The sequence below is a fragment of the Adiantum capillus-veneris genome, chromosome 29, assembly GCF_014529385.1.
Source record: "Adiantum capillus-veneris isolate H3 chromosome 29, ASM1452938v2, whole genome shotgun sequence".
Classification (NCBI taxonomy): Eukaryota; Viridiplantae; Streptophyta; class Polypodiopsida; order Polypodiales; family Pteridaceae; genus Adiantum; species Adiantum capillus-veneris.
In genome coordinates, this window is record NC_140959.1 from 35,215,538 (window position 1) to 35,287,626 (window position 72,089).

General features: G+C 40.6%; 1 protein-coding gene and 2 pseudogenes across 1 annotated transcript; 2 read left to right on the forward strand and 1 right to left on the reverse strand.

Annotated features, from left to right (window-relative positions):
* The first annotated feature begins 399 nt into the window (after nucleotides 1-399).
* Nucleotides 400-1,167, forward strand: LOC147419030 (uncharacterized; annotated as a pseudogene).
* Nucleotides 1,168-2,580: 1,413 nt separating this feature from the next.
* Nucleotides 2,581-58,847, forward strand: LOC147419031 (uncharacterized; annotated as a pseudogene).
* LOC147419032 (uncharacterized) lies at nucleotides 22,966-23,208 on the reverse strand. The gene has a single exon (XM_086505515.1). It carries the CDS (start codon nucleotides 23,206-23,208, stop codon nucleotides 22,966-22,968), a length of 243 nt encoding a protein of 80 aa, XP_086361641.1.
* Nucleotides 58,848-72,089: the final 13,242 nt, after the last annotated feature.

Below are 72,089 nucleotides of genomic sequence, written 5' to 3' on the forward strand. Positions count from 1 at the left end.
CTCGGCGGGGCCGCAATATTATATATATAGGGCCCCGATCGGGCCCACTTGGCATTATTCTTTGAGTCATCTTCTTAGAGAGAGAGAGAGAGAGAGAGAGAGAGAGAGAGAGAGAGAGAGAGAGAGACGACCGCCTTTGCATGTTCACTACTAGCTAGCCATAGGGGGGGTTTGTGAGGGACTAAACCGATGACAAATGTGTCACATAGACGAGGTTTATGTTGTATAAGCGAGGATATATTTTAAAAAAAAATTGACCGTCGCATAAACAACGGCTATCGTTGCATATCGACGCCCAAAATTTTAAGCCGTCGCATAATCGACGCCTAAAATTTTTCTTGCTTATACGACGCAAAGCAACGAGGCCGGTAGTGACGCCTGCACACTGCCCCTACATCTCTCATGCGAGCCACTTTTATAATAGTCCTGCTCGCACCTTTGAAATGTGACTCGCGAGAAGCACAGCACCGCCACAAGCTCTCCATGGCAACTATCAGGCCGAACGAGGGGCAGGTTTGAGAGCATAATGTCATTTCCTCTGTCTTCATGGCATTGTTTGAGAGCATAATGTCATTTCACCTACATGATATTTTCTATTGTTGTGCGTGCAGGTTGAGGTACATGGTACAACTGCCTATGTTCCACAGACGGCATGGATTCAGAGTGGGACGGTCAAGTATCAGAGAACCATCAAAGTAATTGCCTTGGAGCAAGATATAGCCTTGTTCGAGTTTGGTGATGAAACAGAGATAGGTGAAAGAGGCATTAACCTTAGTGGTGGATTGAAACAAAGGATTCAGCTAGCTAGGCTAGTATATCAAGATTCTGACGTCTATTTCCTAGATGATATATTCAGTGCACTGGATGCGCACACGGGGTCTGCCCTATTCAAGGTCAATGTGCTAATACGGTTATGATCAAATGTTGAGTATCAAGTCTACTGACTGCTTAAGCTTTTGCAGGATTGCTTGCTTGGAGTCTTGGAAAAGAAAACTAGAGTCCTTGTGACACACCAACTCCAATTTCTCCGCAAAGCTGATCTTATCCTAGTAGTATCTCTATCCACCACACAAGAGAGCGGTGGAGTTGTCTCCATAGGATCAGCTACCATTTCGCTAAGCATTGCAGGATGGTGAGTGGGTGTTCTGTAGTGCTGTCCATGACTGAGTGTCGCCTAGGCAAAAACAAAAATTGAGTTGCACCCATCCCTATATATTTTGTTGGCGGGGAGGTCATCGCTGTTTGGCAAACGATTATGATCCAAGCAGTTGTTGAAGAGTTCTAGCTTATACGTGAGGGAGACCGTGCAAGGTGATCCATTCAGCCATTATTTGAAAATTTTGGTTTGAAATTGAGAGAGCAATAGATATCTTCACAGGAGGAAAATTCTGTTCTGTTATTAATTTGTTTTCATTGTGACAGGCTCCTTAAGTGTATGAGATTGACTTGCTACTAGGTAGTAGTGCGTTCGTCTTTCAAGAAATAGTATTTAATTGATTATATTGCTTTTATTCATTGTTAGTGTGGAAGTAGGTCCTCTCTAGCAATGGTTGAAGAGCTACCCTCTACATGTAGTAATGACATTAAGATTATTTCCTCTTGGTATCCAGCTGATTCACGTCCTCACGAATGAGTGGTGATCTTGGATTGTGTAAGAGTCAAAGAGGAGGCATCTAATGAGTAGTGGAAGGGGAGCAATTATTCCATGTTGAATCCATGTAGCTCAAACCATGATGTCATCTCTCCATACCAGCATGTTATATCTCCTTGTAGCTAACTGTAGAGAGGACTCAAGTGCTAAGCACGCATAGACAAGGTTTATGTCGTATAAGCAAGGAAACATCCTTCAAACAGGTGTCGCCGAGTCTGGCCCCTCGACCCACTCTCGTTTGCTCGTACAGATTGTTCACAGAAGCTGTTCACAAAGCTTGCCATGGCCAGCAGTCCATGGAGACTTCCTTCCTCTGAAGTCACCCCAACTTGCTTGAGATCATGCTTGGGCACAAGCTTTGGTTTTCCATTGAATGAAAATGACTCAGATGACATGATGGTGTATGGCATTCTTAAAGAAGCTGTGAACAAGACAGGCTGGGTTCCGCGCACCCCAAAATGCAAAGATGCATCGACGGAGAGTCACCTTGCACCCAGATCATCAACACCGCAAAATAAAACTCCTCCAAAGAAAGGCATAAAAAATGGTGCTGCCTCTACATTGTGCCCTGCCCCTTCAAGCACATCATTAACACCCGTAGAGCTTGCCAAGAGCTCCAACAACAAGCATTATTGAGGAGAACGGCGTCGGCCGTGGGGCATATATGCAGACGAGATCCAAGACTCTGCAAGGCAAGGGGCCCGTGTTTGGCTAGGGACCCTTGACACGGCTGAGGAGGCAGCTTTGGCATATGATCGAGCGGCATTGAAGATGCAGGGGGCGCGCGCATTGCTGAACTTTTCCGTCAATGTCGTGGCTCCAATGCTAGAGAAAGAGGTGGAGACAAAGAAGAAGAAGAGAGTGAAACGAGAAGCACCAGTCAAAGATGGAGTTGCAGGCATCGAGCAACAACGTCAACAACCTCAACAATGCAAACGCATGCAAGAGCCATCATCATCTTCACCACCATCAAGTCTGGTAGTGAGCTTTGAAGGAGAAGGGGTGAAGATAGAAGAGCTAGATGATGTGTTTTCTTTGCATGAGTTGCGCAAGTGTTTCTTGCCTTTCATCGCCTCCTCATTTGCTAGCGCCATGGCTACCCTAGCCAACTGCACTGCAGTCTCTCATGCGATAGCAGAGTGCTTGTGCCTGTGTGTGTGTGTGTGTGTGTGTGTGTGTGTGTGTGTGTGTGTGTGTGTGTGTGTGTGTGTGTGTGTGTGTGTGTGTGTGTGTGTGTGTGTGTGTGTAAGAGAGAGAGAGAGAGAGAGAGAGAGAGAGAGAGATCTCAGTACGTGTTGTTGGGCAAGAGTCCGACCATCATCAAGGACATGGTGGGAGTCCATGAGAATTAGGCGTTGGTTCCTAGTGGGGGAGTCAGTGAGAGCTTACAGTCTCTCATTTGGCTGAAAAAGAGTCGAAACTCATCGGTGAGCTCATCTACAGAGTCGACCTTGAAGGCATATGGTATTGCATAAGATGCTGATATGGACAAAAGAATTCACTTGATATTGTTATTCAATGGTTGTGCTTGGAAATAACTTGATTGATATGTATGCCTAATGGGGTGCACTTCATCGATCACAAAAAGTACTTTAAGAGCTTCCTGTCTCACGGATGTCGCCTGATTGCGAGATATGCCTAACTTGGACAGGGCTCAGGAGCTCTAGGCTGTTTTCAATGGAACGGGACGTCGTGCTTGCCACTGCCTTGGTCGACATGTATGCCATATGTAGTGCACTTCCTCAAGCACACGAAGTGCTTGAAGAGCTTTCTGTCTGAAATGTCGTCTCTTGAGATGCACTGATTTGGGGATATGTCCAACTTGGGCAGGGCCAAGGAGCTCTGGTCGTGTTTTTGTGGATGAAGTGAGGGTGTCTCTCTAGACACAATCACATACGCTCTAGCCTATTTTCAGCTAATGCGAAGTGAGGGTCTCTCTCTAGATGTAATGTTATTTCAAGCATTGCATTGATTGCTACAAGGTTAGGTCAGGAAGAGAGAGAGAGAGAGAGAGAGAGAGAGAGAGAGAGAGCTTTTTTAAGCAGATGAGAGAGACTGCATCTCTCCAAATGCAATCATGTACAGTGGCACCTTGAGGGCATGTGGTAGTACACAAGATGTTGATATGGGCAAAAGAAGTTATGGTGATATTGTTAGTGAGTGGTTGTTGAAAGAAAACATTGTGCTTGGCACTACCTTGGTCGGCATGTATGCCAAATGTGGTGCATTTCATAAAGCGGAAAAAGTGCTTTGATGAGCTTCTTGTCCAGGATGTCGCCTTTTGAAGTGCAATGATTTGAAATGCACGGCTGCCACACACAAACCCTCTCGATCTGAGCTGCCAGAAGAACCTCTTGGATGCTAAGGAGCCAATCCCATCTTCAAACCACAGCATGGATCTGAGAGTGCCACACAAATGGGGCTCCCTTGCCACACTGGAGCCACACCCCCTCCCAAACCCAACAGAATGCTAGGAACCAAGGCTTACATGTTGATCTCCGAAGGAGAAAGGAGCGCAAGCCAACTCCTGCTGTCAAAAAATGAAGAGCCAGGGCTTTCGAAGAGGATTCTACAGCCAGGTGCCCCCACCCAGGGTGGTCCTCCACGTCGGCCTTAGTCCACAATCCACCCTGACTCCACTGCAACCCCACCTGCCATTCGTCAACCCACCCCAGTGAGCCTTCCCTGCTCTTAGTGGGCGAAATGAGTAGAACGAGCCTGTAGAGGCGAAGGCTCCTGAACCCTTGTCTTGACCTCAACCCACAATCCACCCTGCCTCCACTGCAAGCCCATGTGCCGTCCGTCAACCCACCCCAGCGAGCCTTCCCTACTCTTAGTGGGCGAAACGAGTAGAACAAGCCTGTAGGCAAAGGCTCTTGAACCCTTGTCTTGACCTCTTACTTTAAGTATACTTTTTGTGATCTATGGACTGCACCACATTAGGCATACATGTCGACCAAGGTAGTGCCAAGCACAACCACTGACTAACAATATCAAAATGAATTCTTTTCTCCATATCAGCATCTTGTGCAATACCATATGCCTTTAAGGTGAAAGTGTACTTGATTGCATTTAGAGAAGAAGAGGATTTTAACGTCGTAGGAAACTATCCCAAGAGACCTCAAAGATCTATCCGACGATAGTTGAACTCAAGATCTGTTATTGAAGAGAGATGCCCTCCCCTCTGCATCTGTTGGAAACAAATCTCTCCCTTCCTGACCTGACACTACTGCAATCAATGCACTCCTTGAGATAACATTGCATTTCGAGAGATGCCCTCTCTCTACATCAGCTGAAAACATTCTAGAGCATATGTGATTGCATCTGGAAGAGAGCAGGAGCGTAGGCTATCATAAGCTGGCAGTTGTAGGTGAGACATTGAGGGAGACGGCCTAGCCACTTGTCCTAAAAGCTCGAGTCGATCTGCTCAATTGCCTCTGATTGTTGTTGCTCATATGTGACTGCGTCTAGAGAGATATCCTCGCTTCGTCCACTGAAAAACGACCAGAGCTCCTTGTCCCTGCCCACGTTGGGCATACCCTGTAGTCACTGCATTTCAAGAGACATCTCGAACATAAAGCTCCTCAAGCACTTCTTGTGCTTCATGAAGTGCACTATAGGTGGCATACATGTCGACCAAGTCAATGTCAAGCACAATGTCACATTTCGGTGTAAACAACGTGGAGCTTCTTGGCCATGCCAAGCTAGGCATATCCCACATTCAGACGACATCCACGATAGGAAGCTCCTAAAGGACTTTTTGTGATCTATGAAGTGTACCACATTAGGCATACATGTCGACCAAGGTAGTGCCAAGCACAACCACTGACCAACAATATCAAAATGAATTCTTTTTTCCCATATCAGCATCTTGTGCAATGCCATACGCCTTCAAGGTGCAAGCGTACTTGATTGTATTTGGAGATCTCTCTGCATCTGTTGAAAATAGATCTCTCTCTTCCTGACCTGATACTGTTGGACATATTCTAGAGCTATCTGTGATTGCATCTGGAAGAGAGCAGGAGCATAGGCTACCATAAGCTGGCAGTCATATGCGAGACATTGAGGGAGACGGCCTAGCCACCTACATGTCCTAAAAGCTCAAGTCGCGCTGCTCGATGGCCTCTGACTACTGTTGTTCGATGGCCTCTACGCTCGACGAAAAATTCCAAGTTTGCCTTTATTTTCTTTGGTTATGGAAAGTGTATTTTTCTAGCCCTGCTGGACAGCTGCCTCTCTCTCTCTCTCACTCTCTCTCTCATCTCTCTAACAGTGTGTCAGCACGTCTCTCTGTCTATCTGCGTTGTCCCCCTCGGGGCTGCAAAGAACACCATCGGAATAAGAAAAACGCGACACGTGGACGGGGAGGGAGCCGGAATCCCTCCCCCTTTTTGTGATCTATAAAGTGCACCACATTAGGCATACATGGCGAAATGAATTCTTTTGCCTATATCAGCATCTTGTGCAATGCGATATGCCTTCAAGATGCAAGTGTACTTGATTGCATTTGGAGAGATGCCCTCTCTCTGCATCTGTTGAAAATAGATCTCATCCCGCAATCAACACACTCCTTAAGATAACATTGCATTTGGCGAGATGCCCTCTCTCTGCATTAGCCGAAAACATTCTAGAGCATATGTGATTGCATTTGGAAGAGAGCAGGAGCGTAGGAGCTGAAAACATTCTAGATCATATGTGATTGAATCTCAAAGAGAGGAGGAGCATAGGCTACCATAAGATGGCAGTCGTATTCGAGACATTGAGGGAGACGGCATAGCCACCTGTCCGAAAAGCTGCAGAAAAAGCATCCTTTGGTTGAATCGGTGCCCGTAAGCGATTAACGCAAGGGCTGAGAGTTAACGCAAAGGTGCAAATTAGGCAAGGCTTGTGCATGTGTTGGCCGCCGAGAACAAGATCTTGGGCTGATCTAGGGTAATCCCTTCAGGGATGAGAGAGAAGGGAGTAGCAATGGCTGATCTGACTCCATAGCACGGAAAACACAGCCTGAGAGGTGAAAACGCTGCTGTTTGTAGAAAACACAGCCACCAAGGGGAAGCGATCTCAGTTTTGAGGGAATTTTTTGTGACGGAAGCAATTAGCAGGGGATCGTCGGCTTAGGAGAAGAACCTCAGCGTCTGATACCATGTGAGAGTAGGAAGTGAAAGCGAAATTAGAAGCGCTTCCAACAACAGCATATAACTCAGGTTGATGCCTTCCCATGAATACATCCAGTTCTGCTTCATTTTTTCCACATCTGCCATATGGTTATAAGCTTGTGCTGCACATCAAATCTCTCATGTAGCTTACTCTTGCATTGAATTTGTTATTGAGTGTGTTTCTCTTTTAGTTTTGCTACCTGATCTTGCATTTGATTCATAACCTTTTGAAGCATCTGTAGCATTTTTTGTTTGATCTATTTTGTTGTAGTCCACTCCATTCATGGCTGCTTCGACCTCATCTATAGATTCTTGATCTATTAATATTTTTACTTGCATTGATGTTACATGCAGATACGATGTTTGTGTTAGCCTGATATATGGTTTGTTTTAAATATACAGATACGATGAGTGACCAGGGTCATAGAGTGAAGTTGACGTTCATCAAGACTTTGCTACGTACCATTGGACTATCAGGAGAGGCTTTGACGGAGGCTATGTCAGATTATATGGAGATGGATGATGCCAGTTTAGACAGCTCCATCGAGTTTCTTGGGCGTTTCAGTTTGCCCGTACGTTCTAGAGAGGGTACATCCTCCCAGCCACACACAGGAGTGGAGACTTCCTCTCATGCACCATAACACATCAATAATCTTCTCGATTGATAAAGTAGTAATTAATGTTATTCTTTTTTTAATATAGAAATCTTAATATATGTATTCCCTTGATGTCTTTGTTTGCTTAGGACTCCTATTCCAGGTACATCACATCATGAGAGTCAGCGGCTTACTCCTGATGTACCTCCTAGTACTCAATTGACACCTGATTCACAGGCTAGTGGCCGTCAGTCTCGGAGGTATATCTATTATGGTGATTATGGATTAAATATCAAGTAGTTTTTAAGAACTCTCATCTAATCTGCCATATGTTTATATTGCATGTAGGCATCATCGGCAGAGTAGCACGCCACCAGGTCGATCGACTCGTGAGACACCGCCTCAGCCGCCAACTCCCCCATCAGTGCCTCCACCTCCACCAATGTGCACGTGCATTGGTAGCTTGGGTGTCACATGCGACATCTTGCCTGACGGGGCTATCCTCCAACTCGGAGCCGGCATCGCCCTCAAACGTTGGATGGGAGACCTCTGCTCGTCTTATCTAAAGCAGGTTCATATACCATGGGAGTAAATATTAATGAACATAAAAAATATAAATTTAATTTGTTAGTTGAATTACTAATCGACTTTATTTTGCATTGTAGTGACTAGCATGAGGATGACAAGAAATATGTTATCAACACACTAGAGATGAAGTATGGGACAGGATGGAGTTACAAGTGGATGGTCAAGAAAATGTGCAAAATCATGGGTCATCGACGCGACGCATCATGGTAAGAAATATTTCTAACATCTATGTCTCTCTCTCTCTCTCTCTCTCTCTCTCTCTCTCTCTCTCTCTCTCCTCTCTCTCTCTTCTCTCTCTCTCTCTCTCTCTCCTCTCTCTCTCTCTCTCTCTCTCTCTCATCTCTTGACTCTCGATCTGTCAAGGTGGAAATCGATCGGAGCTGCTCTCTGAGTAGGTGTAGCGTATAGTAGAGGCATGCTGTAGGCAACTCTCGCAAGGGTGCACCGTGCACTATTGGGGTGCATGATTTTTCCTCTCTTCTATCATGCTCGCCGCTTGGGACCATATGAGACAAATCAAATGTACATGGTGTCCTGCCAAATGAGCATCCTCAACACTTCCAGCTATCCCAAAATTTTCGTGTGTTGATGGCACAAGGTCTATAAAAGGTGCATTTATTGCAGTAGCCACTTCTCTTAGATCAAAATCTTTATCTTCCCAATGCTCTGGTCCTTGAACTATGGTTCCTCCTCCAAACATGCTGCCATAAGTTCTTCAGTTCATTTTTCCTCACTGGTTTCACAAGAAAGTCCACAGCTCCTTTTCACAAGCATTTGAATACCACATTCATGGAGTCATGAGAGGACATCATGATAACCGGAATGTGCTTGAGGGCCCCATGGTTCATAATTCGCCCAAATAGACCTATGCCTGATAAACAGGGCATCACGACCTCCGTCAGAACAAGATCGACTTGGTTTTTCTGGTCCATCAAAAGCTCCCATGCTAGTAACCCATTGGAGGCAGGTGTAACTTCATAGCTACAATTGCGTAGGAGAGCACCAACTGGATCAATCTGAATGCATGGAATTGATGCAAGTCTAGGCTATGTCAGCAATGACGATGGGGATGACGACACCTTCCTAAGGGATGAAATCTTCAATCTCATATCTACTGTCCAAAAACGCTATGGGCTAAAAGCTGCGACTATGTCCAAAAACGTTGATTCTGGGACTGTTCTCTAGGTCTTTGACACTGAAAATCTGGAGGTTTAGGGCTGAAAACTGAGGTTTCTTGGGGCTGAATATGCTACTCTTTAGGGGCTCAATATGCTGGTCTTTCATTGCTGAAAAATGCCATGCTAAAAACTATCAAAAACGCTAGGTGATGGGTCTCCAAAAACGCTAGTTTGTTGAGCTTCTGCTGTCGATGGTTGCTAAGCTTCTGCTGTTAAGTGACTGGGTAGTTGCAATTGCGTAGGAGAAGTGGTGTGATTGATTCTACTATTTTAAAGGCCAATCTATTTTTCCAAGCATCTTTATGCATGTCTTGAGTGATGGAGACACCGTCTGATTAACATATGAAGGTTTTTGAGCTAGGAAGTTGGCAAGTAGAATTCCTGGGAAACAAACAAACAAGCCAGTATGCATCAGCCAAGTTGATGTACTTAGACAACTTTGGAGCGGGGTGCTGCTCAGCTTTGCTCGACTTCCAAGCAATTTGGGCTCCAACAGAAAAAGACACTGAGCAAGACAAACCAAAGGAGTGCTAGCTGCAGATTTGATATCTTTGGTGTTGGTTTCATTCTGTGAAGATCCATGGTGCGCAGGATGCATTTTCTGAATAGTCTGTCTATGGATAATGTAACAAGACTTGATTATGAGGTGTTTTAGTAATAAATTTTGTTTTCTAGGAAGTTTTGGTCGTTTTAAAGCTAGTCCATTGTGTAGAAGGATGTGTGTATTGTTTTCGTCTGATAAAATTTTTTGATCCGGAAGGCACTTTCTGGGGCATTTTTGAAGGCGTTAACGTGGGATTTTGAAAAAGTGATGTATGAAGCGATTGAAGCCTGCGTTATAATAAACAACTTTGGTTCTTTGAGTCTTTAGAGATTTTGATGTTTTGATGCTCGTTGAGGGCCAAAGATTAAGAAAAAAGTTGGATTTGCTGTTTTTGCATCGTTTTTGTAGAAAATGTTGTTTTGCAAGTTGATTTTCAGCAAATCAGAGCAGGCTATGGAAATTTTCCATCACATAGCCGTCGAAGAGCGCAGCGAGGGCAACAAGATTGTGTGAGACGGACTTGGGCTGTTTTGGCTCCGTTTGGGAGTTATGTTCAGTTGAAGACAGCTTTTAAAAAAAAAATCTAACCTCTACGGATCGCTTTGCGATCACGTTTTTACCTTGTTCTCGCAGGTATATTGGCGCGCAAGTCGAGTCGACCGAACGCCAAAAATAGAAAAGCGGCTATTTTAAGAGGTCGCAGGCTTTTGGAGGAGAAAGGAGAATAGAAGGACGGGTGGTGCGTTTTGGGGGGATTCACCGATTTCTCTTCTGCGAGTGCGAGTGCGAATGCGAGTGCGAGTGAGACGCTGCATGCAAGCGAATTGAAGCTCGGGGGTGGTCGGGAGGTTCGAACTCCGTACAACGGAGTGCGCCCATATATTTTGCTCCTCTGTTGTATCAAACACTATCAATACAAAGATTTCTTCCTCTGTTTTGTTGTCTATCTCTATTATTCGGTTCCCGTGACAGATAATGTCGTCCTGATCATTTATGACGCTTTCTAGGATGTTTGCAAGCAAACTACTACCTTAAGTAGATGGATTCTTTCAGGCTTTATTTCACCCCTTGACAAATGGTATGATGCTAAGGTTGAATGTTTTTAGTCCCAAGCTGGGCATATTGAGGGAAGTATGTTGTTTATGTACTGGCATACTGATTCTACTGAGAGTCTACCAGCTTATTACTTCTGCCTGAGAAGACATGTTTTGAGGGCTAATGAGTTGCTCTTGTCGTTGGTTTTTTACAAGTGTCTTCATGCCAATCAGTGACTGAGACGGTGTCTTAGAAACTGTGGATGACACATATGAAGGTTTTTGAGCTCGGAGGTTGGCATCAGTCTATGCCTTGCATATATACAAGTATTGTTTGGCATGAGGTGCAGGAGGAAGCAACCCAACCATTATTCATTATGCTTGTGGGAACCTAATCAAATGATATTTGTGGCCCAATTATTTTTCATTCCCTATTTTTTACAATAGCAACTTTAGTTTGTTGCACGTGAAGTACCATATGAGCCTGTTACATGGAGTATCATCGCAAAACAAAGAAGCAATCGAAGTATCATATGAGCCTATGACACACAGAATTTTACAAGAAAATGTGGTCTTCCAAGAAGAGTGTGACAAAAGAGATTGATATTGGGACAAGCTTTCAACAAATTTGGAAAGGAAAGAGGGAGCAATCTTTGTATACTCTGATGCAAGTAGAAGTTTGTTCTGTAGCGTTCACATGTTATGCATTGTAGCTTTGTCCTAGATTATAACATGGCGTTGCAAATTCTGATGCCAAGTTGAGTTACTTGCATCCAAATTCTTGGAAGGTTGGAGGCATTGAATTTTTTTCCTTATGGTGTACAGAATGAGCAACTTGAACAAGCCTAAGCTCTTGTGTAGTCTGCTCTTCTTCTATGGAATCATGGATCTAATATGAGTAAAGCTTCAACAAATTTGGAAAAAAAAAAGGAAAATTCGTCAAGCAAGTTAGGGCATTTTAGCTTTGTCCTAGATTATAGAATGTTGTTGCAAATCCTGATACCAAGTTCTAATTCCTGAAAGGTTAGAGGCGTTGCATGATGAGGGGTGATCATTGAGGGTAACCTGGAAAAAGCAATCCCGCAAGAAGAGGCACAAGATGGAAGCGGTCATGTGGGGATATTTCTGGACATCTTGAGTCATAGTGGTGTGGACTATGGTTTGCAGGGTGATAACTCTTGTCGTAGAATGTGGCAGACAATTGAGGTGAAAGAGCTGGAGCTGGGGAGATTAGCAAGGAAAGAGGGAAGGAAGATGATTGAATTAAAGGATGTGATGATGTAGCAGGATTTATTTGACAAGTGGTATGCTAAGGTTGAATGACAGACTAAAGCTGGGAAGTTCGTGTACCAAGTCATAACGAATATATGATTGGGAATTTAACTGTTTTGCCTAGGAGGACCAATCAATTTTTTCTAGGCAGAGACACCGTCTCAGAAACATATGAAGGTTTTTAAGCTGGAAAGTTGCCAAGTAGAATTGTTGGGAACCAAACAAGCGAGCCTCTTTCACGAGAAATCTAAAGCCTTTCTGGTCAGTGCAATCAAATTTGCCAAACTGGGAGGAGAGCCTGGTAGGTTGTGCTTATTGAGAGGCCTACGTGGTCATCAAGCCGCAGATCCTTCTTAAACCACAGAATGGCAACATCCTTGTTGTTTGATGTTTGCATTGATGCAACAGCTGACACAGCCAAGATTCTCCATGTAAACTGCCAATAGGTACTACTCCACGGTGAGACCCAAAATGGCAGAGTTTAGTCCCGTTATAATCTTGCTGAAAATTCTCTTTTTTGATATACTTATGTGATAGAGATGTGTGATGCCAACAGCTTCCTGGAACGTGGGCACGAGCGAGAGAAGCCATCTCTTTATTAATATGGTGGGTGCCATGCACCTGTGTGATTCTGTCAATTATGGAGGTATCCTTTCTGCAGCTGCAATTGTGTTTTCCATGAGCGAGAACTACATTGTTGTGAAGAGGTTGATGCTAAATATGGTGATTGCCACTAGCATGGCGATGCACACTACAAGAGGTTGTGTGCTCTTGTGACGCTGTTAGAGACGGAAATACACTGGGTTTTTATAACCCCCGGCGTCGCTAAAACCGTCGCTACGAGAGCGTTGCTATATGCGTCGCTATATAGAGACGCTCATAGCGACGGTTATAGCGACGTTTACACAGAAGTCTATAGCGACGCTCATAGCGACGCTACAGAGCCATAAATAGTGACGGTTATAGCGACGCCCGAGAGAAATTTTTTTTGGTGATAGGGCATTGAATGCCCCGCCACCCATCAACCATATTGTACTTGATTCACTTTTTAAAAAAAGTGCAAGGGTAGATAATAGACCCAAAATAGTCACCCACAAGACGCATTGTTTGCAAAATTGACAAGCGTAAAATTGACAATTGTACACATCATAGGCAAAATGAATTGATTGGCAAATGTAATAATGACAATTGTACAACATCATAGGCATAAAGAATTGATTGGCAAAATGAACTGCGGTGACAAATTTAATAATATACATGGTTCAAAAAGACGTATAAAATCCGTCTCATGATACATAAGCTATGAGAAACCCTAAACTAATGCTATCTAGCTACGGCTAAACTGACGTCGTCTAGTCAGACGTCTCATCGCGTCCAAGCGGCATATCTGTCGGATTCTGCAAAAAAAGACAATAAGACAGCTTTCAGTAAGTATAAACATATAACGACATTTATAAAACAATACAAAAAATAGAAAAGAGTAAACCCTAATACTAACCATGCCACCGCGAGAACTGAGAATGTCCATCAAGGCGTTTAAGCCCTTCCTGCCTGTGTACTCCCGCTCGTACGGTGTGGGATCACGTCCTGTCATCGACCACTGTCAAAACATACAAAGAATTCATTATGTTAGAATTAAAAAACTCATAAACCCTAAACTATCGAACATAAAGAGCAATACAAAAACACTTACAAAATCGGCCTCAAATGATGCCCATCCACCGCTCCCCAAGTGGTGCGAGCTCCCTGCCTCTACTCACGCTCTGGCTACATCCTTTTGTTGCTTCCACTTGTCGGGATTCTCGCGCGCTACTTTCTTCGCATTCTTCCAATCTTCTTTGGCCAGCCAATCTGGCCTGTTCCACCCATGCTTGATTGCTTTTTGCACTTCGGAACGCTTGTGTTTGCAGTATTCGCGCATTCGAATCTTCATCAGGTCTTCATTGAAGCGCTGATCCCTGTTGGAACGGGAAACCTATCATGAAGTATGCTGATGACTCTGTTTTTTAAATCACTTGGTACTTCACTCCATTTGTTTAGTATGTAGTGTCTAAACAGCTGAGAGCAAAGACCACGCATGCGCAAGATCACCTTCTTGCCGTCATCATCCATGATGATGCCATCGCTGAAGTCGACGGAGTAAGGCAAGCCCTCTGGCCGGTGACGCGTGAACCTGGGTGTCCCGGCAGGGGTCTCTAGCGGCGTGTCGATGGGGGTACGGACGTCAGGTGTCTCCACCGGCGTCTGGGCCCCGAAGCGAGGAGTGTCGAGTGGGGTGGCTCCTGGCGGAGTAGGTAGAGGTGTGTAGCTGCTAGGAACAGTCAGCCGTGCAAAACCTGGCGTAGATGGCGATGCTGTGGCTGGTGTGGGGGCGGGCAAAGAAGGGGAGGGTAAAGAGCCTCGTCGAACACGAGGCGGTGTGGAGGCATCGGTGGCGGAATCCCCACAACAACCGCCACCGCCACCACTAGAGCGCCGGTGTCTAGACGAGTGTGAAGCTCGTCTCGTCGACGCCGAAGCTTCGGAGCGCGCCGAATGCTCCGAAATAGAGGGAGATGCGGATGGAGTAGGAACGCGCGATGATGCGCCAAGCGATGACGCTCCACGTACCACTGTCTCTGCTGCGGTGACAAAGAAGAAAGAAACTCCTCATCATCCATACCTGCATTAAACACACGAATATTTAAACTTAATATTGAATGAATAGAGTAGACAATGACGCAAAGACCATTAAATACAATGACGTAATGACGCATATAAATACAATGACGCAATGAATTGAGTGATAGAAGAGGCAAGTCGAAAACTCAGAATTTTCAATCAAAAGATGTGAGCGCGAGTAGAAAAGAGCGTTATACACCATGGAAGGTACTTAGAGAGCCAGAGCTTTTACAACACGGAGCAAAATTGTTCAAATACAATATTTGTGGCTTTAAGAGATCTCTCTCTCATCCTCGCATAACTCAGCATAACTTCCTATATCTATATAGAGCTCTCCGTTTAAACACATATCCTCTGTTTCATTTTGTAGCTCCTCTGCATGCACCCCATATAGAGTAGTAGCATCTTGATGCTCGTCTGGCACCACCGCAGCGGCTTCTGATTGAGCATCTTCTCTGATCTCCTCCATTGATGCCGTTGTGATTGGCACATGGTAGCCTTCATACGTCCTTGCACTACGAGGGGCTACCTCTATGACGTACCACCAGTTTGATGTAGACTTTGTAGGATGAAATATTACCTGCCAGAGCCACATAACTTACATGAGAGCTTTCAAGCACATAACTTGTAAAAGGGGGATGTTAACTATTTACATACTTACTTGTTCACAATGCTCGGGTAGTACGAAAGTGTCTCTTAGGTCAGTCCATTTCTTAGTAGAATCCACCTCAAGAAAACCAGACTCTCCTCTACGCACAGTAGCGTTGCGACCCTCCATGATTATCTTGAACCATTGCACGTCGAACAAGTCGACAAAAAATCCTCTGTAATCGATCCTCAAAATCTCTTGTAGCGTGCCGAAGTAAGTGAGTTCCGCCACCACAGGATCTGCATCAGAGGAACGTCGTCGACTAGACTGTTCAAATTTTGCCATGATTCCACAATCTTGAGTAAAACGCTTTTTGTCGATTCGTTCCACCCTAAAATGTCGACCTTTACACCATGCTGCTGTGTATGACTTATACTACAACGAACAAAGATTATGAGTGGCCGTTCAAACGTTTAGAAATAAAGTCACTAGCTAGTCGTACATTGCAAACTTACCTTGGTCGCGCAACCCCGAGAGTACTCCCACTCTTCTCAGTCACTTCGTCACCGCATTGTTGTGCGCTTTTCAATTGGTTGTGCAACCATCTTAAGCTCATGAAGGTTGGTAGGCTCTCCAGAACCGTGGATAGTGCATCGGTGGTCGTCTTCCCCGTCTCCACTCGATTCGTGCCCTTTGTCGCTCTTGCTTTGCATCCTCATATTGTGAAATCCACTTTTGCATCACTGGATTGTGAAGCATGCAAAATCGGTTGATTTTAGCCTCTAGATCTTCCGTCATCTTCTTCTCAACACCGAGATTGCACATGACAATCCCAGATATGCGCTCATCATCTATGGTTCGCCATAGCGTGTCCCGGGCTTTATCAAATCCGTCTAGCCACTCTCCAATGTACACTAGGGACTCTGATACCAACCAACCTTCTGCCATGCTACCCTCCGGACGTGCCTTTTGACGCACATATCCCTTAAGCGTTTTCATGAAACGTTCTAAGAAGAACATCCATCTGGAATGAACTGTGCCAGCTATTTCCACCTCATCAACTATGTGAACAAGAAGATGCACCTGAATGGTTAGCATTGTAGTAGGAAAATGTTTCTCAAACATGCACACAAGCTCCGCAGCATTTAGTTTGGCGAATGGTATGGAGTCTACGTTGATCTCCTTTTGTGAGATCCATTGCACCAGCTTTGCAAGTTTGTAGATTGTGTTACGGATGTCGAGAGACAAACATCCCTCAATGGCAACCGGTAAAATAAACTGTAAAGTATGTGCAGCAATGATATTAAAGTCCACATTTTATGCAATGATATTAAAGTCCACTATGAACGTACCTGACACATTTTATGCCAATCGTGTGACTTCAAACCGGTAAGCTTTCCTTCTTTAGTAAAACACGTTCGGAGCGAGTGCATTACGCCAGTGGGGGTCCGCAAAGATCGAATGGTCTCTTTTACTTTGCGTTCTTGGGCTCCTGTGAAAATCCATGGTGCTTTAGGGAGTTTTATCGATCCATCAGACGCTGTTTGCGGCCAATATTGCTCCATACGATCCACATTTCTAAGGTCAACTCTGGCTCCCAAAGTATCTTTCTTGCCGGTCAGATGGTCCCATAGTAGATTACCCACATTCTTGAATATGTGCATTGGATCGAGCAAGTGATTGATCATGAGTCGGGGCCAGTATGGTAACTCGTACCATAGAGATAGTCTCTTCATCCCTGGAGGCAATCCGTCATCGCACATCTCCTTCTGCTCTAACCATGCTTGTGCAGACATCCTTGGTGGCTCTCTTCCCAAAAAGCCGTCGCGTAACACATGATTCTCTGGAAGATACGCTTGATGACCTTCGTAGATTTGCTTCTTCAGTGAGGGCGCCCTACGTGCATTCAGTCTAGGTCCACATGTGACACATGCTCTGTATCCGCTTGTTTGAAGCCCTGCATGTATACACATGATAATAGATCAACTATGGGAAAAAACAAGATTTACAGTGTCTGAGTGAGGAGTGTCAATAGATCACCTGAGCATTCTGTTAGCCCGGGATAGTCATGCATGGTCCACATTAGAATGCCTCTGATCAAAGCATTCCGTCGTCCTGTGTGTCGGCTCATATCCACCACCTCTATGCCAATCCACAATTGTTGTAGCTCTTCCAATAGTGGACGAAGATACACATCCATATTCCCCACTTTATATCGCCCTGGCACAATCAAGCTTAGCCATAGGTGCCCCTTCTTCGTAGTCAACCACGGGGGAATGTTGTAGTTGACGATGACAACGGGCCATACACTGTAAGATGTTGATCTTTGACCAAATGGATTTACGCCATCCATAGCCAGGCCTAAGCGCAAATTTCGAGCTTCCCTGGCAAAATCCGACCATGTTCCATCTATATGTTTCCAGGCTGCGCAATCTGCAGGAATTCGTAGCACACCATCCGAAGATTTATTCTCCTCATGCCATGATGCTAGGGCGGCCATGGACTTACATTCGAAGAAATGCTTGATGCGAGGAAGCAGAGGAAAATGTCGCAAAACCTTTTGTGGAATTTTTGTCCCGTGGAGATCTACTCGATATCTTTCGGAATCACATTTCGGACACTTCTCCATGTCTATGTATTCCCCTCTGAAAAGAATGCAGTCATTAGGACAAGCGTGGATAGAATTGTAATCCATCCCCAAGTTTCGCAAAATCTTTCTTGCTTCATCTCGGGAATCTGCATCACATTGTCACTGTCTAGTTGTGGTAGTATGTGCTCTTTAAGCAATCTACACAACATAAAAATACGATACAGTCGTGTAAAAATCTATCACATCATTATACATGTAGAGTTTTATTAAAGTAAACTAATTGTAATAGATCGCCTGAAAAGTGCTGTGACACTAGTGTCACTCCATCCAAACTTTGTCTGCATGTTGAGAAGAACCAGGAGTGCTTTCAATCTAGACATACGTGCTCCATTATACAATGGCGTATCGGCTTCACTTTTCATATCATCATAGATAAGCCTTTCTGAATCCATGATCATCTCGATCATTTCATCAATCTTGGGCTCAAACATTGCCTCGTTGGGAATGTGCTCTGCATGATCATCCCCCGAGCTGTCAGAGGCTACATCTTGTGGCCTCACATATGCTGCTTGACCAAAGCGCCTGCGAACACGTCTATTGGGTTGCAAGATTGTTGCTTGTTGGCCAGCGTCAGAGTCCGACGAGTTATAATTGGCAACAACTCGATCTATAATAGATGGATCGAACTCGCCAAATTCGCGAACGTGCTGCAAAGAAACACGTCTTGTCCGTCGCACGGCATGCTTGCATTGATTACAAGGACATAAGACCCTCGTTGAGAGATAGGTGTTTCGGTTGGACGGTCCCACATCCTCGTCACTACTCATAATGAGGATAAAAATCTTATAACCTGGACAACAAATTTAATATTCTATTGGCATTCTTTGTCTTATCTCTCTCTCTCTCTCTCTCTCTCTCTCTCTCTCTCTCTCTCTCTCTCTCTCTCTCTCTCTCTCTCTCTCTACCTCACATTCTCTAGGCATGTCCAATCCCCGCACACCTCGGTCTAGAGGTGCACGGAGATCAGAACCACCGGGTTATAATCTCGTCTTTATTGGTCAATACCTATATTTGTGGGTACAAGAAATTTACAGACCCACGTCTACATGATACTGCATGTAGTGGACAAAACCCCTTTGCCTCTTCTCTAGCTGTAGCACTTCACAGCATCTTAACATCTTTTCACAGTAGATCTTTTCACTGTTCGTCTAACTCTAAACCCTAAACCGTAAGTAATTCTTGCGTGGACTCGATCTAACGTAAATAAGCGTAAATCTAAATAAACGTAAATCTAACTAAAAATAAACCTAAATCTAATTTAACGTAAGTCTACATCTAGCCTAATCTTTAACGTCTTTTGGGATAGTTTCCTACGACGTTAAAACTCTCTTCTTCTTGTGTGTGTGTGTGTGTGTGTGTGTGTGTGGGTAAACCTAAATAAACCTAAATAAACCTAAGTTTAATCTAATATAACATAAATCTAAATCTAATGTAAATTATGTTATATTAAAAACAAAGAACTAAACTAACAGGGATTATAAGAACCTTAAAACTGATTTAACACATAATTTTTCACATAACTCGGCAAGAGTTGGCATTCTCATCACTAAAGATGTGAGAGTTAACTTCCGGCGGTGACGCTGCCTCATCTCCATCTACATCTGACGACAGCAATTGGCCCTTTAGACCGTTCTTGCTCTTGTTACTAACTTTGAAGTTGCTGTTGAATGACTAGAGGTTGTCTAGATGGTCATTGTGTCGGGGATGTAGTGACTCTTGCCGCCCTGAAGATCCACCTTCTTCCCTATCTTCTGAAGATATTTCACCGGTACTTTTGGATCGACAGAGCCCACCATGAGTGAAGGCAGCAATACCCTATATTCCATTGAGGGCTTTCTTCACCCGCTTCATGCAGACATCACAGTCTATGGAGACCTAAATCTAATCTAATATAACGTAAATCTAAATCTAGCGTAAATAAACGTAAATCTAATTAAAAATAAACCTAAATCTAATCTAATTTAACTTAAATAAACCTAAATCTAATTTAACGTAAGTCTACATCTAACCTAATCTTTAACGTCTTTTAGGATAGTTTCCTACGACGTTATAACTCTCTTCTTCTTGTGTGTGTGCGCGTGTGTGGATGTGTGTGCCAATAAAAAGAGATAAATGGTATAACCTTTCTATCACCCATGCCAAGTATGATAGATTGGTTATGCCATTTCCCTCTTGAATAATAGGTCTTGAGTTCAACTCCTCGTCGGCTAGATCTTTAGGTCTTTTAATTTTAATTAGTTTCCTACAACGTTAAATTAGTTTCTCTCTCTTTCTCTCTCAATGTGTGTGCATTTTTTTGTTTATGCATGTTTTCTCTCTCTTTTCCTCTCTCAATGTGTGCGTTTTTTGTTTATGCATGTTTTCTCTCTCTTTTCCTCTCTCAATGTGTGCATTTTTTGTTTATGCATGCTCTCTCTCTCTTTTTCTCTCTCAATGTGTGTGTGCATTCTTTGTTTATGTATGTGTGTGTGCGTTTTTGTTTATGTTTGTACTCTCTCTCTCTCTCTCTCTCTCTCTCTCTCTCTCTCTCTCTCAAAAACACTATGTGTGTGTGTGTGTATGTGTGTGTGTGAGAGAGAGAGAGAGGGAGAGAGAAAGAGGGGAAGGGAACATGAGAGTGAGGAGAGGGAAGGAGCATACCTAGCTCTCCTTCCTCTCCTCGTGTGTGTGTGTGTGTGTGTGTGGAGAAGAAAGAGAGAGAGAGAGAGAGAGAGAGAGAGAGCGTTACATGCTCCTTGCTTGAGGGCGCCGAAAAACTCAGATCTGAGATCTGAGTTTTTGGGCGCTCTCTGTTATTTTTTTAGCCCAATCGGCGTCGCTATGAGCGTCGCAAATTTCTTTGTAAATTTGTGACGCTCATAGCGACGCCGGGATTTTTTTTTTTGAGCGTCGCTGTGTGAGCGTCGCTAATATGAATAGCCTCTTGTAGTGGCAACCGTGACTGTTGGTGCGTATTGATGAGGAAAGGACACATGAGGCTGTAGTAGACGTTCGTTCTTAGTGAGAGATTGAAATGATCACAAACAAGGTGAATGGACACTGTGCGTGCAAGTGAATGAGACTGAGAGATAGAGAGAGAAGAGAGATACGACACCAGAGACGTTGTAAAACCCTCCTCCGAAGGCCCGACTCTCATCGGCGAGAGCGGTCTACTTATGATTGCACAAACTGGATCAAGCTGAATGTATGGAACTAATGCAAGTCTAGGCTATGTCGGAGATGACGACGGGGATGATGACACTGTCCTAAGGGAGGAAATCTGCAATCTCGTATCTGTTGTCCAAAAATGCTATGGGCTGAAATCTGCGACTATGTCCAAAAACGCTGATTCTGGGACTGTTAAGTAGGTCTTTGATGCTGAAAATCTCCAGGTTTAGGGCTGAAAACTGAGGTTTCTTGGGGCTGAATTTGCTACTCTTTAAGGGCTCAATCTGCTGCTCTTTCCTTGCTGAAAAACGCCATGCTGAAAACTGTCAAAAACGCTAGGTGATGGGTCTCCAAAAACGCTAGGTTGTGCTGAGCTTCTGCTATCGATGGATATGCATCTACACTAAGTGACTGGGCATGCACGGTCTACAAATAGACTCACAAAAGTGCCAGATCACTTCTAATCTATACTTTGAGGAGTCGACGGACCATTTGCACGCACTCTCGCCGGCACGAGCGGTCTACTTATGATTGCACAAACTGGATCAAGCTAAATGCATGGAACTGATGCAAGTCTAGGCTATGTCGGTGATGATGATCGGGATGATGACACCATCCTAAGGGCTGAAATCTGCAATCTCGTATCTGCTGTTTAAAAATGCTATGGACTGAAATCTACGACTATGTCCAAAAATGTTGATTCTAGGACTGTTCTGTAGGTCTTTGACGCTGAAAATCTACAGGTTTAGGGATGAAAACTGAGGTTTCTTGGGGCTGAATGTGCTACTCTTTAGGGGCTCAATCTGCTGGTCTTTCATTGCTGAAAAACGCCATGCTGAAAACTGTCAAAAACGCTAGGTTGCTGAGCTTCTACTGTCGATGGTTGCTGAGCTTCTGCTATCGATGGATATGCATCTACACTAAGTGACTGGGCATGCACGGTCTACGAATAGACTCACAAAAGTGCGAGATCACTTCTAATCTATACTGACTGGACTGACTGAACCCTGATCACGTTGTAGCTTATCCACGGACACATAGGCCTGGATGTGTCACGTGACAGAGGGTGGTGAATTCATTGTTTGTTTTATATCTCGTCCATTGCCTTATGCCTCACAATGGACTACACAATGATCCACTATCGTGCTTGGTTAATAGTCCTTTTGGTGCAAATTAAGCATTAAGCATTATGATTTCTCATAATTTCTCTCCCTAGTATCTTTGATGATCAACACATAATGGAGACTAAAACATATGCTATGGACTTGCCGACAACGTCTACGATGATGAGGACGACAACGAGACGGGCCGGAATCTGAAAAACGCTATGGCTGAAATCTACAAATCTTTATCCACTAAATTTTGACTCTATGTCGATGACGACGATGCAACGACGCCCGCGCTGAAAATGCAGATGCTGAAATCTGCGTTTTTTGGGTTGAAACTGCAAACGCTCGTGGATCTGACCATGCAGCGAGGAACTGCTGCAGGAAGGTGAGGTCTGTGAGGTTCGATGATTCTACGGTGGAGTCTGCTAACGCTAGGGCTGATCTGTCTTGTGCTGCTGTCGAGGCTGATCTACAGTGCAAAAACGCCGGGGCTGATCCGTCATACAAAAATGCTAGGGTTTTTAGATGAGCTTCACTATCGGTGGCAGCATCCTCGTATCTTGGGCAGCGGCGTGTTTTGATTACCTTGTACATAGCTACAAAAAGAAAAACGAGTCTGAAGGGAATCGAACCCTGACACTAGCCATATGGGGCTATCACCACGAGACTCCCCACCACCCACCCTTATTAGTAAGATTTCAAAACAATAAGAATCATGACTTAACAAAATGAATTACTGTGAGATTAAATCTTACCCAATATAGGTTGATTTGTGAGTTGATATGCACGGCTAATAGTCCTCATCGTCATCTCTGAGATTAGCCGTCAATAAAATCTCATCTTCATTATCTTTGTTTACTTCTTCAAACTCCTCTGCCGTTAAATCTGTGTTGACGTTCATTTCCTCCATGTGCTCAACATCCATTATTTCTTCCTCTTGGGTGTCTGTAGTGTCAGAGTACGGATGGTTGTTGTTCTCATCATCTACAATGTCATCATGAACGGCAAGGGAAATTCTACACGTCTCTAACATGGATGTGTTTAGATTCGAGGATGTTACCAATTCATCCTGATTTGCTTCCTCAGGGTCAACACTATCAAACAACTGACGACCTCTAAGTTGGACATGCACAACTTGCCACCATGGATGAGAATCTGGGTTCTTGTAAAAGAACGCTTGCTCAACATGAGTTGGCAGAATATAAGGCTCTCTTGTTGCACGCATTAACTTCGAGGAGTCGACGGACCAAAATTTGGACGGTTCTCTTTTCATTGTGGCACTATTGCCTTTATACTCGGCACGAAACCAATCCACCTTCAGAATCACCTGTCATTGTTGTATGAAGAGGGATTTCATTCACCTGTTTGAAGATCCGATACGATATTTCATAAATGCCGACTATATTTCCCACATAACCCAGTTCTCTATCAACAAGATTTGTGTCTCTTGAACTTGCACGTGATAATTGCTTGAAAGAGGCAACAACGGAAGAATCTTGAGCTAGATGTAAGTCGTCAATAGCTTTTATTCGAAGATGTTGACCATAAGCCCACATGTTTTTATACATTCAAGCCTAGATCAATATATAAATGATATAAGAAAAAAAGGAATATTGCTTGTTTAGTTTAAAGTTTTCAAAGCCCAAAAGTTACCTTTCTTTCACATCCGATCATAAAGTCTCTCTGTTCCCTTGAGATTGTCTCATGATCTCTATCTGCCCGTTGCATATGGGTGTATAACCAATCCATGAAAGAAGGTACGTCTTCGTTATGTCTGCCAACTCGTTAGTTTGCAAGTTTCTCCTCGTACTCCTCAAAAAATTGTTGCATGCATTCGCTATTATAGACAATAAAAGTAGAAATATCCAAATTATCTTGGATCTTCAGTCGAAAAGGGACTCCCTTACCAGACAATACCTCGTCTGACATGGTAGAAGAAGACTCATTTGTCCATACGTTGTCGTGCTGTGACACGTACATAGTGGGAACGCATGCTACAAGATCTATCTTGTATTTTCTTAGATACATAATTATATTTTCTATAGTGTACATATGCATATTTAAGTATAATAATAAGCCTTCTATCTCATCCTATTATTTTTCTCAATGGTAACCTATCCTTACTTTACCATCGGAAAATACTATGGGAATAGCATCAATAGCTCTGCCTCTTTAACTTGGGGCAAAAAGCATTGATTCTTTATTTCTACTATTTTATTATCATCTCACACCCTAGCTAAATCCTATATCTAGGGTAAACTCCAATATATATATATTCTACGTATTTTTTATACTTTTCTTATATTTCTTTTTAAATAGCTACTAGGAGGGAATCAAATCCTAGTGGGACACTAGGTGGCATGATTTCAAAGATACGCTTATTTTAGTGCATTATTGCAAGCATGATTACAAAACTTTGTCAAGGAGCAATGTCATGCTTTCATATGGCATGAGGTGTCCTTTGGAATCAAATGAAAGTCTAGGCTAAGGGGACCACAGGAAGACTTTTGGTACCAGAAATGGATCCTATTTTGATAATTTTTTAACACAAGATTTCAATCCGAATTGGAAAACTATTTTAGAATGAAAGTCGTAGATAATGAGCTGAATTTTTTGCCCATATTTTTACTTTTCTATTTGGAGCCACGGTTGAGGAGATATGATCAAAATACTGGACCCCAGTCTGCCCACATCATGCAAGGACAGCTCATTTCCAACTTTTCCAATTCCTGTTCACACTGGCTCCTCTCTTCTTGTGTAAACCCTTGGAGGTTCCCTTCACCTATAAAAGGGGACCTCTTCTTCCTTGGAAATAACTCAAGAATTCAAGCCATTGATGAGAGGAATTCTTGAGGGAGTGAGTAGTAATGCCTAATTGTACTTAGCCCCATTAACATAAGCCCAAGCCTACACTTTCTCCTAGAGGAAGACTAGCCATTCTTGTACGCTATCCTTGGAAGATCAACTCTAATCAAATAAGGTGTTGTACTTGGTGTATCAATCAACATTGAATTCTCCCCTCTTCTTCTCTCTCCCATCAATAATGGTGCCGAAGGGTTTCAAGTAAGATGTGTTCTACATTGATGTTTTCTTGATTTCTTGTTGTTTTCATTTTCATCTCTAATCCAACATATATATATGTATCTAATCTCATCTCCTTAACCAAAGCTATCTCTCTCATTCTTAGCAATTCATCCTCTCTAGGTTCTCTTTGCTACAGGTACATCTCTCCCCGCAGTATCCTTATTGCCTACGTGCAAGAATAGGTCTTGGGAGGGAAACTTCTCATCTCTTCACTTCTCTCATATCTACATTTCTCACATACTATCCTAGATGAATAACCCACATGATGATCATTTCTATCGCTTTCACTCTGTACGATCTATTAGAATTAACGTATGGATTAGCCGAAAAATACACTTTCAACAACGTATAGTGTTTCTCTTTGGCCCAGAAAGGCTTAATGAAATACTTCTATCACCGGATCCCATCATACTACCTCTCATAGACTATAACTTTTCTTTTGACTTAAGCGTAGTTATCTTGCTATGAACCAAGAGGATTTGTACACACAATTAATCCCAATCACTAGACAAAATATATATATTATGGTAAGCACAAAACTACAATTCCAAAGAACAATTCGTAGCCTATTTGGTCAACCAAGATTGAATGCCATTAATGCATCCATTAACCCTTTCATATTACCCATGATACGATATGACCATAGCCTTGATGTTTTCATCTTCGTATTGTTTTGACATTCTCTTTTGCGTTCTTTCTTTGTGTGTGTGAATGCAAGAGAGAAAGAGTGAGTCTTCTTTGATTGCACTTCTTTCCAAACCCTAGTCTTCATGGCATCTATGGTTTAACTCCTTCATATAGTTTTTGTTGAGTTCTCTCACAAACTCTCACAGCCATAAGCCCGGTGCTTTCCTGGCAAGACCGCAAATTTCTCGACAACGTGGGGAGCTTCAAAATCGGTTTACTCAAGATATTCACAAACGTAATACATGCATTCTTCAAGCATCCATCCTTCTGCCATAGAACCCTCTGGTCTTGCTCTTTGACGTACATAACCTTTCAGTACTCCCATAAATCTCTCGGCCCAAAACATCCATCGAGTAGAAACAACACCAGCAAGCTCTATCTCGTCCACTAGATGGATTAGCAGATGAACCTGGATATCAAAAAAGGAGGTTGGAAGTTACTTCTCCATTAAACAAAGAAGCTCTATACATTCACGCTTCTTTTGTGGAATTAACCCTTTGTCAATTTCTTTAGATGTAATCCATCTATCAATAAAAGAAAGAAGATATTAAAGTTATATTTGAATTAAGAACTTATCAACTAAAATTTAATGAGCGATAAATACCTTGCAAGCGATCCAAAGCGATATATTACGTCTCGGACTCCTTGGGTAGTACATCCATCAATAACAAGGGGTAGAACATGCTGTATACATGATTAATCCAATCAACAAAACATGCAAGAAAATAAATACTTGCGAAGATTGATAAAACATTATCTTCACAAAATTGTGCGAATCATGTGTTTTTAAACCAGACAAGCTCTTGTCATCTAAAGTGAATATGTTTGGACAAGATGCTCCATATCCTGTAGACGTACGAATCAATTGAATCCTCTTATTGATAGTATGCACCTCTTCTGCTCTGAGTACCCATGGGAGGCTCATAGGTTGTGTCACGTCCAGTTTCATCAGAAAGTGGCCATAGATTAGGCTTTGAGTTTCGATCCATTAAGTCATTTCTTACTGCCATTGTGTCTTTCAATCCAACAAGGTGTTGCCATAACGAATGACCAACGTTCTTAAATATATGCATAGGATCAAGAAGATGACATATCTTCAAAACCTTCCAATATTCCAAAGTGTACCATATCGAAGGACTTTGATCCAGAGAACGTTTTCCTCTGGCTCGCATCTTCACAGCATCATCATCATGACCACTTGTGATCTCCGACTCCGAATCGATAGCGAGTCCAACAGTCCACTTTAGATACCAATCCTTTGGTGTGTTTGGTATTGGACATTTCCCTTCTTCTACCTTCCCGTTGAAATGTATGGCTTGCCTTCTATTTTGTAGATGATGCTCTTCAGGTAAAAATCATCTGTGTCTAAGATATATATTTTTGTTGAAGTTTTTGCTATAAGTTGATCTCAACCAATCACCGCACACAAGACAAGATTTATAACCCTTGGTACTTATTCCTGCATGAAAAACATAACAAATATTATTAGCGCAATAAATATACAAAAAACGCATGAGAAAATGTATATATCTAAACCATTTACCTGAGCAAAAATCATATCCTGGAAAGTCGTGGATAGTCCATGCTAAAATCCCACTAATAATGAACCGTCTTTCACCAATGCTTCTTGACATATCCACGACATCAATCCCTCTCCGCAAATCTTGAAGATCGTCAATGAGAGGAGCCAAATATACATTCAGGTCTTTAACTTGTCACTTTCCTGGGATTAAGAGTGAGAGCATTAAATGCTCTTTCTTAATACTAAGATATGGGGGTAGATTATAGTTAATAACTACCACCGGCCATGTAGACCATTTACTTGATTTTATAAAAAATGGATTCACACCATCTAATGCTACACCCATCTTTAAATTGCGTGATTCTTTTGCAAAATCTGGCCATAGCGAATCAATATGCTCAAATGCAGGACTATCCTGCGTAATTCGCATTACTCCATCTTTGCTCTTGTGCTCCGCTCCCCATGTCATAAGCTTAGCTAATTCGGGACTTTGAAACATATGTTTTATACGTGGAGCCAAGGAAAAATGTCTCAATACCTTTCTAGGGACCTTACCTTTCTCATCTCTATAACGAGGCGTTTGACATTTTGGGCACGTCACATTGTCCTCGTACTGATATCTATATAAAATACAATCGTTGGGACATGCATGTATGGAAAAATAGTCAAGTCCAAGACTACTTATCATCTTCTTCACCTCATTGTGTGATGCAGGAAAGGAATTGCTTGTTGGCAAGAACTTTTGAGAGACTAGCCTGCAAGTTGATTAAAAATATGATCAATAACAAGCACCAATGTTTAGAGTGTAACAAATAAATATGTTAGATGTATACATACTTCAATAGTGCTGAAACGGATACATTACTGCATCCAAAACGGTTTTGAAGTTTAAGAATAAGTAAGCTTGCACTTAATCGTGTCAGTTGGCTTCCTTCGTAGATATGTTTTAGAGCTTCGTCTCGAAGATACTTCTCGTTGTTAGGAATATCTCTCGCACTATCATTTTGATGCCAATCCTCAATAAAATCAGCCATGCCATCGTCATTATCAAAGATATCATCACATCCATTAAAGTCCTTAGAATATTGTTCCTTTAGTCTTGCATACGTTGTCGTGTTGTGACACGTACATAGTGAGAACTCATGCTACAAGCGTTATCTTGTAACTTTTTTACGTAGTTATATTTTCTATAATGAATATATGCATATTTAAGTATAATAATATTCTTTCTATCTCATCCTATTATTTATCTCAATGGTAACCTATTCTTACTTTACCATCAGAAAATACTATGGGAAAAGCATCAATAGCTCCGCCTCTTTAACTTGGGGCAAAAAAGCATTGATTCTTTATTTTTACTATCTTATTATTATCTCACACCATAGCTAGATCCTATATCTAAGGTAAACTCCAATATATATATATATTCTATATTTTTTTCATATTTTTCTTATATTTCTTTTTAAATAGCTACTAGAAGGGAATCAAATCCTAGTGGGACACTAGGTGGCATGATTTCAAAGATACGCTTATTTTAGTGCATTATTGCAAGCATGATTACAAAACTTTGTCAAGGAGCAATGTCATGCTTTCATATGGCATGAGGTGTCCTTTGGAATCAAATGAAAGTCTAGGCTAAGGGGACCACAGGAAGACTTTTGCTACCAGAAATGGATCCTATTTTGATAATTTTTTAACACAAGATTTCAATCCGAATTGGAAAACAATTTTAGAATGAAAGTCGTAGATAATGAGCTGAATGTTTTGCCCATATTTTTACTTTTCTATTTGGAGCCACGGTTGAGGAGATATGATGAAAATACTGGACCCCAATCTATCCACATCATGCAGGGACAGCTCATTTCAAGCTTTTCCAGTTTCTATTCACATTGGCTCCTCTCTTCTTGTGTAAACCCTTGGAGGTTCCCTTCACCTATAAAAGGGGACCTCTTCTTCCTTGAAAACCACTTAAGCATTCAAGCCATTGATGAGAGGAATTCATGAGGGAGTGAGTAATAATGCCAAATCGTACTTAGCCATTAACATAAGCTTAAAGCCTACACTTTCTCCTAGAGGAAGACTAGCCATTCTTGCATGCTATCCTTGGAAGATCAACTCTAATCAAAGAAGGCCTTGGACTTGGCGTATCAATCAAAGTTGAATTCTCCCCTCTTCTTCTCTCTCCATCAATAATGGTGCTGAAGGGTTTGTCAAGTAAGATGTGTTCTACATTGATGTTTTCTTGATTTCTTGTTGTTTTATTTTTCATCTCTAATCCAAAATATATATATATCTAATCTCATCTCCTTAAACAAATCTATCTCTCTCACTCTTAGTAATTCATCCTCTTTACAAATTTTAGGTTCTCCTTGCTACAGGTACATCTCTCCCCACAGTATCCTTATTGCCTACGGGCAAGAATAGGGCTTGTTTTGGGAAACTCTCTTATCTTCTCTTCTCTTCCCTTCTCTTCTCTCATATCTACATTTTGCACATACTAGAGTTATCCTAGATGAATAATCCACATGATGATAATTTCTATCGATTTCACTTTGTATGATCTATTAGAATTAACGTACGGATTAGCCGTAAAATACATTTTCAACAACGTATAGTGTTTCTCTTTTGCCCAGAAAGGCTCAATGAAATACTTCTATTACCGGATCCCATCATACTACCTCCATAGACTATAACTTTTCTTTTGACGTAAGCGTAGTTATCTTGCTATGAACCAAGAGGATTTGTACACACAATTAATCCCAATCACTAGACAAAATATATATACAATTCCAAAGAACAATTCATAGCCTATTTGGTCAGCCAAGATTGAATGCCATTAATTTATCTATTAACCCTTTTATATTACCCATGATACGATATGACCATAGCCCTGATGTTTTCATCTTTGTGTTGTTTTGACATTCTCCTTTGTGTTCTTTCTTTGTGTGTGTGAGTGCAAGAGAGAAAGAGTGGGGCTTCTTTGATTGCACTTCCTTCCAAACCCTAGTCTTCATGACATCTATGGTTTAACTCCTTCATATAGTTTTTTTTTTTTAGTTCTCTCACAAACTTTCATAACCATAAGCGCGGTGCTTTCCTGGCAAGACCGCAAATTTCTCGACATATTTTTGGTGAACCCGACGCAAAACTGCCAGGGTTAGAGTTTGTGGGTAACCATGGGTGAACAGGGTATGCATTTTGGCCCAACAACAATGCAAATGTTTCAAGAATTTGCAATGTTCATGCAACAACAACATGCCACTGAAATAAGGGAGATTTCAGCAACAAAGGCCATACAAGCAGTCGTCAATAGAATGGATCAGTTTAATGGCAAAGATGTAACCAAGTACTTACGCGAGTATGTAAAGGAGATGGAGCTGCATCGCGTGTCAGAAGGTGGGATGATTCAAAGCTTTGAGGTAGTTGTTGCTCCATAAATTAGAGAACTTGTTAGGGGAATTAAAGATGGCATGGGAGAAATTGGGAAGAACTCAAAGTAGCTTTAAAGGAGGAATATTTCATGGAGGACTCTGAGAGAGTGACCAAAAGGACATTCTTAGAATGGGTAGTCAAGCCAAAGCAAGGACTATCAATAACAGAGCTACGTAGGGAATTTGAGCGGCGCTATGCACAACTCACGAGGACAGAAAGGGCCACACTATATGCAGAGAAGACAGATCTTTTCTTACAAGCTACAGGTAAAGAGTTTCAAGAAAATTTGGAGCTTCTTCTTGAAGATAAAGATGCTAAGGACTAAAGACCGACTGGAATGAGGTTGAAGGTGCTATCTCACTGCTTGCCAAACGACAAAGAAGAAGGGACAAGATGGTAGTAAACACTACAAGTCCTTCCACCTCAACTTCTGACAAAATGGTAAAGCCTACTTTTATCGCTCCGAAGTTTGATGAGTCCATGCTAGATGAGCTTGTGAAGGGAATGGGTGACTTGAAGGTGAAGCTTGCAAAGCTTAAAGAAAAAGGCCAACCGTCGGGCCACTTTTTAAGCAAAGACAACAGCCCAAAGAAGGGTTTGTTAATAGATGTATTTGGTGTGATAGTATAGACCATGTAAGAAGGGATTGTGATGATTTTAGTGATGCTTTGTCAAAAGATGTTGTCTTTCTTAAGGATGGTAAAATCCACTTAAGAGAGACAGGTCTACCCTTGAGAACTAACTTTGGAAAGGGGGCAATGCAAACCTTAGTTGAAAATATGGCAACTAAGCATGCCACCTCTTCAGTTGAGGCAGCTACTTATGGAGTAAAAATTGAGCATCTTAGTGATGAAGAGGTGAGTGACCATCAAATTTGGCCAAATGTCATGCAATTAGCTAAATAGGGAAAGCTTAAAAAAGAGATTCTACATGAAGCATATGTCTAGAAACAGGATGGAATGATCTAGTGGACTCATGTCAGTGCATGCCTACATTACAAAATGCCAACAAAATGAGGCGATTGCAGAAGATAAGCACAGACGTGAGAATTCTAATGAAGGACCATCAAAAAAAGCTTCTAGAAGTGGGGGAAGAAGTGACTCAATGCCTTCTCAAACACCCTTGACACAAGGAGCATCTCCACCTGAAGTTCTCATGGAGGACTCTACAACATGAAAGAAGAAAGAGCCAACAAAATGTAAGACAAAAGGCCCAACTTATAAACTAAATCTGATATTGAGGTTGGTACAAATTTAAAGAAATTCTTGGAGGAAAGGATCTTGAATAGTAAGATTGAGTTTACTTTGGGAGAAGTTCTTAGCATTGCAAAGCGTGAATTCCACGAGGAGATCATTGACATCATCAAGAGAAAGAGGCAAACTCTTGATGAGGTTGCTCGTTCACAGGTTCACGGAGAAACCTTGAAGACACAAGGGATGGAGTTGCAAAATAAGGAGGATGATGAAGCTGTGGTAGGATGCTACCAATCTAGTGGGAGAGTGAAGCAACTGCATTTCTCAAATGATGATAAAGAAGTTGAAGCTATTCCTAGGAGCTACTATTCTTGAAGTCACTAGGAAAGGGCTACTACAGAAACTTTGGTCAAGGTAGGTGATCTTGAAGAGTCATTTGTTGCCTTGATTGACCATGGTTCAGAAATAAACATAATGTCAAAGAGTCTCTACAACAAGTGCAAATGGCCGATGGACACAGATCATGGCTGGATGGTAAAAGTGGCAAACAATTCATCCGATGAATTGTATGCAGCATGTCCAGGTGTGAAGGTGACAATAGGTGATGTAAAGATTGACCAAAACTTCTTTGTACAGGATACATCTTCATATCATCTCATCCTTGGACAGCCCTACATTGTGGGAGTTTGAATGGAAACAAAGGTAATGGATGATGATTCAGCATATGCTAGGATACGTAGCAAAGATGGTAAACGAGCTGTCCAATTTCTCACAGTTTGTGTAAACCACGAAAGAAATCGTGAAAACCTCAGAGAACATCCTCTACCAAAGGTGAGCAAAGAGTTTCATGATCATAGAGAAATGATGGGTTTTGGCCAAGTACCATTGTAAAGCGGGATTGCAGTGGTACAGAAAGAAAAAGGGTCTCGCATGATCCAAAAATAGGTAAAACTTTCTCAACGAGCTCCTTGGTAACAAGGAATGGATCAGTATGTTTTAAAAAACTTGAATATTTGAAGCGATGTGAGAGCAATATGTGCATAATGTACAAATAGGCATGAAAAAGAGTGGGTTGTTAGAGCCTACTAAAAATGTTTTGGGTTTGTGTGAACAAGTTTCTTTTGTAGATACTATGGGTGAGCTTGATGTTATAATGGGGTCTAGTTTGCATCTTGAAAATGAAGTTTTGAAAGTTTGCTCTATGGAAATGTATCAAGTAATAGAAGCCTTTAAAGAAAGCCAAACAGTTGGCCCAGAAGTCCATGTTGAAACTAAATATGAGAGTGTAGCAAAGAAGGTGGAACCAGTAGCTTCACCCTTACCACCCAACAATAAGGAAAAGATTGAGCAGGCTTCTTTACAACCAAGTTTGAGGAATCCTAAAAAGATTGGGCATACCTTCACAAAAGAGTCTTTTCAAGCGTTGCAAATTGGTTGCGAGGAGTTTCTAACACAGGAGGAGACAAAGTGCTTCAAAGAAATGCTTTCAAATCATGGTAAGGCTTTTGCATTTGAGCCACATGAGATTCCGGTTCCAAAGGCTCATTTGCCAAAGTTAGTAGAGCTACTGAATGAGAAAATCAAAATGGGAATCTTGGAACCTTCTTGTGCTCCATACTCAAACAGGTGGTTCACAGTTCCAAAGAAGAATGGTTCTCTACGCTTCGTCCAAGATATGCAACTAGTAAACAAGGTGCCAATTAGAAATATAGGTACAAGTCCAATTGTGGATGAGTTTGCAGAGGCATTTTTAGGGAGGACAATTTACTCAATGGGAGATCTCTACTCAGAGTATGATAAATTTCAGCTTGCAATCGAAAGCAAAGATTGACAACCATGAGGACACCTTTGGGTTTAGTAAGGATGTGTACCTTGCCACCCACCACAGGGAGCAACCAACTCGGTTGCACATATGATGAATGGGATGAATAAGGTCTTACATGACTTTATTCCTCAAATCACAATGCCTTTCATTGATGATTTGCCTATCAAAGGATGTAAAGAAAGTGACAAAGATGAAGATTTGGATCTCAAGGGATGTCGCAAGTTTGTGGTAGATCACATAAATGATTGTGATAAAATTTTGTCTAGGTTGGAAGAAGTCAATCTTACATTGTAAGGGAAAAAGTCTATGTTCGGTTCAATGAAGTGCTCATTGTGGGGCACATGTGCGGGCCATATGGTAGGAAACCTTGTCCAGCAAAGGTAGATGTCATCCAAAGAATGAAAGAAACATGCACTAGCATCACTGAGGTTAGAAGGTTTCTGGGAGCATGTGTCTTCTATGCTATTTGGATTCCACATGTAGTTGATCCTCTTTATCAACTTCTTAGAAAAAATCAAAAGTTTAAATGGATAGAAGCACATGTAAAATCCATAAAAAATCCAGTCAGTAACAACTTTGAGAAAGGTAGACTATGAGTGTCAAAGGCCAGTAATTGTGACAGTAGACACCAGTCCTACAGGGATTGGATGGGCAATAGGGCAAGATGACAAAGAAGGACACAGGTATGTGGTAAGATTTGGAGCAAAGGTACTAAGTGCTCGCCAAAGAAACTATCCACAGATAAAGACAGAGTTATGGGGTATGGTTACAGCCTTGAAAAGTGGGAAAGAGTACCTAATTGGTGCATGTGTGGTTGTAGAAACAGATTGTCTACCACTTCTTGGGATGATTACAAACTGTTGAATGCCAGACATTGCTATGTTGCGGTGGATTGCCTACATTAATCCTTAAATCCCGAGTTTAAGCGCATTGCAGGTAAAGACAATACAGTGGCAGATATGCTATCAAGGGCAAGGTATGAAGATGAGTCACAAATGATTGAAGAGGGAGATGATGTAGGCACAAAGTTCTATTCTATCTCTCATGTCAAAGGTAACAATGTCTGCATGACTAATCTACTTGAATCATTCTTGAAAGAGCTTTATGAAGGTGATTGGCTTCTTATTGGAAGCTCTTTGAGTACTCTAGCAAAACAGGATGATTGGTCTGAACAAGAATTCAAGAGGATACGCAGGAAAGCATATGGGTACTTTTTGAGGGACGGTTACTTGTGGAAGCATCCTAAACAAAAGGGTGCTACACCACAAAGGGTTATATGTAAAAAAGAGACTCAAGTAAAGCTCATGAAAGAGTTTCATGAGAGTCTATGGGCTGGACACAAGGGTGTGTGGGCAACCTTCTCCAAGTTGAAAGAAAAATACTAGTGGAAGGGTATGTATAAAGATGTATCTCAATTTGTAGAGTCATGTGTAACTTGTCAAATATATTCAAATGTCCGACATTGTGATGGATTTCACCCTACATATCCACTAGCCATGCACTATAAATGGGTTGTGGATCTAATCACAATGCCTTTAGGACTCTGGCAGATGAGGTACTTGGTTCTTGCACGAGAGGACCTAACTAATCAGGTTGAAGGAAGAGCATTAAGAGCTAAAACCACGGAAGCTGTGTGCAGATTCCTTCTTGATGAGGTGATTTGCCATTATGATTGTGTGGGAAATATCACTGCAGACAAAGGTGAACTGGATGCTAAAGAAGCAAGGGAGTTCTTTTCCAGATTAGGAATCAATCTTTCTCTTACTACAGCTTACAACCCTGAAGGCAATGGAAAGAGTGAAAGAGGGCATCCTCCTATCATCAAAGCTTTGGTCAAGGCTTGCGAAGGAAGAGTTAGTGAGTGGCCAAAACTGTTACCATATGCTTTATGGGCTGATCGTACAACACATAGCTCAGTAACTGACTACATGCCTACGGAGCTAATGTATGGTCAAAATCTAGTGATGTCGATTGAAGATACAATTCCCACATGGAATGTACTACCTTGGCAAGAGGGGATTAGCAGGGAAGATCTCCTTGCACTGCATATAAGGCAACTAGAGAGAAGACCTGGAGACATTGAAGCTGCAAAAGAACGACTCAAAAATGCAAGGTTGAAAAACAAGGACTACTTTGATAAGCGACATCGACTCAAGAGCAAAGCAATTGACAAAGGTGACTGGGTTTTAGTGTATGATAGTAGCCTTGATAACCAGCACACAGTCATGCGTAAGTTCTCAAAAAGATGGTTTGGACCGTATGTTGTAAAGCATGTGCATGAAAATGCTACTTACAGCTTGTCTGAACTAGATGGTACAGAAGTAAAGATTCCCATTGCAGGAAAAAGGATCAAAATGTTTAAGAGAAGAGGAGACAATGATCTAGAAGATGTTGATAAGGAAGAAGAGCAAAACACAGGTGAAGATCAAAGTGAACATGAAGCTCTAGAATCATCCAGTGAAGAAGAAAGCAAGGAAGATGTACAAGAGGGCTGATCTTACAAAGAGATAATGTGGCACATACCGGAGGATGTGCAGGTTTAGAGGGGGTGGATGTCGTGCTGTGACACGTACATAGTGTGAACTCATGTTACAAGAGTTATCTTGTAACTTTTTTACATAGTTATATTTTCTATAATGTACATATGCATATTTAAGCATAATAATAGGCTTTATATCTCAACCTATTCTTTATCTCAAGGGTAACCTATTCTTACTTTACCATCAGAAAATACTATGAAAAAAGCGTCAATAGCTCCACCTCTTTAACTTGGGGCAAAAAAGCATTGATTCTTTATTTTTACTATCTTATTATTATCTCACACCATAGCTAGATCCTATATCTAAGGTAAACTCCAATATATATATATATTCTATATTTTTTTCATATTTTTCTTATATTTCTTTTTAAATAGCTACTAGAAGGGAATCAAATCCTAGTGGGACACTAGGTGGCATGATTTCTTATATTTCTTTTTAAATAGCTACTAGAAGGGAATCAAATCCTAGTGGGACACTAGGTGGCATGATTTCAAAGATACACTTATTTTAATACATTATTGCAAGCATGATTACAAAACTTTGTCAAGGAGCAATGTCATGCTTTCATATGACATGAGGTGTCCTTTGGAATCAAATGAAAGTCTAGGCTAAGGGAACCACAGGAAGACTTTTGCTGCCAGAAATGGACCCTATTTTGATGATTTTTTAACACAAGGTTCCAATCCGAATTGGAAAATGATTTTAAAATGAAAGCCGTAGATAATGAGCTGACTTTTCTGCCCATATTTTTACTTTTTTATTTGGAGCCACAGTTGAGGAGATATGATGAAAATATTGAACCTCAATCTGCCGACATCATGCAGGGATAGCTCATTTCAAGATTTTCCAGTTTCTATTCACACTAGCTCTTCTCTTCTTGTGTAAACCCTTGGGGGTTCCCTTCACCTATAAAAGGGGACCTCTTCTTCCTTGCAAACCACTTAAGCATTCAAGCCATTGATGAGAGGAATTCATGAGCGAGTGAGTAATACTGCCAAATCGAACTTAGTCATTAACATAAGCCTAAGCCTACACTTTCTCCTAGAGGAAGACTAGACATTCTTGCATGCTATCCTTGGAAGATCAACTCTAATCAAAGAAGGCCTTGGACTTGGCATATCAATCAAAGTTGAATTCTCCCCTCTTCTTCTCTCTCCATACATAATGGTGCCGAAGGGTTTGTCAAGTAAGATGTGTTCTACATTGATGTTTTCTTGATTTCTTGTTGTTTTATTTTTCATCTCTAATCCAACATATATATATATATATATATATATATATATATATATATATATATATATATATATATATATATATATATATATATATATATATATATATATATATATATATATATATATATATATATATATATATATATATATATATATATAATCTCATCTCCTTAACCAAACCTGTCTCTCTCTCTCTCTTAGTAATTCATCCTCTTTACAAATTCTAGGTTCTCCTTGCTACAGGTACATCTCTCCCCGCAGTATCCTTATTGCCTACAGGCAAGAATAGGGCTTGGGAGGGAAACTCTCTTCTCTTCTCTTCTCTTCTCTTCTCTTCTTTTCCCTTCTCTTCTCTCATATCTACATTTTGCACATACTAGAGTTATCTTAGATGAATAATCCACATGATGATAATTTATGTACGATCTATTAGAATTAACGTATGGATTAAACGTAAAATACACTTTTAACAACGTATAGTGTTTCTCTTTGGCCCACAAAGGCTCAATGAAATACTTCTATCACCGGATCCAGTCATACTACCTCTCATAGACTATAACTTTTCTTTTGACGTAAGGGTACTTATCTTGCTATTGAGGCGGTCCGGGGCGGGCAACAAGAAGAGCAACCTCTAGACACCCTTCAAGGCTCCCGTGCTGCTCAATGGGGCTGGGGCACAACACAACATAAACCAAAACAACAAACCCACAGCCAAATCCCAACTACACAAGGGGCACCACCTAGTTTAAGAGCGAACTAGGACGCAAAAGAGGAGAATCGTTAGAGCAACCCACAAACAAGCAAGGAATTTACACTAACCCTAACACCAATGGAACACTCTCACACACTAAAACACCAGAGAGAGAGAGAGAGAGAGAGAGAGATGGTGTACAACTTAGCTTCAACTTTATATTTTGCACAAAAAAGGAACTTAGAGCTTGCGGAATCAAGTGACAAGATTTGGTTATAGCATCACTAGCACATTGTCTTAGGGTTATGGGAGCCCTCTCACCATCCACCCTCTTACAATGGTAGCCAAACAATAGCCAATGAATCACAAGCAACAAAACAACAACCTTCAATGAAACAAGTCACCTTATGAAGCTGAATGAGTTTGCCAAGCCAAATTGGAGGAGAAGCGTGAGCCTTTGGACATGAATTGCACCCAAAACTACCAATTCATTGATGTTGGGGTAGATACAACAATGGTAGGAAGAATATCTTCTACTCGCACTCACTCAAACTAGCTCAAGCTTTTCTATGCACCAAGGTGATGGTGTATAGAAAGCTTACTCTCTCTTTACAACCAAGATAGAACTGGCGTGTGGTACGCTCAATCTAGTGTGCAATGGTATAGTGATTCTTTACAAGGAGGAATGGGTTCTATTTATAGATTTTAGAAGCCTTGATTAGGATTAAGCCTAATCAATTTTATTAGGAAAGATCAAGGATTATGAATTTTTATGAATTTCAAATGAGAATGGGGTCTCTCTTTTCTCTTGAGTCACATGGATGTGGGCTCAAGTAAGAGAATTATTGATGTGGTGAAAGGAGAGAAACTTCCATGGGAGTGAGTGAATTTGGTTTACTTGTGCGGTTGCCTACTCCATATGTTGATAGTGTGGGTGCATTTTTACAAGAGAAGTTAGTTGTTAGTGGTAATAATCACTAGAATTGTTAGTGATACATTTACAATGGGTAGGATGAGTTGATTTGATGAAGGAAGAGGGGTGAATTAAAAGAGAATCATTGAGATGGTGAAGCTTTGAAGAAGCTTGAACTCACCCTTGTGTAGATTGTGGAAAAAATGACCGTTGGTCTTCTTCTTCTTCTTCGCTTCTTTACGCCGCCGCCACGGTTGACCACCACGATGAAAAGAGGATTTGTTGATGAAAAATCCTCAATTTGCAGAAGTTATCATGGTTAAGATGCTGAATTTTAGATATTTTTAGGAGAGGTAAATGAAATTGTAACATAGAAGCAATAGAGAGAGACATGGAGAACGTGTATGTATGTAGAGATTCATAAAAGCACTATAGGGATGAGAGAGAAGGGTAATGGTGAAGAGGGTGGGAGAAGCAATGGAAATTACAGGTTTGAGTGAGGTAAGGAGAGGGAGGGATGTGTAAGAGTGAGTAGGTGTGTGGAAGGGTGAGAGAAGACTAAGGGCTACTTGTGAGAAAAGTGGGCAGACTGGGGTCCACTCAAAAAATTATAGCTAACCGCTGGTACCTCCAAAAATCATGAAAAAATTTGAGTTGATTATTCAGAGCGTGGGCTACATTTTCTCTTTTGACCACCGCTCCAAATTCGGAGTGGAGATAGGTGCCAAAATTCTCACCAAAAAGCCTGTTTTTATGCCTACAAAAGTCTTTTAGTGGACCCCTCCCTCCTTTGTTGAATTTGTACAATGCATCCAAGAGTGAGCCCCTCCTTTGTCATATTATAATACAAAGCATCCAAGTTGCCCTTGACCCATACATGGAGGAGGATTATTGGTGAATAAAGAAATATATACATGGTGGGACTAGTGTATGGACTATTCATGGACTTTAGCTCAATGAGCACATGGTGTTAGAATAATGAGTAAAAATAATAATAAAAATATGGAGGAGTTATGGATATGGAAAGTTATTGGAATCATATGATATATATGGTCCCTCTTTGAATTATTTTGGGTGAAAGAGGAAAAGGTATGCAAGTAAATAATATAATAAACGTGACCAATGAGTAGAAATCAATTTTTTGTTTTCACGAGGGTGAGGGTGAAAATGTGGGAGTGATTTGTATAAAGGAAAAATATAAGGTTAGAGTATGTACATATTGGCAAAAAATATACTTATGGTGTAAGAGGATGAAAGAAGGCATACACAGGTTTAATAAAACACACACCTAAGTATAAATATTTAAATAAAATACCAGAATAATTATAAAAATCTCTATATTTAGGCCATATATATAATGCAATATTTACACACAAATGGGCCATAATATTTTTTATTTTTTTTATTTTTTTGACTCAACTAGCCCAGTGACTAGCTAGCTGAGGATTTTAAGAAGATATGGGAAAAGCCCCCTAACTCACACACGCATATTTACAGTGAAATGGTAGGGATAGCCATAGTGTTTGGGTGAATTTGGTAGGGTGAGGTAGCTTACTATGGCAATTATGGAAAGCCGAAAAACGGCTATCATTAGCCCCCCCCTTAGATAATGGTACATTCATGTACCATTTATCCGAGCATACAACATGTAGATTGTGTAACGTCTGTCTTTGGCTGCTCTCATCTTTGAAGAACCTTTGTTGTATGATTAAAAAACCTTGTGTGATATGAAAGGTTCTTGAGCCAATAGCATGATGAAATGAAGTGACGGAGTAAACCTCCTCCATCGAGAAAGTTTCCATAAGCACCCCCCAGGATCAAAGATCTTGAAATATCTTTCCCAAAGCGAGATGTATGGTATGGAATCACTTACTGATTTTGATTGAAGAAACTTGTATATTTTACTGTTGTCCATCATTGCATCTATCACTATGAATGTGATATAAAAGATTGGTTGCTCTTCCTCTTGTGTACAGTTGATGTATCTGCTACGATCTTCAAGATCTTGTATGAGCAAATTCCTGAACTGTAGCTTATAAATTTCATTCAACCTGGGTAGGCTCATCAAGTAAAAAATTCTATGACCTTTATGATTTAGGAAAGCTTGATCCATGCTTCTAGCTGCTATTGGAAGATATTGCAGATAGTTTACCACATAAGTAGATAATAGATGAAGGTTTCTATTGCTTCCAACACATTGGAAGAGAATAGATTTTGGTACTGATTGATAAAATATCCACATCTAGCAATCAACAAGTTTTTCATCTATGATGAAGACCAGAAGCATCACAATGTGAGACCTCCATACAACAAAGAACCAAGTGAAGAAGATTTGGAAACATCCGTTTATCACCAAGTATTCATGTCCTCTTCCACTTAAGAAGGTATAGTGTCCCCGATGAAAGGTATATGTGAAGAGAGGAGAAGTTGACCTTGAAGAGGTGAAACCCAATGTGAAGATTATTGGGGCTTCAAAAGCTTGGATTTTCATGCTAAGAGATTGTCCCATGAATGAAGAGCCACCCACTAAAACACCATTGGAGAGAATGATACCCTTCTGATAGTTTCCTTTTATGATTTTATTTTTTACTACTCTCCCATGTTCTTCATCCCCTTCTAAGCCCCCCCTTTGGCAAGGTTGTAACTCCTCACATTGTACCACCTCAAAGGTTGATGGAATATTGTTTGATTTTGTGAAACATTTGGCTTCTTGCATGATAGGTTTCTCTATGCTTAACATACATGGGTTATACCAATGATTTTCAACATCCTCAAACACTTCTTCAAGATTATCCTCACCTGGATTCAACTCACACTCTTCTACTTTGTTTTGGAGTTGGCATTCCATGTACACAATCATCTCTTTATGATCAATGTGGTCTATGATCTCTCCACCTATGATTTCATCTTCTTCTTCACTCTCTTCTTTTAGACAAGATACACTCTCAGAACATTCCATAAGATCAAGGTTACCTTCAAGTTCTTCATTCTCCATAGAGTCATGTTGCACAAAAGCTTCGTCTGCTCGGACTAGAAATTGATCCTCCGCCAAAAGGTTGGATGTATCCATTATTGAATCATCAATGCCATTTGAGATATCTTGTGTCGATTTTTGCATGCTTGTGATAAAGGTAGAAGAAAGAGATTCCACATTTGAATCTTGGCCACACACTTTAGCACTTGAATAATCAGTTGGCATGTAAGTAACTTCTTCAACATTTGTCGGAGTAGAAGGAGACAAGTATGGCAAAGGAGATGACTCCTTGATAGAAACACTTTCATGATGGTTGGTTCTTCCAGCATGATGGAAACCATTTTTGATGTAGAAGTACTTGTGAAACTTCCTTCGGGCAATAGTGACCGCTTCTTCAAAGGTAGAGGGTCCACTACAAGTAACCTTAGTCTTTAGGAAAGGAGACAAACCCGAAATAAATTGATGCATTTTTACATAATCTGGAAATGTAGAACTAAATCCACATCCTTCCCATTGACGAGAAAAAATATCCTCATAAGCATAGTAGTCTTCACCATGTTGTTGAAGTCTCCGTAGTGAAGCCCATGCTTTCTCCGTTGTTGGAGCTTTAGAGAATCTGGCCTTCAAAGCTTTGGAAATTTGGGTATATCCATCTTCAATCTGAGAAGACATAGTCCAAAACCATTGCTCAGTGTTGCCTCTAAGGCATAGCAATAGAAAATCCCCTTTTTCAATGTCATCCCTTTTACCAAGGATATGACAAACCATTCTAAAATCAGCAAGAAAATCATCAACATCTTCTTCTGGATTTCCGAAGAAGATTGGGATATCATCAAAGGTATAGCGTGTCATAGTCTCTCAATGCTAGAACCACACAAAGATTAGTTCCAAACAATCATCAACTAACTACACAAAGTTTTGAAAGGTCTTTCAACATGAATTCTAGACTTTTATGTGAAAATGTTTTTTTCCTTTCTTATGTTATGCATAATCCGAACCATATTCTAGATCAATTTTAGTTTCCTTGAAATTAAACTCGGTCTGTTTTCATAATTCATAAAATCTACTTGATTATGCTGAAATTCAAGCATTCATGCAATACAACAACACTAAGCACGCAATTGCTCCTCAGTGGGGGCACCAAAATTGAGGCGGTTCGGGGCGGGCAACAAGAAGAGCAACCTCTAGACACCCTTCAAGGCTCCCGTGCTACTCAATGGGGCTGGGGAAAAACACAACACAAACCAAAACAACAAACCCATAGCCAAATCCCAACTACACAAGGGGCACCACCTAGTTTAAGAGCGAACTAGGACGCAAAAGAGGAGAATCGTTAGAGTAACCCACAAACAAGCAAGGAATTTACACTAACCCTAACACCAATGGAACACTCTCACACACTAAAACACCACAGAGAGAGAGAGAGAGAGAGAGAGAGAGAGAGAGATGGTGTACAACTTAGCTTCAACTTTATATTTTGCACAAAAAAGGAACTTAGAGCTTGCGGAATCAAGTGACAAGATTTGGTTATAGCATCACTAGCACATTGTCTTAGGGTTATGGGAGCCCTCTCACCATCCACCCTCTTACAATGGTAGCCAAACAATAGCCAATGAATCACAAGCAACAAAACAACAACCTTCAATGAAACAAGTCACCTTATGAAGCTGAATGAGTTTGCCAAGCCAAATTGGAGGAGAAGCGTGAGCCTTTGGACATGAATTGCACCCAAAACTACCAATTCATTGATGTTGGGGTAGATACAACAATGGTAGGAAGAATATCTTCTACTCGCACTCACTCAAACTAGCTCAAGCTTTTCTATGCACCAAGGTGATGGTGTATAGAAAGCTTACTCTCTCTTTACAACCAAGATAGAACTGGCGTGTGGTACGCTCAATCTAGTGTGCAATGGTATAGTGATTCTTTACAAGGAGGAATGGGTTCTATTTATAGGTTTTAGAAGCCTTGATTAGGATTAAGCCTAATCAATTTTATTAGGAAAGATCAAGGATTATGAATTTTTATGAATTTCAAATGAGAATGGGGTCTCTCTTTTCTCTTGAGTCACATGGATGTGGGCTCAATTAAGAGAATTATTGATGTGGTGAAAGGAGAGAAACTTCCATGGGAGTGAGTGAATTTGGTTTACTTGTGCGGTTGCCTACTCCATATGTTGATAGTGTGGGTGCATTTTTACAAGTGAAGTTAGTTGTTAGTGGTTATAATCACTAGAATTGTTAGTGATACATTTACAATGGGTAGGATGAGTTGATTTGATGAAGGAAGAGGGGTGAATTAAAAGAGAATCATTGAGATGGTGAAGCTTTGAAGAAGCTTGAACTCACCCTTGTGTAGATTGTGGAAAAAATGACCGCTGGTCTTCTTCTTCTTCTTCGCTTCTTTACGCCGCCGCCACGGTTGACCACCACGATGAAAAGAGGATTTGTTGATGAAAAATCCTCAATTTGCAGAAGTTATCATGGTTAAGATGCTGAATTTTAGATATTTTTAGGAGAGGTAAATGAAATTGTAACATAGAAGCAATAGAGAGAGACATGGAGAACGTGTATGTATGTAGAGATTCATAAAAGCACTATAGGGATGAGAGAGAAGGGTAATGGTGAAGAGGGTGGGAGAAGCAATGGAAATTACAGGTTTGAGTGAGGGAAGGAGAGGGAGGGATGTGTAAGAGTGAGTAGGTGTGTGGAAGGGTGAGAGAAGACTAAGGGCTACTTGTGAGAAAAGTGGGCAGACTGGGGTCCACTCAAAAACTTATAGCTCACCGTTGGTAGCTCCAAAAATCATGAAAAAATTTGAGTTGATTATTCAGAGCGTGGGCTACATTTTCTCTTTTGACCACTGCTCCAAATTCGGAGTGGAGATAGGTGCCAAAATTCTCACCAAAAAGCCTGTTTTTATGCCTGCAAAAGTCTTTTAGTGGACCCCTCCCTCCTTTGTTGAATTTGTACAATGCATCCAAGAGTGAGCCCCTCCTTTGTCATATTATAATACAAAGCATCCAAGTTGCCCTTGACCCATACATGGAGGAGGATTATTGGTGAATAAAGAAATATATACATGGTGGGACTAGTGTATGGACTATTCATGGACTTTAGCTCAATGAGCACATGGTGTTAGAATAATGAGTAAAAATAATAATAAAAATATGGAGGAGTTATGGATATGGAAAGTTATTGGAATCATATGATATATATGGTCCCTCTTTGAATTATTTTGGGTGAAAGAGGAAAAGGTATGCAAGTAAATAATATAATAAACGTGACCAATGAGTAGAAATCAATTTTTTGTTTTCACGAGGGTGAGGGTGAAAATGTGGGAGTGATTTGTATAAAGGAAAAATATAAGGTTAGAGTATGTACATATTGGCAAAAAATATACTTATGATGTAAGAGGATGAAAGAAGGCATACACAGGTTTAATAAAACACACACCTAAGTATAAATATTTAAATAAAATACCAGAATAATTATAAAAATCTCTATATTTAGGCCATATATATAATGCAATATTTACACACAAATGGGCCATAATATTTTTTATTTTTTTTATTTTTTTGACTCAACTAGCCCAGTGACTAGCTAGCTGAGGATTTTAAGAAGATATGGGAAAAGCCCCCTAACTCACACACGCATATTTACAGTGAAATGGTAGGGATAGCCATAGTGTTTGGGTGAATTTGGTAGGGTGAGGTAGCTTACTATGGCAATTATGGAAAGCCGAAAAACGGCTATCATTAGCCCCCCCCTTAGATAATGGTACATTCATGTACCATTTATCCGAGCATACAACATGTAGATTGTGTAACGTCTGTCTTTGGCTGCTCTCATCTTTGAAGAACCTTTGTTGTATGATTAAAAAACCTTGTGTGATATGAAAGGTTCTTGAGCCAATAGCATGATGAAATGAAGTGACGGAGTAAACCTCCTCCATCGAGAAAGTTTCCATAAGCACCCCCCAGGATCAAAGATCTTGAAATATCTTTCCCAAAGCGAGATGTATGGTATGGAATCACTTACTGATTTTGATTGAAGAAACTTGTATATTTTACTGTTGTCCATCATTGCATCTATCACTATGAATGTGATATAAAAGATTGGTTGCTCTTCCTCTTGTGTACAGTTGATGTATCTGCTACGATCTTCAAGATCTTGTATGAGCAAATTCCTGAACTGTAGCTTATAAATTTCATTCAACCTGGGTAGGCTCATCAAGTAAAAAATTCTATGACCTTTATGATTTAGGAAAGCTTGATCCATGCTTCTAGCTGCTATTGGAAGATATTGCAGATAGTTTACCACATAAGTAGATAATAGATGAAGGTTTCTATTGCTTCCAACACATTGGAAGAGAATAGATTTTGGTACTGATTGATGAAATATCCACATCTAGCAATCAACAAGTTTTTCATCTATGATGAAGACCAGAAGCATCACAATGTGAGACCTCCATACAACAAAGAACCAAGTGAAGAAGATTTGGAAACATCCGTTTATCACCAAGTATTCATGTCCTCTTCCACTTAAGAAGGTATAGTGTCCCCGATGAAAGGTATATGTGAAGAGAGGAGAAGTTGACCTTGAAGAGGTGAAACCCAATGTGAAGATTATTGGGGCTTCAAAAGCTTGGATTTTCATGCTAAGAGATTGTCCCATGAATGAAGAGCCACCCACTAAAACACCATTGGAGAGAATGATACCCTTCTGATAGTTTCCTTTTATGATTTTATTTTTTACTACTCTCCCATGTTCTTCATCCCTTTCTAAGCCCCCCCTTTGGCAAGGTTGTAACTCCTCACATTGTACCACCTCAAAGGTTGATGGAATATTGTTTGATTTTGTGAAACATTTGGCTTCTTGCATGATAGGTTTCTCTATGCTTAACATACATGGGTTATACCAATGATTTTCAACATCCTCAAACACTTCTTCAAGATTATCCTCACCTGGATTCAACTCACACTCTTCTACTTTGTTTTGGAGTTGGCATTCCATGTACACAATCATCTCTTTATGATCAATGTGGTCTATGATCTCTCCACCTATGATTTCATCTTCTTCTTCACTCTCTTCTTTTAGACAAGATACACTCTCAGAACATTCCATAAGATCAAGGTTACCTTCAAGTTCTTCATTCTCCATAGATTCATGTTGCACAAAAGCTTCGTCTGCTCGGACTAGAAATTGATCCTCCGCCAAAAGGTTGGATGTATCCATTATTGAATCATCAATGCCATTTGAGATATCTTGTGTCAATTTTTGCATGCTTGTGATAAAGGTAGAAGAAAGAGATTCCACATTTGAATCTTGGCCACACACTTTAGCACTTGAATAATCAGTTGGCATGTAAGTAACTTCTTCAACATTTGTCGGAGTAGAAGGAGACAAGTATGGCAAAGGAGATGACTCCTTGATAGAAACACTTTCATGATGGTTGGTTCTTCCAGCATGATGGAAACCATTTTTGATGTAGAAGTACATGTGAAACTTCCTTCAGGCAATAGTGACCGCTTCTTCAAAGGTAGAGGGTCCACTACAAGTAACCTTAGTCTTTAGGAAAGGAGACAAACCCGAAATAAATTGATGCATTTTTACATAATCTGGAAATGTAGAACTAAATCCACATCCTTCCCATTGACGAGAAAAAATATCCTCATAAGCATAGTAGTCTTCACCATGTTGTTGAAGTCTCCGTAGTGAAGCCCATGCTTTCTCCGTTGTTGGAGCTTTAGAGAATCTGGCCTTCAAAGCTTTGGAAATTTGGGTATATCCATCTTCAATCTGAGAAGACATAGTCCAAAACCATTGCTCAGTGTTGCCTCTAAGGCATAGCAATAGAAAATCCCCTTTTTCAATGTCATCCCTTTTACCAAGGATATGACAAACCATTCTAAAATCAGCAAGAAAATCATCAACATCTTCTTCTGGATTTCCGAAGAAGATTGGGATATCATCAAAGGTATAGCGTGTCATAGTCTCTCAATGCTAGAACCACACAAAGATTAGTTCCAAACAATCATCAACTAACTACACAAAGTTTTGAAAGGTCTTTCAACATGAATTCTAGACTTTTATGTGAAAATGTTTTTTTCCTTTCTTATGTTATGCATAATCCGAACCATATTCTAGATCAATTTTAGTTTCCTTGAAATTAAACTCGGTCTGTTTTCATAATTCATAAAATCTACTTGATTATGCTGAAATTCAAGCATTCATGCAATACAACAACACTAAGCACGCAATTGCTCCTCAGTGGGGGCACCAAAATTGAGGCGGTTCGGGGCGGGCAACAAGAAGAGCAACCTCTAGACACCCTTCAAGGCTCCCGTGCTACTCAATGGGGCTGGGGCAAAACACAACACAAACCAAAACAACAAACCCATAGCCAAATCCCAACTACACAAGGGGCACCACCTAGTTTAAGAGCGAACTAGGACGCAAAAGAGGAGAATCGTTAGAGCAACCCACAAACAAGCAAGGAATTTACACTAACCCTAACACCAATGGAACACTCTCACACACTAAAACACCACAGAGAGAGAGAGAGAGAGAGAGAGATGGTGTACAACTTAGCTTCAACTTTATATTTTGCACAAAAAAGGAACTTAGAGCTTGCGGAATCAAGTGACAAGATTTGGTTATAGCATCACTAGCACATTGTCTTAGGGTTATGGGAGCCCTCTCACCATCCACCCTCTTACAATGGTAGCCAAACAATAGCCAATGAATCACAAGCAACAAAACAACAACCTTCAATGAAACAAGTCACCTTATGAAGCTGAATGAGTTTGCCAAGCCAAATTGGAGGAGAAGCGTGAGCCTTTGGACATGAATTGCACCCAAAACTACCAATTCATTGATGTTGGGGTAGATACAACAATGGTAGGAAGAATATCTTCTACTCGCACTCACTCAAACTAGCTCAAGCTTTTCTATGCACCAAGGTGATGGTGTATAGAAAGCTTACTCTCTCTTTACAACCAAGATAGAACTGGCGTGTGGTACGCTCAATCTAGTGTGCAATGGTATAGTGATTCTTTACAAGGAGGAATGGGTTATATTTATAGGTTTTAGAAGCCTTGATTAGGATTAAGCCTAATCAATTTTATTAGGAAAGATCAAGGATTATGAATTTTTATGAATTTCAAATGAGAATGGGGTCTCTCTTTTCTCTTGAGTCACATGGATGTGGGCTCAATTAAGAGAATTATTGATGTGGTGAAAGGAGAGAAACTTCCATGGGAGTGAGTGAATTTGGTTTACTTGTGCGGTTGCCTACTCCATATGTTGCTAGTGTGGGTGCATTTTTACAAGTGATGTTAGTTGTTAGTGGTTATAATCACTAGAATTGTTAGTGATACATTTACAATGGGTAGGATGAGTTGATTTGATGAAGGAAGAGGGGTGAATTAAAAGAGAATCATTGAGATGGTGAAGCTTTGAAGAAGCTTGAACTCACCCTTGTGTAGATTGTGGAAAAAATGACCGCTGGTCTTCTTCTTCTTCTTCGCTTCTTTACGCCGCCGCCACGGTTGACCACCACGATGAAAAGAGGATTTGTTGATGAAAAATCCTCAATTTGCAGAAGTTATCATGGTTAAGATGCTGAATTTTAGATATTTTTAGGAGAGGTAAATGAAATTGTAACATAGAAGCAATAGAGAGAGACATGGAGAACGTGTATGTATGTAGAGATTCATAAAAGCACTATAGGGATGAGAGAGAAGGGTAATGGTGAAGAGGGTGGGAGAAGCAATGGAAATTACAGGTTTGAGTGAGGGAAGGAGAGGGAGGGATGTGTAAGAGTGAGTAGGTGTGTGGAAGGTGAGAGAAGACTAAGGGCTACTTGTGAGAAAAGTGGGCAGACTGGGGTCCACTCAAAAACTTATAGCTCACCGTTGGTAGCTCCAAAAATCATGAAAAAATTTGAGTTGATTATTCAGAGCGTGGGCTACATTTTCTCTTTTGACCACCGCTCCAAATTCGGAGTGGAGATAGGTGCCAAAATTCTCACCAAAAAGCCTGTTTTTATGCCTGCAAAAGTCTTTTAGTGGACCCCTCCCTCCTTTGTTGAATTTGTACAATGCATCCAAGAGTGAGCCCCTCCTTTGTCATATTATAATACAAAGCATCCAAGTTGCCCTTGACCCATACATGGAGGAGGATTATTGGTGAATAAAGAAATATATACATGGTGGGACTAGTGTATGGACTATTCATGGACTTTAGCTCAATGAGCACATGGTGTTAGAATAATGAGTAAAAATAATAATAAAAATATGGAGGAGTTATGGATATGGAAAGTTATTGGAATCATATGATATATATGGTCCCTCTTTGAATTATTTTGGGTGAAAGAGGAAAAGGTATGCAAGTAAATAATATAATAAACGTGACCAATGAGTAGAAATCAATTTTTTGTTTTCACGAAGGTGAGGGTGAAAATGTGGGAGTGATTTGTATAAAGGAAAAATATAAGGTTAGAGTATGTACATATTGGCAAAAAATATACTTATGGTGTAAGAGGATGAAAGAAGGCATACACAGGTTTAATAAAACACACACCTAAGTATAAATATTTAAATAAAATACCAGAATAATTATAAAAATCTCTATATTTAGGCCATATATATAATGCAATATTTACACACAAATGGGCCATAATATTTTTTATTTTTTTTATTTTTTTGACTCAACTAGCCCAGTGACTAGCTAGCTGAGGATTTTAAGAAGATATGGGAAAAGCCCCCTAACTCACACACGCATATTTACAGTGAAATGGTAGGGATAGCCATAGTGTTTGGGTGAATTTGGTAGGGTGAGGTAGCTTACTATGGCAATTATGGAAAGCCGAAAAACGGCTATCATTAGCCCCCCCCTTAGATAATGGTACATTCATGTACCATTTATCCGAGCATACAACATGTAGATTGTGTAACGTCTGTCTTTGGCTGCTCTCATCTTTGAAGAACCTTTGTTGTATGATTAAAAAACCTTGTGTGATATGAAAGGTTCTTGAGCCAATAGCATGATGAAATGAAGTGACGGAGTAAACCTCCTCCATCGAGAAAGTTTCCATAAGCACCCCCCAGGATCAAAGATCTTGAAATATCTTTCCCAAAGCGAGATGTATGGTATGGAATCACTTACTGATTTTGATTGAAGAAACTTGTATATTTTACTGTTGTCCATCATTGCATCTATCACTATGAATGTGATATAAAAGATTGGTTGCTCTTCCTCTTGTGTACAGTTGATGTATCTGCTACGATCTTCAAGATCTTGTATGAGCAAATTCCTGAACTGTAGCTTATAAATTTCATTCAACCTGGGTAGGCTCATCAAGTAAAAAATTCTATGACCTTTATGATTTAGGAAAGCTTGATCCATGCTTCTAGCTGCTATTGGAAGATATTGCAGATAGTTTACCACATAAGTAGATAATAGATGAAGGTTTCTATTGCTTCCAACACATTGGAAGAGAATAGATTTTGGTACTGATTGATGAAATATCCACATCTAGCAATCAACAAGTTTTTCATCTATGATGAAGACCAGAAGCATCACAATGTGAGACCTCCATACAACAAAGAACCAAGTGAAGAAGATTTGGAAACATCCGTTTATCACCAAGTATTCATGTCCTCTTCCACTTAAGAAGGTATAGTGTCCCCGATGAAAGGTATATGTGAAGAGAGGAGAAGTTGACCTTGAAGAGGTGAAACCCAATGTGAAGATTATTGGGGCTTCAAAAGCTTGGATTTTCATGCTAAGAGATTGTCCCATGAATGAAGAGCCACCCACTAAAACACCATTGGAGAGAATGATACCCTTCTGATAGTTTCCTTTTATGATTTTATTTTTTACTACTCTCCCATGTTCTTCATCCCTTTCTAAGCCCCCCCTTTGGCAAGGTTGTAACTCCTCACATTGTACCACCTCAAAGGTTGATGGAATATTGTTTGATTTTGTGAAACATTTGGCTTCTTGCATGATAGGTTTCTCTATGCTTAACATACATGGGTTATACCAATGATTTTCAACATCCTCAAACACTTCTTCAAGATTATCCTCACCTGGATTCAACTCACACTCTTCTACTTTGTTTTGGAGTTGGCATTCCATGTACACAATCATCTCTTTATGATCAATGTGGTCTATGATCTCTCCACCTATGATTTCATCTTCTTCTTCACTCTCTTCTTTTAGACAAGATACACTCTCAGAACATTCCATAAGATCAAGGTTACCTTCAAGTTCTTCATTCTCCATAGAGTCATGTTGCACAAAAGCTTCGTCTGCTCGGACTAGAAATTGATCCTCCGCCAAAAGGTTGGATGTATCCATTATTGAATCATCAATGCCATTTGAGATATCTTGTGTCGATTTTTGCATGCTTGTGATAAAGGTAGAAGAAAGAGATTCCACATTTGAATCTTGGCCACACACTTTAGCACTTGAATAATCAGTTGGCATGTAAGTAACTTCTTCAACATTTGTCGGAGTAGAAGGAGACAAGTATGGCAAAGGAGATGACTCCTTGATAGAAACACTTTCATGATGGTTGGTTCTTCCAGCATGATGGAAACCATTTTTGATGTAGAAGTACTTGTGAAACTTCCTTCGGGCAATAGTGACCGCTTCTTCAAAGGTAGAGGGTCCACTACAAGTAACCTTAGTCTTTAGGAAAGGAGACAAACCCGAAATAAATTGATGCATTTTTACATAATCTGGAAATGTAGAACTAAATCCACATCCTTCCCATTGACGAGAAAAAATATCCTCATAAGCATAGTAGTCTTCACCATGTTGTTGAAGTCTCCGTAGTGAAGCCCATGCTTTCTCCGTTGTTGGAGCTTTAGAGAATCTGGCCTTCAAAGCTTTGGAAATTTGGGTATATCCATCTTCAATCTGAGAAGACATAGTCCAAAACCATTGCTCAGTGTTGCCTCTAAGGCATAGCAATAGAAAATCCCCTTTTTCAATGTCATCCCTTTTACCAAGGATATGACAAACCATTCTAAAATCAGCAAGAAAATCATCAACATCTTCTTCTGGATTTCCGAAGAAGATTGGGATATCATTAAAGGTATAGCGTGTCATAGTCTCTCAATGCTAGAACCACACAAAGATTAGTTCCAAACAATCATCAACTAACTACACAAAGTTTTGAAAGGTCTTTCAACATGAATTCTAGACTTTTATGTGAAAATGTTTTTTTCCTTTCTTATGTTATGCATAATCCGAACCATATTCTAGATCAATTTTAGTTTCCTTGAAATTAAACTCGGTCTGTTTTCATAATTCATAAAATCTACTTGATTATGCTGAAATTCAAGCATTCATGCAATACAACAACACTAAGCACGCAATTGCTCCTCAGTGGGGGCACCAAAATTGAGGCGGTCCGGGGCAGGCAACAAGAAGAGCAACCTCTAGACACCCTTCAAGGCTCCCGTGCTACTCAATGGGGCTGGGGCAAAACACAACACAAACCAAAACAACAAACCCACAGCCAAATCCCAACTACACAAGGGGCACCACCTAGTTTAAGAGCGAACTAGGACGCAAAAGAGGAGAATCGTTAGAGCAACCCACAAACAAGCAAGGAATTTACACTAACCCTAACACCAATGGAACACTCTCACACACTAAAACACCAGAGAGAGAGAGAGAGAGAGAGAGAGAGATGGTGTACAACTTAGCTTCAACTTTATATTTTGCACAAAAAAGGAACTTAGAGCTTGCGGAATCAAGTGACAAGATTTGGTTATAGCATCACTAGCACATTGTCTTAGGGTTATGGGAGCCCTCTCACCATCCACCCTCTTACAATGGTAGCCAAACAATAGCCAATGAATCACAAGCAACAAAACAACAACCTTCAATGAAACAAGTCACCTTATGAAGCTGAATGAGTTTGCCAAGCCAAATTGGAGGAGAAGCGTGAGCCTTTGGACATGAATTGCACCCAAAACTACCAATTCATTGATGTTGGGGTAGATACAACAATGGTAGGAAGAATATCTTCTACTCGCACTCACTCAAACTAGCTCAAGCTTTTCTATGCACCAAGGTGATGGTGTATAGAAAGCTTACTCTCTCTTTACAACCAAGATAGAACTGGCGTGTGGTACGCTCAATCTAGTGTGCAATGGTATAGTGATTCTTTACAAGGAGGAATGGGTTCTATTTATAGGTTTTAGAAGCCTTGATTAGGATTAAGCCTAATCAATTTTATTAGGAAAGATCAAGGATTATGAATTTTTATGAATTTCAAATGAGAATGGGGTCTCTCTTTTCTCTTGAGTCACATGGATGTGGGCTCAATTAAGAGAATTATTGATGTGGTGAAAGGAGAGAAACTTCCATGGGAGTGAGTGAATTTGGTTTACTTGTGCGGTTGCCTACTCCATATGTTGATAGTGTGGGTGCATTTTTACAAGAGAAGTTAGTTGTTAGTGGTAATAATCACTAGAATTGTTAGTGATACATTTACAATGGGTAGGATGAGTTGATTTGATGAAGGAAGAGGGGTGAATTAAAAGAGAATCATTGAGATGGTGAAGCTTTGAAGAAGCTTGAACTCACCCTTGTGTAGATTGTGGAAAAAATGACCGCTGGTCTTCTTCTTCTTCTTCGCTTCTTTACGCCGCCGCCACGGTTGACCACCACGATGAAAAGAGGATTTGTTGATGAAAAATCCTCAATTTGCAGAAGTTATCATGGTTAAGATGCTGAATTTTAGATATTTTTAGGAGAGGTAAATGAAATTGTAACATAGAAGCAATAGAGAGAGACATGGAGAACGTGTATGTATGTAGAGATTCATAAAAGCACTATAGGGATGAGAGAGAAGGGTAATGGTGAAGAGGGTGGGAGAAGCAATGGAAATTACAGGTTTGAGTGAGGGAAGGAGAGGGAGGGATGTGTAAGAGTGAGTAGGTGTGTGGAAGGGTGAGAGAAGACTAAGGGCTACTTGTGAGAAAAGTGGCAGACTGGGGTCCACTCAAAAACTTATAGCTCACCGTTGGTAGCTCCAAAAATCATGAAAAAATTTGAGTTGATTATTCAGAGCGTGGGCTACATTTTCTCTTTTGACCACCGCTCCAAATTCGGAGTGGAGATAGGTGCCAAAATTCTCACCAAAAAGCCTGTTTTTATGCCTGCAAAAGTCTTTTAGTGGACCCCTCCCTCCTTTGTTGAATTTGTACAATGCATCCAAGAGTGAGCCCCTCCTTTGTCATATTATAATACAAAGCATCCAAGTTGCCCTTGACCCATACATGGAGGAGGATTATTGGTGAATAAAGAAATATATACATGGTGGGACTAGTGTATGGACTATTCATGGACTTTAGCTCAATGAGCACATGGTGTTAGAATAATGAGTAAAAATAATAATAAAAATATGGAGGAGTTATGGATATGGAAAGTTATTGGAATCATATGATATATATGGTCCCTCTTTGAATTATTTTGGGTGAAAGAGGAAAAGGTATGCAAGTAAATAATATAATAAACGTGACCAATGAGTAGAAATGAATTTTTTGTTTTCACGAGGATGAGGGTGAAAATGTGGGAGTGATTTGTATAAAGGAAAAATATAAGGTTAGAGTATGTACATATTGGCAAAAAATATACTTATGGTGTAAGAGGATGAAAGAAGGCATACACAGGTTTAATAAAACACACACCTAAGTATAAATATTTAAATAAAATACCAGAATAATTATAAAAATTTCTATATTTAGGCCATATATATAATGCAATATTTACACACAAATGGGCCATAATATTTTTTATTTTTTTTATTTTTTTGACTCAACTAGCCCAGTGACTAGCTAGCTGAGGATTTTAAGAAGATATGGGAAAAGCCCCCTAACTCACACACGCATATTTACAGTGAAATGGTAGGGATAGCCATAGTGTTTGGGTGAATTTGGTAGGGTGAGGTAGCTTACTATGGCAATTATGGAAAGCCGAAAAACGGCTATCACTATGAACCAAGAGGATTTGTACACACAATTAATCCCAATCACTAGACAAAATATATATATTATGGTAAGCACAAAACTACAATTCTAAAGAACAATTCATAGCCTATTTGTTCAGCCAAGATTGAATGCCATTAATTCATCTGTTAACCCTTTCATATTACCCATGATACGATATGACCATAGCCTTGATGTTTTCATCTTTGTGTTGTTTTGACATTCTCTTTTGTGTTCTTTCTTTGTGTGTGTGAGGGCAAGAGAGAAAGAGTGGGGCTTCTTTGATTGCACTTCCTTCCAAACCCTAATCTTCATGATATCATGGTTTAACTCCTTCATATAGTTTTTTTTTTTTGAGTTCTCTCACAAACTTTCATAGCCATAAGCCCGGTGCTTTCCTGGCAAGACCGCAAATTTCTCGACAACGTATTAGGATCACTCCTGTGTAGGATCCTCATGCACTCTATTGACATTTGAGATACGTCATGTGAATGTTGATTTGTGACTTTATCAATGTCATAATCTGGAATCTGTATATTTGAAGGTAAAGAAGATTGTATCAATAGCATGCTTATATATAAAAGGAGAGAGAGATGTGCATGGAATTCAATAACATTTGGAGACAACAAAAAATAATATCAAAATAAATTAGTGACAGTACGGAACGTAATGCAAATTAAAGTGTAGAATTAGGGTACAAGAGTTCAAAATAACTTAGGAATTGTATACAATGAGCTCTCAACCCTCATCTGTTAGGGGTGCTCGTGGAGGTCTACGCCATCCATAATTGACTAGCAAATTCATCATCAGCGCGTAATGATTTAATAGCATGGACAAGTATATATCTTGGTACATCCCTACTCATGTGCCTTGGTTCATGACTTTTCTCACACTCCACAAATGTGCAATTGGTTCTTGCACTTCTCCCTCGACTACTATTGATTAAACCTGCTATGTTTTCTTGAGAGTAAGGTCTTCCATTAACATAGAGTCTTTGGCCTTCTGCATGTGTAATCCCTCTAGCAAAAAGAGAGGCTACATTGAGACATAATCCATAAGTAGTCATGCTCTGGATGTAGCGAGTGATCTGATGCCATGGACCCCATCTATATATAGGTCCACAAAAAGACATAAGGGTGACCTCTGAATGAGGGGGCACATGCAAATCTTGTGCAATAAAGACGTCTCATCCCGCTCCACTGATGGTCGACGGAGCAATCATGTAGCGATTGCCCCAAAAGCCAAAAACCACTCCATCTGAAGGAAGTGGTCCTCCCTGCCAGACTCCGTATCGTCTACGATTGTAGCTCTGTACTAGATCCTGTAAATGAGTAGGCAACGGATGATCTCCACCCATCTCAGCCTCCAATGGAGGAGGTAGAGGATGTCGAGAAACCTCGAGCTGCAAACTTACAAATGACCTTTCCGTGCCGTGTGCGAGAGACATGTGCACCACTGGTAGTAAAGTCATCCTCGTCATCAAGTGAAGATACCTACATATATAATCTAGTTACATTATATATATCAACCTTTGATTTTTAAAACTCCAATATCAAACAAAGGGAGATCAGAAATATACCATAGGTCGATGTCGCTCCTCAAGTGGTGGTGCTTGCTCAAAAGTACCATAAGTCATCTGATGTGAAAAGCACTCCTGTCGTGGCCTGCGATACGTGCCACAACAATGAGCACATCATCATATAATAGGCTCATCATAGTAGAAATCATCATAAATGGGTTCATGTGCAGTATCGGAACTCTGTGCACCCCGGCTACCACTAGTAGGAGGTGGTGGTGTACCCTTTGATTGATCCGAATCTAGATTTCAATTACCATAAAAACATGAGACATTTATCAAATGACCAAAATAAAAAATTCAATAAAAGTAACAAAACATTGAAGTCTAATAGTTATATGGTATATTCTGACGCTTATTGTAATTTAAAAAATAAACAGCCGCTATTGTATGGTGCCGGAAAACAAGAGAAAGGCAACCATTTGCATGGAGACATGGCAATTCTTCCGCAAGGAGATGCGCCTACGCATTAATTTACCCCAAGAAAAGTGTGTGCATTTGGTAATATATACTAGAATTAATATGAACTTTCCTAGATTGATTCTAACTTTTCTCTAATCTATGTTATTTTGTTTATTCAAATTTGCTTAGGAGGCAGCACGAAAGAGAGTAGCTTTACGTCACACATCTAGACTAGGGCGGATGGGACGGGATGGATTTGTGGCCACATTTGTGAGTATAGACCATTCACATTTTAACTTTTAAAGGTAGTATTATTGAATGCAAAATTTAATAAGTCTTTGGTTGTGTCTTAATGTAGATGAAAGACTATGGTTGTCCACCGACGGCACAGGAGATAGAGTACGCCACATACTACAGCTACCGTACTTTGTGTCAGACACTTATTGACACTCCAGATCCACTTGTACGTATCTTTGTTTTGCTTTGTAGTTTTTCTCATGGTAACTGTAATATATTCTTTTTTATTTCACTAATTAATACAGGAGCAGCATGGGGAGGCTGATATGATAGAGGTGGCTCGATAGGAGGCCGAGAGGCGACGTCGAGAGGTTGAGAGGAGCAGCGGCCCAATCACTTGCCATGATGGGCACAGTCGTAGTCCCACGGTTTGGACCATTGGTGGTGGCATTAGCGATCATGAGACCGATGATGGTGATTCTTCCAGTAGTGATGGATCAGATAGTGATCCTGCGTAGAGATTTCTTTTGCATATTTGGGATCGTTATATATGTATTTTTCAGTGTGCATTACTACATCGTATGTGATGGTGAGATTTGTTTTTTATATGTGAGGATTGATCACCACACATTTTGGACACATGTACATAAACTTACTGATGATATATACTAACATGTGTTTGTTGCATCACTGAATTTGTCTATTGTCAAACAATTAATTATTTGTCGATAAGATAATTAGCATAAGTAACCATCTCAATGTTATTTATTTGTCTTTATTTTATTTTATTTTTAAATGATAGATTGAAATCGTGGTCATTGTGCTACCAAATGATGATGTGGCATGTGAAACCTAGTCCTAAGTTTTCTGTTAGTTGCTCTACTTCTCAAAACTAAGGCATTTTGATCTTATAGCACTCTTGTGCAAGTCTTTAAGAATATAAAAGAAATATTGCTAGGAACGCTAGTCTTTCTGTTCAATTGTTGTTGTCCTGGTTTTGGGTCATCGCCTGTGGCTTTTCGCACGGTCGGTTTACACATTGTTAAAAAAGGCTTCTAATGTTTTTTTGAAGATGAAGATTTGAACTATGATGTTTCAAAGTACCAAGAATCATACGCTCCAAGTTTCAAGTTACGTACCATGTACCATACACCAACTACAAGCATCATACGCTTGAAGTTTCAAGTTACGTACCATGTACCATGCACCAACTACAAGTATCAAGTTTCATTATGGAACCTGATACCAAACCCTAAATCAACTGCCAAATCTAACACTAACAAGTTTTCTTGGTTTCTATGTCAAGCTCTAGTATTAACAAGCTTTTGATTTTCATATTTTTTGTAAAGGTAGCAAATTTTACGCTAAGTGTTAGATTCTACATACCTTGTATCAAATCAAGTACCAAGTTTCAAGTTGCAAGTACAAAGTACCAAATCAAGTACCAAGTACCAAGTACCTTACCAAATCTAACACTAAAGAGGTTTTATTGTTTTCATGTTAATTTATTACAATACCACAAAGTTACACCGACCAATTAGTACCATGGACCATGTACCAATTGCAAGTACAAAGTTTCATCATGGAACCTACAGCCAAATTAAAGCAAGGACCAACTACCAACTACCAAGTATCAACATGTACCATGTACCAAGTTTTCTTTATTTTCATGTTAAACCCACATGTCCCGAGTTGTATGAAATAGGGACAAGTTTGTTTTTTATCGTGGACTCTAGAAATGGTCCATCGGTGAGCCGTTTGAGCTCTTGTGAGCCCACATGGAATGTCCATGTACTAATGGGGCATATGGGCAAGCTATATGGCTCGCTAAGAGCTCAAACAACTCGTCGATATATGGATCGTTCTCAAAGTCCTCGAGCAAAAAACACTCAGAAACAATACATCGGTCATCTGTTTGAGCTCTCGGCGAGTCCTATAGCTTGCTCACATGCCTCTTTGGCATGCGGAAAAGCTATGTGGGCTCGCAGAATCTTAAATGGTTCGCCAATGGGCCGTTTCAAAGTAGTCCGTCCAAAGTAGTCCGCGAGCGTTTTTTTGGTCGTGGACTTCAGAAATGGTCGATCATCGAGCTTTAGCGCATGGAGTCCACGTGCCAATAAGGCATGTGAACAAGTTATACAGCTTGTTTGAACTTTGAAAATGGCCCATTTGCGAGCCGTTTGAGCTTTAGTGAGCCCACATAGCTTGTCCATGTGCCAACGAGGCATGTTGGCAAGCTATATGGCTCAGGAGATCTGAAGCGGCTGGCCAATGGATCATTTTAGAAGTTCGCAAGAATTATTTATGTTTTACATCAAGAACATTTTTCTTAACTAAACAAAGGGAGCCGATTTAGGACTTATAGCAACATCTGCTACATGACAAAAATCATGGGTTTGAGATTTAATATTGGCTTGAGGGCTTACTATTTAAGACTCTATGTTCTTATTAAACAAACATAATCATCTATTTTTTATTTAATTTAAAGTTATAACTTTAAAAATTAGCAAAAAGAGAGAGCGAACTATTTACCAGAAGCCGAAATTGTAAATTTATATCACTTACGTACGCACCAGTCCGACCAACATCCGCACTACTATGCGAAATGCCAACAAATATATGAGCAACGAGAGCAATCACAAATGCAAGAACACCGGCGCGAGAGAGAGAGAGAGAGAGAGAGAGAGAGAGAGAGAGAGAGAGAGAGAGAGAGAGAGAGAGAGAGAGAGAGAGAGAGAGAGAGAGAGTTAGAGTTTTTGGGCGTGTGTGTTCCACTTGATAGCTAGAGTTTGTATGTGTGTGTAGAAGAGCTAGAGAGAGAGAGAGAGAGAGAGAGAGAGAGAGCACTAGAGCTAGATTTTTGTATGTACTGTGTGTGTGTGTGAGAGAGAGAGAGAGGGAGCGGAGAGAGATCACTCATTAGGAAAATTTTGAACTTATTTTTGGGCCTTTTAAGAGTGCCACATCATCAAAGTTGTACAAAAGAAAGCAACCCGGTAGACCCCTCTAAATATTGCTTAGAACCCCATGATATGACCTATCATTGGAAAGTTCTTGAAAAATGGATTCTAAAGAGCCAAGGTCTGAAAAGTTTGGATGACTTCTATGAAAGTTATGCCATTTTTTTTCAATCAGCCAGGCGTTACGATAATCTAAAATCACCTTTTTCTAGATCTACATGAAGGCAATGTCCGATACATGCATGCTATATATCAATAGATAGCATTTGAAGAGTAGATTCTAAATATCCAACCTCCGACAAGTTTGGATCTTATTTACAAAAAATTTACCGATCCCCACTTTTTGAAAGCTATGCCACATCAACAATTCTTATGAGGCCCATTTTTGAGTCCAAACTTTTCCTAATGTATGAAACCTGCACGTCATATAGTCGTTGCGCGTTCAAAGCGTCGCTGATTCAAAAAAAAAAACAATTCGTCGCTTAAGCATCTCGCTGCTTATGCTATGCGTCCCTTATTCCACACATTTTGCCACGCGTCGCTTATGCGACGCAAAGTAAACGTCTTATTTCTATTGCTTATGCGACGGTTACTCATCGCTATAGCCCTCATCAAAAGCCTCGTTTATGCGACGTACAATAGTGACGGCTACAACGATGCCTTTTTCCCTTGTTAATGCAACGATAATTCATCGTTGTAGCCATCGCTATAGGGGGGCAAATGTAGTAGTGGTTGGAGCTATATAGAGTGCCCACACTTATGCTATATATAGCTAAGAGTCTCCACTATATATGTGTACTCAGTGTGTGCTTTTTACACACTTTGGGGTTTACATACGATGGTGTCGTCTACGTGCGCTCTCTCCTCTCACGTTCAACATGGTATCAGAACTGGAACTATGAAGATAAGTACTTTTATTTATTGGATTCTCTTAGTTGCTTATGTTTTATGATTGAGAATGTAGATTACGTTTGTCGGATAAAATTTGTTAAGTTACACAGAAAATACGTGTGTGCTTGCAAGATGCAGAGTAAGTAAGGAAGAGTGTCCGCCATGGCTTCGTGAGAAAGCAAGCTCACTTGTGATATACACATTGTAGATGCTGGCCCTGTTGAGTCTGCATCGTTGTGGCCCTTTTGACGTTGACCATGTTGCATGGGAAGCAAAAGCATGTCTCAAGGATGATGGCGGTGAAAGAAAGCTGAGGGTTGGCAGAACCAAGTAACCTCCCAGAGATGGAGAGCACAAGAAAGGATTGTACCGAAAATTGCTGCAGGGAAACTATCATGGCCCGTAGTGCTTTGTCTGAACTACCATACCCCGCCTAGTTTCTGGCAGGCTAGCGAAAAACGTCAGAGTAGCCAAGCATTTCCATAGTAGGTAGTTGACAACCGGATGTCAATGTTCTTCCATAAGCATCGAGTCTTCCTCAGTCATCGAGACTCAGATCTTTCTCAATCACCGAGACTTAGACCTAGACTAGCCTAACAACATGAAAAATCTCGTAAATAGCAATGGCATTGGTCATGCTACGTTCAGAATATAATTCTCTTTTTAGATTGATGTTATTTTGAGTCTCGTTCTTCTTAACTATCGTGATTTTTAATGGCCAGCTTCTAGTTACTTCCGAGATGAGGAGCGGCGAGGGTCTGCTAATTAGTGCTAGCACAGATTAAAACACAAGCCGGGCTCTAGATTTCACTTAACAAAAAGCTGTAAGATTTCTTTGGGCACTTGGATATAATCTCCACAACATCTCAACAGATACCGACAGCCATTGCTGCGAAGGATATCAAGACAACGGTCATAATCCAAAAGTGGGCGAAACCTAAGTTTATGAATATCTATGTGTAGCTAATCTCTTTCTCATTCCATAAAGCACTTGATTGTTGAAAACAGACACTGTTTGTGTTAAGTAGGATAACTAGTTAGATTTAGTTAAGTAGGATAATGTGGAGTTATGGTTTTTGGTTTTGAGTGCTTGTTATACTTGTGTAGAAATAGGGCTGTAAAAATGCAAAACAAACAAAAAGAAGAAACAATAAGGCTGTTTGCTTGCCTTGAAAGCAAAACCCACACCATATACCCTTGAAGGGGGTGAAAAAAGTAGACATTGAAATTTATGATCCAACACTTGAGAAAACATAAAAATTGCAACCAAAACCAACAAAAAGAAACAGGTGATTGTCATAAGAAAACACTAAGTGAACCTAAAGAGGCCAAGAAGAGATATAACCATTAGCCTAGGGTAAACTGACTGTGTCATGTGGTACAACTGATATTCACAAGTTTAAGATGAAGTGTCATCAAATTTACATCACTTCAAGTGCATTTGAGTTGTGAATTGCCATAGAAAAGTGAAATTTGGGAAGTGCTTGAGTCCAAGGTCAAAATAAGTCCAAGGTCAAAATAAGTCCAAACTTCATAAAACTTGAGGGATAGACTTATATGGGCACAGAGAACACAACTGTCCAAAAACAGACAAAAAATGAGATCCCCATTGCTCTCTGCCTAGTCTATCGCGATAGACTGATGAAGTTGGTGATTGACTAACAACAGGAAAAAACCTTCATACCACAGGTTTAACACATCAATACAAGGGTACTCACAAAAATTGAGTGAAACTGAACACCATCTTGACCACAAAACTTCAAAACTGGTGTTTTAGAGACTGAATTCAGAGACAAGGGCAAGAAGACTTTGACCAAATGTCCAAACAGTGCAAAAATTTATCAATGCACTACACAGGGAGAGGATGAACTAGTTGTGGAGATAGCTTGAGAAAAATGCCAACAATGGAGAACATGCCGGGTCTATCGCGATAGACTAGGGAAACTGCTATTGAGGATCTTTCAAATTTCCCCTAGGGAGAGCTTTATCAGAGCCTATACATCATGCACACCAAATTTCAAGGCATTTAGATCACTGAAAGTCAATCTAAGGCCCAGATAGAGAATCAAGCTCTGACCAAAATACTAAAATGGGACCAAAACCCACCAAGTGTCCAAACTTCATAAATCTTGAGGGATAGGCTATAGAGGGTAAAAGGAACTCAAGGGTGAAGTCACAATTTTAAATTGACTTATGCTGAGCAAGTTGTCGTTCTATCGTGATAGACTAGGACATACTCTCCACATAGATCCCAACCATCATTTCATATTTGAAATTGGACCACCAAAAGACTGACTAAGTGGTTGTTGTACATACTTGAAATATTTTTCGTGGTTCAAGGAAAACCCTTGTGAACAGACTAACCATACTTGTGTAGATCCTAGAAGGAGATCATCACAAAGCCGCACAGGAAGAAGGAGTCCAGGTAAGCTTTAAGTTTGCAACCCAGCTTTCATTCTTATGTATTTAAGGTCCGGAGCCTTTGTTAAGTCGGGAGATAAAAGTGTCAAAAGTCAAGTAAGCACCACGTCCACCGAAGAGAGTGTAACTCAGATGAGACTAGACCTTTTAACACCGATCATTGAAGAGGGTAGTGATACTGACACTTCGTCGGAAAAGTTCTTCTTCATGATGGGGAGTCAATAGCCAAGAGGGTTCAACGGTGAAGGACCAATGCCAGGGGGAAGCACCTCCCTACATCCTTTAAACGAAACCAAGTTCACTATAATCTTCTTGGAAGGAACAAACTCGAGGGGAGCCTTAGTTTATTCTGACTATCGAGGACGCAAGTGTATTTGTATTGAAGAAAGACCGGCTCAGAGACTGGAGATAATTTGAGTCTATGATGATGGAGACAGATTCCAAGACAAAAAGGGGAACCACTATCTGATAGTTAGTAACCCTGAGGATTACAACAGATATGGAGATAACGTGGCAAAAGGGAAAATGGTTTCAGAAACCAATGAACCGCCTCCTAACATTGATCGACCTGGAGCGCTTTTTATGCATGATAAGAAAACAACCAGGGTCCCAACCTATAATGAGAATGTGGGGATTTACAAGCATGAAAGCGAGGGAATAGTCTCTTACTTTCGATGCAAGGAACCCTACCCAAACGAATTAAGCAAAGACAAGGTTCTTTATTTATTCTCTTATGAAACTGCTATGGGGAAGGATATTGTTTTTGTTGACAGGTACGAGCGAGAATACAAACTTATTCTCCCAGAAGAGGTTGAAAAGGCAACAGTTCCGGGAGCATCAACCTATGGCCCCGACAAAGTACCAAGAGCCAACTACACCCCTAGCAAGTCGACAAATCCCTTTTCAGAAGAGTATGACGCTACCTCACATTCTACCCGACAACCGACGTTCAACTACCAGGACCAAACAGCTACTCAGCCATCATTGCAGGCATGGCTTCGACAGAGTGCTACATTAGAACAAGACCGAACCCGAGAGGGTTATCAAACCGCACGAGGGCTAAGGGATTTACAAGAACCACCACTCTATGCACAGTACCAAGGAGAGAGAAAGCCAAAGACTCAGGGGTCAACTGAGTGTGGAAGACCACCCCTAGAACGAGTTCGTAGAGGAACCATTGGGAGAGGAACCTGGCCACTACAGAAGACCAGAGGAGGTATATCAACTAGGACAGGGAGATCCCATGATGAGATTTGTAGACCATCGTAGAATTAGACCTTCTCAAGTGCAAAAATGGGTAAACAAGAAATAAACGGGAAGCAGGGATCCGAGAGATCATGTAGCAGCCTTTGTGCATGTAATTAGAGTTGAAGAGGTGTTAGACTTTCCTACCCAATTTGCAGGATTTGGTTTAACCTTAGAGGATGATGTTGCTACTTGGTTTGACTCAGTGGAGCGAAGAGACTTTGAGTCTATGGAGGAAGTGTTTGACGAGTTTATCGAGAAATTCTCACAAAGGGGAATCGCTCATAATACAGTCTCACAAATCCATAAATTCAAACAGAAAGATGGAGAGTCTGTGCGAAAGGCAGCCCTCCGATTAAAAAGATATGTTAAGTTCTGCCCCGTGGAAGAACTGCCAACTCAGTCCACACTTATGCTTATATTTATCCAAGGACTATATCCAAGGACTAAGGAATGCAGATCTCCATAAGGACTTACATATGAAAAGGAGCACGACGTTGAATGAGTTAACCAAGGAGGCTCTATACCTTGTGGACAATTGTGCGGTCTACAAAGAGGGTGAGTTCAAGGATCTTGACGATGATTCCTCCTCGCAACAAAGCGGAAGCAAGTCTGCTAAGACAACACCGAAAGGAGAAGTAGCGGTGAGCCAAGAGCAGCTTGTAGAGGAAGTGCTAAAAGATTAACTTGTATTCCAAACCACAAGCTAAACAACCAAAATGGTGTGCGATTGAACAAAAATGGACAAACCATGGGACGGAGGAATGTTATTATAACAAGGGATATGTGAGAGAACGACCATATGCTCCGCAAGCTCAGGCGACATCCCCTCAAGTCCCACCGATGCCTAGATATCAAATAGGCAACCTACCAGGACCTGTAGGTGTAGAAAGACTACAACCAGTGTTGGGACAACAACCACCCCTACCAGGATTACGACCAGTCGGCATAAGATACACACCAACAGTAACTGAATCGGATGACAAGTCTTCGGTGCCTATGCATGCATACTACGACGAGCCCAATGGATATGCGGCAAACTCTGTCTATTATCCACCGGAAGAACCCTCCACACCAGAACCATGGAGCATGATAGGAAATACAGGACCACCAACTGCTGCACAGGCAGCCGGGGAAGGAAGATATAACTTGGATGAGAGAACACTGTTGTTCATAGCCAGCGGAGGCATGAGTGGGCAGAGGTTTGCACACCAACAAAGAGGAGCTCAAGGAGGACCTCAACAGCCTAAGGGACCATGCTACAAGTGTGGTGGAGACCATTGGCTGAGGGGCTGTCCTCATGATGAAATCATTAGGGTCAACGCATATTGCACAGAGTGTGGAATTACTCAATTGATCCCTGATTGCCCTAAAAACCCGATCAAAGGAGCAAAAACTACTTTGAATATGCTGGGAGCATTGCCTTCCAGTGGAGGGTCAGAAAACGAAACTCCGGTTCCTGTTAAGGTCTTGACGAGAGCCCAAACAAGGAAAAATGACAATCAGCCCAAGAGTAATGATGAAAATCAAGAAGAAATCAAGACTGACAAGTCTAGCGTTAGTCGTGATAATCCTTGGAAAGAACGAAGAGAGAAAATGAAATCTAGACGTGAGCAAAAACGAAAAGATGTAGAAGCTGAGCTAACAATAGCTCGCAAACAACTTAAACAGTAAAGAGAGTCTGACTCTCTAAAATCATCGGAGGGACCAAGAAGCACAATCTCAGGAGGGTCTGTATTGGTAGATAAGGTCAACGAACCCTTAGATGCAATCTTGCAAGCATATGAAGCAAGATTGAAGAACAGACAGACTCTAGAGCAAAGGTGGATGACATATCCATATCCAGAGGTAGAAAAATAGAGACCAGAGATGTGAAAGCAGCTGATTGAAACTGCAAAAGCTTTACTAGAGCCTCCATCTATGGAAGTGGGAGATAGAATAATCAAACCTCCAAACAATGAAACACCTCTCAAAACTGAACAAAGGATACCTGACAAGATAGAAAACGTTAAATCCTTGCCTGATGTAGAGGATGCAAGAATCGTGCCTAATAGCACTGATGAATCACTGAAAGATTTTCCACCATATACACCTATTGTGGAAGAAAATTGGCCTAAAGAGCTATGGGAAACGGTGAGAAAATCTCAAGAAAAATATGAGACAAAAACAGTCGAGTCAACGCCTTTCTCGGAGTTGAACTTGAATAAGCCTCCATGGGATTTAGATGCTAAATCATTTCAAGGAGATAATGGTTCAGTTGCATCCAAAGATAGCAGACCAGCATCACTCAGAAATTTGCCACCATACATGGGAGACTACGAGGCAAGGTCAAAAATTCGAAGAGTACCTTCTCAAAGAATAGGAGGGTCAAATCAATTGGACAGTAAAATCTTGACAGACTTGTTGACATTGGCAGAATTGTTAAAAGTCAGGCCAAGCATGTGGACAGAAGTGGGCAAATGTCTTGAAAATTTTGGTATAAGGACGCCTCTTAAGTTCTTCGAAATTGAGCTTAATGACACAGAATCAAAGAAAGTCAACACTAGACCAGTGCCACTCAACAAGGTCGGAGAGTATTGTGAGGGTGAAGACAGTAACACTACTCTACCAGTTGAGTATAACGGCATAGAGACTAAGGCCATACTTGATAGCGGAGCTGGCATTGCCATTGCGACCAAAATACTATGGGAAAAATGGGGAAAACCAGCAATAAGAACAACTAGAATGAAAGTGCAACTGGCGGATGGGCACATAGAAAGGCCTATAGGATTGCTTGAGGCAATTGTGGTATCTTCATGTGGCATAGAGTACGAACATACATTTTCCATAGTAGATTTTGGCAAGAAGAACAATTATGAAATTATCCTTGGTAGGCCGTTCATGAGGCAACTCAAGATGGTGCAAGACTGGGGATATGATTATTTGTATCTAAGACATGCTGAAACCACTACACGTGTAAACATGAAAAATCATAGCTACCATGATGTCACGAGAACACCTGTGGAAGAATCTGACTCAGCCACCATTAGTGGGTCAAAAGTCTCAGCGTGGCTCTGTAAGAAAAAGGAGATATGGATGTGTGGAGCATCTCAATGTAGTGAATTTGACCACAATGAAAGGACACTAGAGAGGGTCTTGGAAGACGATGCCTATATACGAGAACCCTTTCCTGAAGAGAAGCTCGAACCCCTAGAATGGTCTCAAATTTTGTCTACATTGGATATATGCGTCAATGAAGTCACTCCCACCAAATTTTGTGACAAGAATGGCTACGATAGCATACCATACTACATGTTGAGCAAAATTGTGGAGGAAAACGAAAACAATGGAGATACTGAGAATACGAGGATCAATAAAACGGAAACGAAACTTGAGATTAAGATAGTGGGCTATGTGGACATCCCCACTAAAGAAATCGAGCAGGAGGGAGAAGAATTTTATGATTCTTCTGATCAATGTGAAAACAAGGATAATGCGGATGAAGAGAAGTCGAAAAATACGGAGGAAGACGACCATCAAGATCAAGACAATGACGTCTTCTACAATTTCTCAAACCAAAGTGGGAGACGCCAAAAAAGATACAAGAGTAGGCGACACCATAACAGTCTACCAACTAGGCTAAGACCTATGCCGGAGTTCAGGGGTAAGACACGTTTCCTTATGAACATTCATGTTGTTGATTGTGCTAAGGACAAAGTGTCAGGAAGATTTCTTAAGGTTTCTGAAGACTCAGGATTTAAGTCCAGACTGTTGAAACCTAAGAAAACCAGCAAAGCAAAAAAAAGAGTTGCAACAGAAAAATTGGATGTCTCCGGTGATCCAATTATAACGAAAGTTGAACGGAAAACGAGATACAATGATGTGAAACAAAAACTGAAAAATGTATGGACAACTGAAATGGAAAGTAGCGATGGAACGAACGCTAGTGATGGGAGTAAAAAGATAGATGTACCTCCTCACTATTGTAACTACACCATTCAGAAAAGAAAATTGGTAGTTCAGCAACCAATGACAGAGCCTAAATCAAACGAGTCATACGATGGGCCAGAGAACGCCAAGAAAATAGACTTAGCAGAGCCACGAGAAAGTCCTCGACCTGCTTACCTTGCCACAGATCTAAGCCGGGAAGAAGAGGACTTACTGATCAAAACACTTAAGGAATTTTGTGATGTATTTGCCTGGTCGTACAAAGATCTGAAGGAGGTGGATCCTAACATTTGTGAACATTCAATCCCTCTGAAGTCTGATGCAAAGCCGAGTAAACAACGTCCATACACGTTACAATGAGACATTCGCCAAAAGGATAAAGGAGGAGATAGACAAACTTATGGAGGCTGAATTTATTTATGAGATAGAGCACACGGACTGGGTGTCACCGATAGTGGTGGTACCTAAGAAAAACGAGAAATTACGAGTGTGTGTGAATCTCAAGAAGGTAAACGCAGCAACAATAAGGGACAACTATCCTATTCCTATCACTGAACACGTCCTCGAAAGAGTGGCAGACAAGCAAGCCTATAGCTTTATGGACGGATTCTCTGGTTATAACCAATTGGGGGTCAAACTAGAAGATCAATACAAAATAGCGTTTGCAACAGAATGGGACATATATGCGTTTAGGGTAATGCCATTTGGCTTGACCAATGCTCCACCCACATTTCAGAGATTAATGACACATGCTTTTAAAGAATACTTGCGAATATTCTTGGATATTTACATGGATGACTTGTGTGCCTATTCTCTATTGAGAGAAGACCATATAGATCATCTTAGAAAGGTATTCGAAAAATGAAGAACGTATAGGATTTGCCTCAACCCAGAAAAATGTGTATTCATGGTAAGACAAGTTAAAATCTTAGGCCACATAGTATCGGCTAATGGAATTACCACTGATGAAGACAAGGTAAAGGTGATCATAGAATTGCCAAGACCAAACACCGTACGAGAGGTACAATCATTTATGGGACATTGTGGATACTACCGATGTTTTATTTACATGTACGTTGTAATAGCAAAACCCTTGTATAGTCTAATCACGATCTTCATATGGACCAATGAATGTGAGGAGTCATTCCAGAAACTAAAAGATGCACTGGTATCTGCACCAATTCTAAAAGCCTCAGATTGGTCAAAGATCTTCCATGTACATGTAGATGCTTCGGCATTTGCAATAGGCTATATATTAGTACAACCAAGGGAGGGTAATACAGATTTTTTGATCAGTTATGCTAGTAGACAACTCAACAGTGCAGAAAAGAATTATACCACCACTGAAAGAGAAGGATTGGGTATGATATATGCGGTAAAGAAATTTTGGCATTATTTACTTGCGAACAAATTCACATTTTTTGTGGATCATCAGGCGCTCTTATACTTAGTAAACAAACCTTGTAACACGGGACAAATTGTAAGATGGTTCATTGTGTTGTTGAAGTTTGATTTTACGGTAGTAGTTAAGAAAGAAAAAACTCATCAAAGAGCAAACCACCTTTCTCGATTACTACATGGCGAAAAAGCTATTGGGGTAGATGATGATCTCCCAGACGCATACGTGTTTAATATAGAGATGGTACCGAAATGGTCAGAGCAAATTATTTTGTTGCTGACAAATGGAATGAATCTTGACGACAAACACACGGTGGAAGACGTTAGACAAGCACGAAATTACACAATGCTTGCGGGAAGAATGTACCATCATGGAAACGATGGGATTCTAAGGTTGTGTATAGGCCCAGAGGAGTACAAAGCGTATCTAGAGGAAGCCCATACACAAACAGGGGGATTTCATCGAGGAAATCAAATGACCTATGAACAATTAAGAAGACTTGGAGTGTATTGGCCAGGAATGGCAGGCGATGTAGCTAATTACATCAAGAAATGCAACTTTTGCACATTCAATACCACTGTGGATTATGCCACATTATACCAAGTGACAGTAGCACCCGCATGGAGCCATGCTATTGTGGAATATTTGACTAATAATGAGTTTCATGGAGATTGGTCTAAAGCCAAACAAAAGGCTTTACAAATCGAAGCGAATAGGTATACCCTCATTAGTGACCAATTGTATAA

Coding starts and splice junctions, on each gene's coding strand:
- LOC147419032 (XM_086505515.1), bottom strand. CDS start 23,208: ATGTTAGAGACGTGTAGAATTTCCCTTGCCGTTCATGATGACATTGTA.